Source organism: Phyllobates terribilis, unplaced genomic scaffold (assembly GCF_046119375.1).
Source record: "Phyllobates terribilis strain yellow unplaced genomic scaffold, ASM4611937v1 Scaffold_62__1_contigs__length_8034531, whole genome shotgun sequence".
Classification (NCBI taxonomy): Eukaryota; Metazoa; Chordata; class Amphibia; order Anura; family Dendrobatidae; genus Phyllobates; species Phyllobates terribilis.
In genome coordinates this window covers 1,600,361-1,672,449 of record NW_027362822.1, presented here as the reverse complement: position 1 = coordinate 1,672,449, position 72,089 = coordinate 1,600,361, and the positions used below count along the sequence as shown (strand labels likewise).

General features: G+C 46.6%; 2 protein-coding genes across 2 annotated transcripts; both read left to right on the top strand.

Annotated features, from left to right (window-relative positions):
- The first annotated feature begins 60,993 nt into the window (after nt 1–60,993).
- Nucleotides 60,994–61,783, top strand: LOC141192493 (gastrula zinc finger protein XlCGF66.1-like). The gene is made up of 3 exons (XM_073662020.1): nt 60,994–61,329; nt 61,459–61,560; nt 61,643–61,783. Exons 1-3 carry the CDS (start codon nt 61,096–61,098, stop codon nt 61,781–61,783), a joined length of 477 nt encoding a protein of 158 aa, XP_073518121.1. The 5' UTR covers nt 60,994–61,095.
- Nucleotides 61,784–62,143: 360 nt separating this feature from the next.
- Nucleotides 62,144–68,931, top strand: LOC141192487 (uncharacterized). Its single transcript, XM_073662015.1, has 2 exons — nt 62,144–62,236; nt 66,251–68,931. Exon 2 carries the CDS (start codon nt 66,391–66,393, stop codon nt 68,017–68,019), a length of 1,629 nt encoding a protein of 542 aa, XP_073518116.1. The 5' UTR covers nt 62,144–62,236; nt 66,251–66,390; the 3' UTR covers nt 68,020–68,931.
- The last annotated feature ends 3,158 nt before the right edge of the window (nt 68,932–72,089 follow it).

Genomic DNA, 72,089 nt, shown 5'->3' with positions numbered 1-72,089 from the left:
GGGCAAGGACATGTGACATACACTGCCAATCACACATGCCCTTGCTTGTGTGAAAAAAAGCACTTCGCTCCGTGTGTGCGCTGCTGATAGGCTGACAGATTGCACCTCCCCACTGTAAATGCGGGAAAGAGAAAAAAAAATGGAGATCTTCATTGTTCCTGCAGAGATCCATCCCCTGCCCCTCCCCCCACCCCGCTGTACACTCAAACTGCGTATTAACATTAATTTTCATCATTACTGAGAAAAAATCCAGTTATGATTTTGGTGCACGAACAGTTATCGAACATAACCTCGAACAGCCGAATTTTTCTCAAATTGTTCGTGTTCGCCGACCGGCTCGAACACCGCCCAAAACAGCTCGAATTTGAGATTGGCGAACAGTTCGAGTAGAACAACGCTCATCTCTAGTGACGACCGCTTCCTTCGCCGGTGACTTGTGTGCGATGGCGTAGATCTGTCGTCGGAGGAACTACAGCGAGTTCACCTAGAGTGAGTACGCCTGGAGTCTCTGTGTCCCTAAGGGTGTATGGGGGGTTCTGCGCAGTTTACATGTGTCCCACCGGGACATGTCGGTGCTATTTGTGGCCAGGGCGATGCTATAACGGAGTCAAGCACGTGCGTCGCTGCGCTATTATAGGGGTATATGGGGGAGGCGAGGATGGTCGCTGAAGTGTTTAGGCTCCGCATCGTGTCCATCAGGGGGGTATTGATACTGTGACTGGGCGCTGGATGGGCTGCGGTGATTACAGGGGCCGCAATGTCCCCAGGATGTGTAGTGTCACATGTTCTGTTTTGGGAACTTTTTCTTTTATTTTTAATAGGAGTTTTTCTGTGGGGGATTGTTTGGGGGGGAAGCAGAGCACAGCCCCCGGCAGAGGATTCCTGTCTGGAGCTCTGCTCTGCCACAGCCCCTGCTGTGTGTTGAGGGGGCGGGGAATGGTTACTAAGTGGCCCGCAGCTTCTTCTGTGAGGCTTCGGGGTGCTGTGCCTAAAGCGCTCTGGAGGACGGGAGTGCCTGCTGGACCTCCGCCCTCCAGGGCGCTCCTCGGCAGGATGCGGGACAGGAGTGTTAACGGGGGTGGGGAACAACAGGCTGTGTGCTGTCTCCAGCGCCGGTGGCAGGCAGGAGACCTGAATCCCCTCTGTGCCCGCCGCCGACATGGAAGACAGCCCGCACTCATTTATTAGTGCAGAGGAGCCCTGCGCCCGCAGTAAGTGAGGCGCAGGGTCCACCGCCGCACTAGCTTCAGCTTCCTGCTCCGCCCCGCAGCATTCTGAACTGGGGGGCGTGACCTGTGGGGTCACGTGGGGCGGACACGCGCCCTGTACATGCGCATCGAGCGCTTCCTGCCCTCCAGCTCCGCCTCCCCCAACATGCCTCTCCAGCCTAGTGGAGTCACGCGCCCGCTTCCCTGCTCCGGCGCGCGACCGCAGAGAGGAACCCCCCAACCCCACGCCGGCGCGTGCCCGCCGCCCTGCTGTCGCTGCGCGCCCTTCCCCACTGGCGTGCGGCCACCGGACCGCCACGGCTGCCCGCTTCCCCGAGTCAGCGAGCGCCCGCAGCACTACCGCAGCCGCCTACCGCCCCGGGTTGAGTGGCCCGATGAACACTGTAAAGTTGTGCGGATGCGGCGATCGGGTGAGGAAGGGGATCGGGACCAAGCCGCGGAAGTAATGCAGCCCCCCGTTCCAGATGACCCGACCGCCGTGGAGGGGACCGTTGTACCGTGGGCAATTGGAGTGGGTGAGTAGGCCCAAGTGGTGAGGGGACTGGGACTGGGGAATATGATGTTCCCATAAGGGGTTGAGGGCCAGGGGCAGGGTGATCAGGGGATTTAGAGATGGGGCCAGGGGGATGAGCGCTGAGCCCCGACATGAGAGCCTGTAACCAGCGCTCGCCCCCCTGTGCAAACCCAGCCTGGAGGGCCTCAGCAATCTGACCTGATCCTGAAATCTCCATGACGTTCGACTCCGGGACCAGCAAAGAAAGGAAGTAACGTGGGATGTCCCGGTGTTTATGTATCCATGGGACGGCTTGTAGCAGCCGTCCCTTTCGCTTCATTGGATCCTTCTGGGGGCTTCAGGATCACTGGTCAGTAAGGGGCAGCGAAGGGGGGGGTCACCAATCGCCATGGCCCGGGGAGGGGCCACCACAGTCAGTGACTCCCTCCTTATTTAGTATGGAGTCTACCATTATGTCATCAAGATGGGTTTGTTGTGATCTACATGCCAGATGAGTAAAAATGGGAGCATTAGTCAACCCAAATGCCATCACAAGGTTTTCATAGTGCCCCTCAGGAGTATTGAAGGCCGTCTTCCACTCATCTCCTCAATGTGAATGAGATTATAAGCCCCCCTGAGGTCTAGTTTAATCAAATTGTAGGAGCCAAATGGTTTTCTAAAGAGGTCTGGGATGAGAGGGAGAGGATATGCATCCCAGACCGTGATCTGATTAAACTCACAAAAATCAAGGCAGGGGCGCAACCCCTAGTCTTTTTTTTTTTTTGACAAAGAAAAACCCCACTGCAACGGGAGATGAAGAACGTCTTATATGGCCCTTTGGTAGACTTTCAGTGATCTAGTTTTTCATGGCCTACCTCTCTGAACCAGAGATATTATATAACCTGCTTTTTTGGCAGCTTGGCCCCAGGAATAATATTACCGACGCAATCATAAGGATGATGGGGTGGAAGTTCTTGACACCCCTGTTCAGAAAACACATTCCTGAAATCAGACCCACCATGGCTATCCGAGTGACCAAGCAGTGTTCTTGGCAATACTCGCTCCATTTTACCACCTCCCGAGTCTGCCAGTCTGCGGCTAAGTGCCAACGATGCAGAAATGCTCTGGATTTTTCCTGAGCGTTTCTGCATCTCCCTGGCAGAAAAAATGCATGCGGATTTTACATGTGTTTTTCCTGCCAGGGACAAGCGTAAGTGAAGCGTTTTTTCACATGCATTTCCGCATGCGGGTTGTCAAGCGGTTTCCAAGCGATTTTAGCATCACTTGGAAAGTGCTTGACAACTTGGTCACACTATATAAATACGTGCAACCGGCATGGATTTATATAGTGTGACCAAGTTAATAGTTGAAGAAAAAAGATTAAAAATGGTAAAAAAAAAACAAAAAACAAAAACATTTTACTTACCTTCTGATGGCCCCTGGTCTCTTGTATGGCTCACGGTGGTGTGAAAGGACCTTCCATGACGTCATTTAGTCATGTGACAGATCACGCGACCGCCGACGAGCCGTACAAGAGACTCGACTCAGCGGAGAAAAGACCGGGGGCCATCACAAGGTAAGTATAATGTCTTTTTTTCTTGTCTTTTTTTTTTTTTTTTTTTTTACAGGTACCATGGTACCCGGGTCTGGAGGAGAGTCTCCTCTTCTCCAGACCCGGGTACCATCCGCACGTTGAATCGCTTAATATCCGCATGTGCACATGTAGTCATGCGGATATTAAGCGATTCAATGCAAGTCAATGGAGGTAAAACGTCGCGATTACGCAAAATAACTGGTAGTGCTGCGGATTTTTCCGCACTGATAATGCGCAGCGGAAATTTCCGCAGCATGTGCACAGCACATGCGGATTATCATTGGGGAACATTGCAGACCTTCTACCAAGCGTTTAAGCGTTTCTGCAATGGAATTGCCGCTGCGGAAACGCTTAAAAGATAAAGTGGGCACACAACCTACCACAGGATTGTGCAGCGTAAACCAAGGTAGTCTAAGGACCACAGGAGAGGGCAAGCCCTCTAGCACATAACAGTCAATAAATTTTGAGTGCAAGGCCCCTACCTGCAGATGTAGCACACGAGCGATAAGAGTAAAGTACCCCTAGCTCAAGGGTGCAGAGTCAATGGCGATTATGGGTGTTGAGCCAGAAAATTTATGAGGTTTGAGGTCCTGATCGAACCTAGCGTCGATCAAAATAAACCCCGCCCCACTGTCCAGAAAGGCAGAAATTACCACCATACTTTTGCCAAGATGGATCTTGGACGGTAAAAAAAAAAAAATTGTGACCTACCCACAGAGGAAATAAGTACAACCCCGAGTTGCCAATTCACCCCGCAACTCGGGCGCCTTAGTTTTCTGGTGGGTGTTTAGGAATTTAGGAAAAACACACACACACTCCCCCTTTCCGCCAAACTACAGTTGGACCAACAGAACAAGTCGCCACACCCAACAGCATGGGTTCCTCAGTTAACTCAAACCTAGGGGCCCTTGACCCCAGGCCCCCTGCAAATTGGAGTGTCTCCTTATGTCTCTGGCAATGACAGCGGTTAACACACAAACGCCTCTTCAAAACAACCAACACCTCTGACTCCAGAACTAGGCAGCATAAATCTAACACTGGCAATCCAAGATTGCCAGAGGCGAGTATATATAGGAGAGGCGAGAGGCCAACACTGAACAGCTGAGACCATCAATGCTGGAAAGCTCTAGCAGCTCTCAACTGAACAGATTAACCTTTGCACTGCTAGCAGAAACCTTCACGGTTTAATATGATAGTGAAGTGCTTCTAATCAGTGCAGGAGCTCAGACGCCGCAGTCTTCTGGCCCCTCTAGTTACGGTAAACCCGTGGTACCTGGATTCCAGCGATGTGTCACTTACTGAGCTGCTTGATGCAGTGTTGATAAAATCCCTTTATTAGCTGCAGATGTTCTGCCTATGCACAGGGTACACAGAAAGCTGTCAATCAGTGGTGCGGGTGGGGCTATATATAGAGCTCATGAATGTGGAGGACTACATGGTAGCAGGTTTACTAGTCCTTGAGTGATAAAACTAAAACAAGCAGCCAGTTATTGACACATGGCTGGAATCAGAGTCTCTGTCTTTATATAATCAGAATCTAATAAGAGGATAGATGCAAGTGTACAATAAATCTGGAAGAATAAAGAAGTAATCAGTTTATCATAAATTATATCTACCCTACAGGTAGCATATGCATTATAATTACATACAACGTCACTAAGGAAAAGTACCTCATTTGCGTCGACCACCAATAATACACCTTGGCAAGCAGAAAGGGACCTTGAAACTTCGTAGCTAAAATCAACATGACCCTACAAAAGTACAAAAACGTTAAAAGGGTAAACATGTTGGACAAATATGGATTGATGGATACAAGGCGCATTCTTAAATAACCATGTATAAATGTGAGGGGAGTCATTTCGTATGTAGATGGACAAAGAATGCTGAGCGTTGGAAACATGTTGCTATGTTGCATAAATTTTTCACTTGAACCTTGTGGATTAATGGACTTTTAAAGATGAAATAATAAAGATGGATTTTATGGAGCTGGAGTTCCTTTTCTTTTTCCTGTGATTTACACACGTGTGGCCACACGATCTCCGGGCTTCAGCACGCCGAGAGCCGCTGTGGGTGAGCTGGTGGTTTTTTTTCTATAGCATTCTTAAATAGGCTGTGCCAAGATCGCAACTTTTTGGCTATTCTGTGGGGGGGGGGGGTGACAACTGGGACCTCCAATGATCAGAAGAACAGATGTCTCACATCCCCTTTTTTAATGGAGTGGTGCCATTGTCTACGGGACTGATGGAGATAGCTGAGCTCTGAATTCGGCCATCTCCGGCAGCCCATTACACTTTGAGTGGAGCAGCAGTGCACACGCTCATCGGCCAATCCATTGGCGTAATATGGCTCCTGCACCTGATTTCCTGTGATTGGGGTCCCAGAGATGGGTCCTCAGCTATTAGCAAGCAATCTGTTCTGTAGAAAAGCGATAAGTTGTAATCTGAGAGCAAACTCTTTCAATTTTAAAATATTGGATAGCTCTTATGGGCGTCTATAAAAAAACCAAAACAGTGTTAGATCTACAGGGTCGGCCATTTATATGGATACACCTAAATTAAATGGGAATGGTTGGTGATATCAACCTGAAACAACGGATACTGGAAGCCTGTGCTAGCATTTCTTCTGTGGTGTTGCTATCAGTGTGTCAAGAGTGGGAGAAGAGGGTTGCATTGACAATCCAACACAATGGGCAGCACTTTGAACACATTTTATAAGTGGTTATAAACTTGTACAAAACTCATGAAAGAATAAAGTTATGTTAAAACCAAGCACACCATTGTTTTTCTTATGAAATTCTCAATAAGTTTGATGTGTCACATGACCCTCTTCCCATTGAAAAAATAAAGTTGGATCCAAAATGGCCGCCATGGTCACCACCCATCTGGAAAAGTTTTCCCCCTCCCATATACCAATGTGCCACAAACAGGAAGATGATATCACCAACCATTCCCATTTCATTTAGGTGTATCCATATAAATGTCCCACCCTGTAAAATAATAAATTATTATTATTGCAGCTGCTGCATTTTGTATAACTCATTCAGTATCTGAACATCTGCAACAAGAGCACAGAGAAACAAATCAAGAAGAAACGTCACACTCACCGGAGTGTGGATCAGGTTCAGGAGATACTTCTTTCCCTCCTAAGTGTAAAACAGAGACGCAGTCTGGGCCTTCACCGTAATCCGGGCTCCCTCTCCACCTGCAGCTTGTCCAGAACTTGCTTATTGGAGGCGGCTTTTGGAATACACCCTGAGGGAAGGAGCGAGACCCCAGAATCCACACTGTTAGCTCGTGGTGGCAGTGTCCCCCTCCATACTAGTCTGTCAAGGTTAGCTTGTTTCTGTGTTTTATATATGTATTTTATGTGTGTAAACCCTCTTCATGTGTACAGCAGCCTGGAATGAACGCTGCTTAAAAAATAAATAATAGAGTAAGGCCTCATTCAGACCACAGTGATTTCTCTTGTAGGTAAAAAAAAAAAAAGACCGATTTTCATCAGCTTTGTTTTGCATCCGAGAAGTTCTAAACTTTGATTTGGATCAAAATCCGACAGGTCAACGTGTTTCGGTGAAAAATACGCGATCCGCAGAAATATGTGAACAGCCCTAGACTATAATAGATATGAGTTCTGTGAAAAACAAGGATCGAGCTCGTACGAGATCCAATATTTCATTCTATAAATCTACATAAATAATTAAGTAACGTGCCAAATTGCTTTTTTTTGTGTATGTTTTGCGTGTACGGAGGGAAAGTTCCCAGTGCTAGTGTCTATGGTGCTCCATTAGGCTAGGGCTACCTTGTGACTGTGTGTGGCGCTACTGATTGAGCAATAGCTCCAGTTCAAAGCAATACACTAATTCTAAAAGGAAATCTGTTTGACCTCAGATGTGGGCATGCAGGCCTTTGACATGTAAATCTAAACCAATGGACACTTTTATATCTTCTACCTGTTGCTGCACTCCTAAGTAATTAGAATTTTGGTTCACATGCAAATGAGGAGTTAAGTCTCTGTCTCCTGAGATTATCCCCCACAGCAAGCATCCGTTCTCTTTAGGCTACGTTCCCTTCACTTTTGATGAGTTTTCGATGTTGCAGATTTTCTACAGCATTCCTGCACCTATTAAGTAAAATAGGTTACTTGTTTTTTTTTCTTTAAATCTGTAACATCAAAAGCTCACTGAAAGCTCGTGGTGGGAACTTAGCCTCAGTGTCAATGATAGCTCACAGTTTTTGGGGACGTCAGGCACCAAGCAAGGAAAATCAGAAAGTAAGCTATCAATCAAGATAAAGAGGCTGGTGCTGGTCAGGGAAGCAACCTTGGAAGGCTGAGGCTCGGTAAGTGCTCCGTTACACCCAGAGCACTCAGAAATGCAGCAACAGATAAAAGATATAGAGGTGTCTATGGATTTAGCTTTCCAAATCCTGCATGGTCATGAATGGGAATTGGAGGGAGGGGTATATCTGATGGATTCACTTAAATTATTAAATGGCAATTGCAGTTCACATAGTTGCATACTACTTAATCTTTAGCACTACAAAAATTTGTACTTCAAGCACCAGTAAAAAAAGATTCCTTAGAGGTATCTGGTCACTATTAGTGATGATCGAGTGTGTTCTATCAACCCCTTCGGCGAGCACGCTCGGGTGCTCGCTGAGTATTTTGGCATGCTCGGCATTTCTTTTAATGTCGCCGTGCCTGCAAGTGTCACGGCTGTTAGACAGCGTGCTCGCCGAAGGGGTTCATAGAACACGCTCGATCATCACTAGTCACTATACATGAGTATACCATAAAAAATAACATATTATATAGTGAATAACACAGACACTATTCAATACAGCAGGGTTGAGGTGTATTTTGTGGTACAAAATTACAGTATTTTTGAATGACACCATTCACTTTACTGTGCAAGATATAGAAAAAAAGGGTAATGAACTCCAAATAAAGTGAAATGGTGCAGAAGAAAAAAAAACAAAAACATTTCACTGCTTTTAAAAAATTCTAAACTTTGCAAACAAATTGTTTGGCTCGTGTTTAAATTTTCTAAGACCGTTTTTAATACTTACCATTTTGGGGTACAACTTTTTGATTGCTCCATCAAATGAATAGTCATAAGTTACTTACCGGTAACGGGATTTTTCAGAGACCATGACAGCACCACGAGAGAGGGGATCCGCCCACCAAGGAGAGGAAACCTACAGGCTTAAAAGGGCGCCACCTCTCTCCCGCCTCAGTTTGGATTACAGAGCACTGAGAGGACCGCCAGGTTAATGAACACAGCAAACAATCACAAAGTTGCCATAGCTCATGACACCTATTGAGTGTGAGATTATAATTTATAAAAGGGGAGTGCTCCCACAAAGGTGAAGGGAGGGAATGTAAGGGTGCTGTCATGGTCTCCGAAAAATCCCATTACCGGTAAGTAACTTAAGATTTTATCGGTCGACCATGACAGCACCACGAGAGAATTACAGGGATGAAGTAATCTATTGAAGGACCACAGCCTGGAACACTCTTCTCCCAAAGGTGAGGTCAGCCGATACTATATAGGTTAGATATGGGTGTGTCTATGGAATGTAGAGGGACAGGACCAGGTAGCAGCCTTACATATGTCTTCTAATCAAGACACCTGTCTTCTCAGCCCAGGAGGTCGCCACAGCCCGGGTGGACTGAGCCTTCAACCCTCCTGGCACTTCCTTGCCGCTAGATGTATATGCTAGAGAAATGGCCGTAACGGAACGCTTCAAGCATTACCTGGCCTCCGCAAAGTTCACTGTGTACACGGACAACAACCCGTTGACACACCTAGACAATGCAAGACTTGGTGCCCTGGAACAGCGGTGGATGGCCCGGCTATCAAATTATGACTTCACAATCAAATACCGGGCAGGCAGAACCAACGCCAACGCAGATGCCCTATCAAGAATCCCTGCTCCACTTCTCTATGGCCCTTCTCATACCGACCCAGTAGAACCGCTCTCTCAGTAGGAACTCCAGTTTCTTCCACCCGAAGTGCCCCGCTCTGTCATGGTAGGCCTCCAGGACCATTGCTGCATCTCGTCTTGGGACCACCACCTGCCAGGTCAGCTCGTGCGTCCGGTGGTTGACAAGCTTTCTGCACAGCTTACCTTCATAGAGGAATAGCCTGCTTTTCTCCTTCCATAACTGCTTGGCTTCCTCTGGAGCGTCCGGGCCAGGGCTAGAGTCCTCCTGGGTTAACATGTCTTGCACCAGGCGAATTGCAGGGTCACTATCTTGCGTTTCAGCCCAGCCGTGGTGGGGTAAGGGATTGAACATGATGGTGGTTAGGTCTTTGTCTCTTACCCGGTGAGAATACTGAGTGGCCCCATACCGGTGGAATGCAGGGAGCTCTACTTCCTCCAGCTCTTCTGAGTCTTCTTCTCCTTCAGGCAAGTGGGGCATCCTTGGTGAAGGCGGTCTTCTCCTTGTCAGCCTCTGCCACAGGAACCTGCCAGTACCCGCTAGTAAGGTCCAAAGTAGGAAAGAAGTTAGCTGATTTTAGGGCTGCTAAAGACTCCTCTACCCTAGGTAACAGGTACGCGTCTTTATGGGTGATACGATTGACCTTTCTATAGTCCACGCACATTCTCATGGTACCGTCTTTCTTTTTTACCAAAACTAAGGGAGCTGCCCAGGGGCTACAGCTATCTCTAATGACCCCAGCTTCTTTCATTTCTCTCAGCATGCCCTTTGCGTTCTGATAATGTGCAGGAGGTACAGGTCTGTGTCTCTCTTTTATTGGTGGGTGGCTCCCCGTGGGGATGTGGTGTTCTATCCCTTTTACTCTGCTGAAGTCTAGCGGGTGCTTACTAAAGATTCTCTCGTACTCCTGTACCACCCAGTAGACTCCTTGTTTTTTGTGCAGGGGAGTGGAGTCAGCACCCACATGGAGTTTCTGGCACCAGTCCTCCTTGTGTTTCTGGGAGCCATTACCCTCCACCGGTTAAGATGGAGGCAAGGGTTCCACGACCCTGATAGCATTGTGTTGGACGGCAAACAATTTGGCTAGTGTAGCATACCGGGGCAAGTAGACTTCCCTTTCCCCGATGTTTAAGATCCAGACGGGCACCCTTCCATGGCGGACATCAACCACCCCCCTGGCTGTCAAAATGGTGGGCCTGCTGTCTGAGTACACGGGTTCTACCATGGCTTGGTAGTCTCTCCCCCTTAACCCGATTGCAGTCCGACACCAGATCATCATTTCACTTTTGGGAGGCATGGCAATGGGGAACGGGTCGCTCATCCTCACGCTACCGATTTCACCACCAGACAGTTTTACCTGTTGCCGTCTCACCAGGGCCCTTATCTCCTTCTGGAGGACTCTCTGCTGGCTGGAACTAGCATTCATCACCACCTTCTGCAAAATCACAATTACTTCTGCAAGACAATTTTCAATCACGTTAGTACCCACAGTTATTTTAGGGTGACTTTCACGGCGATCAATGTCCACAATGATCACTCCCTGTGCCGGCAGTTCAACCTTACCAATCTTGATGGTCATCTCTCTGAACCCCACTTGCGGCACAGGTTGGCCATTGCTGGCGATGATGCTTAAGTCATCGTCTGGATAACGGGTTATATCCGCGTCACTCCAGTACCGCTTGAAAAGTACGTAGGGGATGGTAGTCACTTGAGACCCGGTGTCCAGCAGTGCACTTATGGGGATACCGTCCAGCACTACGGGTAAGACCGGGCGTCCCCCCACGTACTTATCACGCCAATTAGACGGGCCTGATGACCTTATGCCTGGGGGTTGGCCCTCTGCCCCAGGTCGGACCCATTTAAAGTACAGTACCTTGCTATGTGTCCTGGCTGACTGCAACGGTGGCAAATCGGCTGTCCATCCTCAGTGTAACTGTCGGCGGGCCTCCCTCTGAACGACGGGATCCTCCTCTGTCGACGCCACGGGACATCCTCCGGACTGGAAGCCAGCTTGATGGGTCCTGACGGGTCCACCTGTAACGAATGTAAGGTCCTGGTCAATGCAGCAACACTCCTGGTTAGTTCCTGGACCTGATGGTGCAGGTCTGCAGGCGGGGATGGGTTTGAGGCCTGCGCATCAGCCCCCACAAGGTCTGCAGGGTAGGGCGCCGCCCCCTGGTGGTAAGTAATGGCAGGGCGCCGGGAAGCTACAGCGCTACTTGGTGCGGGTTCTCGGAGCACCCGGATGTCCCTATCCTTGAACTGCGCAAAAGTTAAATCGGGGTTCTGAAGGGCCATGAGGCACAGCTGGGTTCTGGGGGCGCTGGACAGCAGACCTTCTATGAACTGGTCAGTTTACAGCTTATCGGTGTCCTGCACGCTACCAGGGTCAGCTTGTTTGATAGCTCTCAGGGCTTCTTGCAGGTTCAAGGCATAATCTCTGATACTATCCTGGGCTCGCTGCTTACAGCCATAGAACCGCATTTTTATTTCTGCTGAGGTACGGGTATCAAAGGTACTCCGCAACCGGGTCAGAATGTCCTTTACAGTCCTTTTCTCCTCATCTGACCATGATTTCACTTCCCGCTGGGCTGCACCGGTGAGCTGCCCCGTCAGAATGCTCACTTTCTGTTCTTCTGTCAGGGGGTAAACTTTAAATAAACTGTGCAGTCTTTCCTTAAAGTCAGTCAATGTATGGGATTCCCCTGAGTATTGGGGCAGCCAGGCTGCTCCAGGGATGTAGGGCATGGAGAATGGCATCACCGCTGCTGCAGCCACGCTGGTGGTAGAGGGTCCCTCCGCGTCCGTCATCTTCCTCCCCCATAGTTAACCGTGGCCTACCTTCTGTTGATCCTCTTCCGTAGGCCGCGGCTCCGCTGGTGCTGCTCCGGACGAGGACCTTGCGTCGCGTCCTGGTGACGTCAGCGTCGCTCTCTCTCCTTCCAGGACCTTACGCAGCGTCGGTGAGTAGGGCGGGGCTTCAGGTCTCGCGCGGTTTGGACGTCCACGCCCCTCTTCTTCCCGCGCGGCGTCCTGAAGATGGCGTCCGATGGCGGGAAAACGGCTGAAGATGGCGGGAAAATGGCTGAAGATGGCGGGAAACTGGCTGAAGATGGCGGGAAATGACTGAAGATGGCGGGAAACGGCTCTGGATAGCGGGAAACAAGGTACGGAAACAGCCCTTTCAGGCACGCAATACCCGTTTGTGGCGGGTTGGTCACAATCCTGCCGACTACGCCAAAAGCTGACTCGCCCCCTGGGCCGTGGGGCACTCGGGAACCGGGCTTCAGTGTGATGATGGGGGTAGTAGTGGCAACCCGATCCCGTGGCTAAGGGTGGTCAGACCATATGCTGTGGCAGCCTATTTGTAGGGTTTTGAATGTCCGACTACGCCACCCGTGGATTGCGGTCGGGGATGACCGCCGCTGCAAGGCAGACCGCTGAGGCTGATGTTGGTATGCAGCACTGGGATAGAATAGCTCCCCACGGGAAGAGTGTAGCCTCAGGGCAGATAATAGGATGCTGGGGGTGATGGTGCAGGCCGCAATAATAAAGGTCCAGAGTCTACTTCAAACAGTCCAGCGTCTTTATTGTAGGTAGTACTTATGACCCAACAGGAGTACAGGGTAGGAATGGGCCTGGGTGTCTGAGAACATTCGGGCGAGCCCCACTGGTCAGGGTGAGTGGGTAGGCCTACCGTTCTCTCTCTGCCCTTGCTGACTATCCCCCTTTTAGTGGTGTGATAGCCCACGTCCCTGAGCTGGCCGTGTACTACGCCTGTATGGCTTGCGACTCGGGCCTTAGGTACCTGTTGCTTCTCCGTGCTGTACCGGTCCCTCTGTGTGCCGGTGCCTCCAGGCTTCTCATCCGTGACACAGTGATGGCAGGGTGAGATATGGAGTGTGTCAGCCTCATTTTGACTTGTTTTAAGGACATTACATCAAAGTTGGATAAGCCTGTAGTGTGTTTTTCAACTTAAATTTTGGGGGTGACTCAAAATCCAGGCCTCCATTGGTTAATAAATTTGATTTCCATTGATGATTTTGTATGAACATTTGCTAAAGAAGAACTGCGCCCAGCGGAGCCAAGCTGAAGGAAGAGAATGGACTTGATCTGACTTCAGACATTTTTTCAAGTTTCCCCTCAGGAGGGGCCAGTTCACTTTTTAGCTGGGTTAAAATACACTGCTCAAAAAAATAAAGGGAACACTCAAATAACACATCCTAGATCTGAATGAATGAAATATTCTCATTGAATACTTTGTTCTGTACAAAGGTAAATGTGCTGACAACAAAATCACACAAAAATCATCAATGGAAATCAAATTTATTAACCAATGGAGGCCTGGATTTGGAGTCACCCCCAAAATTAAAGTGGAAAAACACACTACAGGCTGATCCAACTTTGATGTAATGTCCTTAAAACAAGTCAAAACGAGGCTCAGTGTTGTGTGTGGCCTCCACGTGCCTGTATGACCTCCCTACAGCGCCTGGGCATGCTCCTGATGAGGTTGCGGATGGGCTCCTGTGGGATCTCCTCCCAGACCTGGACTAAAGCATCCGCCAACTCCTGGACATTCTGTGGAGCACCGTGACGTTGATGGATGGAGCGAGACATGATGTCCCAGATGTGCTCAATCGGATTCAGGTCTGGGGAATGGGCGGGCCAGTCCATAGCTTCAATGCCTTCATCTTGCAGGAACTGCTGACACACTCCAGCCACATGAGGTCTGGCATTGTCCTGCATTAGGAGGAACCCAGGGCCAACCGCACCAGCATATTGTCTCACAAGGGGCCTGAGGATCTCATCTCGGTACCTAATGGCAGTCAGGCTACCTCTGGCGAGCACATGGAGGGCTGTGCGGCCCTCCAAAGAAATGCCACCCCACACCATTACTGACCCACTGCCAAACCGGTCATGCTGAAGGATGTTGCAGGCAGCAGATCGCTCTCCACGGTGTCTCCAGACTCTGTCACGTCTGTCACATGTGCTCAGTGTGAACCTGCTTTCATCTGTGAAGAGCAAAGGGAGGCAGTGGCGAGTTTGCCAATTCTGGTTTTCTGTGGCAAATGCACAGTGTTGGGCTGTGAGCACAACCCCCATCTGTGGACGTCGGGCCCTCATACCACCCTCATGGAGTCAGTTCTAACCGTTTGTGCAGACACATGCACATTTGTGGCCTGCTGGAGGTCATTTTGCAGGGCTCTGGCAGTGCTCCTCCTGTTGCTCCTTGCACAAAGGCGGAGGTAGCAGTCCTGTTGCTGGGTTGTTGCCCTCCTACGGCCCCCTCCACGTCTCCTGGTGTACTGGCCTGTCTCCTGGTAGTGCCTCCAGCCTCTGGACACTACGCTGACAGACACAGCAAACCTCCTTGCCACAGCTCTCACTGATGTGCCATCCTGGATGACCTGCACTACCTGAGCATCTTCTGTGGGTTGTAGAGTCCGTCTCATGCTACCACAAGTGTGAAAGCACAACCAACATTGAAAAGTGACCAAAACATCAGCCAGAAAGCACTGGTACTGAGATGTGGTCTGTGATCCCCACCTGCAGAACCACTCCTTTATTGAGGGTGTCTTGATAATTGCCAATAATTTCCATCTATTGTCTATTCCATTTGGACAACAGCATGTGAAATTGTTTGTCAATCAGTGTTGTTTCCTAAGTGGACAGTTTGATTTCACAGAAGTTTGATTTACTTGGAGTTATATTCTGTTGTTTAAGTGTTCCCTTTATTTTTTTGAGCCGTGTATATAAAAAAATTACTGCAGCTTTAATGCTATTTATTACGTCTCAGGTAATTTTGTGACTAATACAGCATCAAAACTACCAAAAAGCTTAAATCTCCAATGGAAGCCGATAGCACCAGTGAGAACATGGCATAAGCGTAAATTAAAGGAAGAGGAGGACATTATTCACTCCAGTTTCCTGCGGCCCCTCGGGAGTATAGGTTGCTGCACAGTAGTCTGCATTCTGTGTAAAACAGGAAAAACACTTACTTAGCGGGATGAGGGCAGCGCGGTGGTCAGTAGTGACACTCTGTCAGTTGAGGATTGCTCCTATTATCTGGTTGTGTATCCTGAGAAGATGAGACCCACCGAAGAGAAGACCGAAGAGGGGACCCAGAGAAGAGGAGACCGAAGAGGGGACCCACCGAAGAGGAGACGCAAGAGGAGACCCACCGAAGAGGAGACCCAGGAGGAGACCCACCGAAGAGGAGACCCAAGAGGAGACCCATCAAAGAGGAGACCCAAGAGGAGACGCACCGAAGAGGAGACCCACCGAAGAGGAGACCCACCGAAGAGGAGACCCACCGTAGAGTAGACCCACCGAAGAGGAGACCCACCGAAGAGTAGACCCACCGTAGAGGAGACCCACCGTAGAGGAGACCCACCGAAGAGGAGGGGACCCAGCGAAGAGGAGACCGAAGAGGGGACCCACTGAAGAGGAGACGCAAGAGCAGACCCACCGAAGAGGAGACCCAGGAGGAGACCCACCGAAGAGGAGACCCAAGAGGAGACCCACCAAAGAGGAGACCCAAGAGGAGACGCACCGAAGAGGAGACAGAAGAGGAGACACACCGAAGAGGAGACCCACCATAGAGTAGACCCACCGAAGAGGAGACCCACCGTAGAGTAGACCCACCGAAGAAGAGACCCACCGAAGAGGAGACCCACCATAGAGGAGACCCACCGTAGAGAAGACCCACCGAAGAGGAGACCCACCGAAGAGGAGACCCAATAGGAGACCCACCGAAGAGGAGACCCAAGAGGAGACCCACCGAAGAGGAGACCCACCAAAGAGGAGACCCAAGAGGAGACCCACCCAAGAGGAGACCCAAGAGGAGACCCACCGAAGAGGAGACCAACCAAAGAGGAGACCCTCCGAAGAGGAGACCCACCGAAGAGGAGACCCACCGAATAGGAGACCGAAGAGGGGACCCAGCGAAGAGGAGACCGAAGAGGGGACCCAGCGAAGAGGAGACCGAAGAGGGGACCCAGTGAAGAGGAGACCGAAGAGGGGACCCAGCGAAGAGGAGAACGAAGAGGGGACCCAGCGATGAGGAGACCCAAGAGGAGACCCACCCAAGAGGAGACCCAAGAGGAGACCAAAGAGGAGACCCACTGAAGAGGAGACCCAACGAAGAGGAGACCCACCGAAGAGGAGACCGAAGAGGGGACCCAGCAAAGAGTAGACCGAAGAGGGGACCCAGCGAAGAGTAGACCGAAGAGGGGACCCAGAGAAGAGGAGACCGAAGAGGAGACCCAAGAGGAGACCCACCCAAGAGGAGACCCAAGAGGAGACCCACCGAAGAGGAGACCCAAGAGGAGACCCACCGAAGAGGAGACCGAAGAGGAGACCCACCGAAGAGGATCACTCTGCAGCCTCCATTCTGTACAGTTTGGTGTTGAGCTGACTGGAATTCAGTTTTTCAAAAAGTGGCGGAGCCTCGCAGGGATAAACATAACAGAGCGCAGCCGACAGTCCTCATAATTTACCACATTGGATCGGAGTGGATTTTTTGAGGACCTCATTTTAGTAACTCCATTCTAGCTGATTCTCTAGTAAGCCGTCTAGATTGGAGTGGATTTTTTGAGGACCTCATTTTAGTAACTCCATTCTAGCTGATTCACCATTGAGCCATCTAGATCGGAGTGGATTTTTTGTGGACCTCTTTTAGCAACTCCATTCTGTACAGTTTTGTGCTGAAGTGACTGGAAATGAGTTTTTCGGAGAGTGGGCGGAGCCTCGCGGGGAGAAACGTAACAGAGCGCAGCCGAGAGAGTCCTCATAATTTACCACACTGGATCGGAGTGGCTTTTTTTGAGGACCTCATTTAGCAACTCCATTCTAGCTGATTCACTAGTGAGCCGTCTAGATTGGAGTGGATTTTTAGATGATCTCCCTGTAGTCTCCATTCTGTACAGTTCATTGCTGACCTGACTAGAATGGAGTTGCTGGAGCGATGTCCTCATAGGATCAAATCCAATCTAGACGGCTCATGACTGAAACATCGAGAATTGAGTTAATTCCAGGAGCTCCTCATAGATTCCAATCTAGTGGCATAGGAAATATAAATGGATGGATGTATTGTTACTTTTTGTGACATACATAATTACACACAGCACTGATTGTTCAGTTTTGCCCGAATTTGACTCTTACTGTATTTCCACCAATCACAGCCACAGCACCGACATTTCTGAAGAGTGGGCGGAGCTAGAGAACATTTATGTAATCATTTTTGCCACTTTTGTGATGTAAATTATGATAATGTTGTCGGCTGCGCTCCGTCACGCTCACGACCTCCCTGCATATGTCCACCCGCTCTTCAAAATGCTGGTGCTGACCAGTACTGGTGGACAGACAAGAAAAGTAACATTTTGTCAAACATGAACAATCAGAGCTTTGTGTAAGTTTTTAAACTATGAAAACTGATAATATAAAAAAAACTAATTTTTTAATTTAACAAAAAAAAAAAAGTGGCCCAGCTTTCTACCTCTCACCTTTTATTAATACTGGCATGCGAAATTTGTTTCTTCAAGAATTGTGGCAGTAATGTTGTATAATGTCTGCCAAGAAATAATAAAACAACCTGCAGCAACTCCAATCTATATGTCTCAGTACAGAGATGACAAGATTGAGCAGCTGCACTGAGGTCCATGATTTGTGGGCACAATGTACTGTGTATAAGGACGTCCACTGTACAGAAACTCCATTCTACAACCCCTGGCAAAAATTATGGAATCACCGGGCTCGGAGGATGTTCATTCAGTTGTTTAATGTTGTTGAAAAAAAGCAGATCACAGACATGGCACAAAACTAAAGTCATTTCAAATAGCAACTTTAGGGCTTTAAGAAACACTAAAAGAAATCAAGATTAAAAATGTGGTACTCAGTAAGGGTAATTTTTTTCAGACCAAGCAGAGGGAAAAAATTATGGAATCACTCAATTCTGAGGAAAAAATTATGGAATCACCCTGTAAATTTTCATTTCCAAAACTAACACCTGCATCAAATTAGATGTGTTCGTTAGTCTGCATCTAAAAAGGAGTGATCACACCTTGGAGAGCTGTTGCACCAAGTGGACTGACATGAATCATGGCTCCAACACAACAGATGTCAATTGAAACAAAGGAGAGGATTATAAAACTCTTAAAAGAAGGTAAATCGTCACGCAATGTTGCAAAAGCTGTTGGTTGTTCACAGTCAGCTGTATCTAAAATCTGGACCAAATACAAACAACATGGGAAGGTTGTTAATAGCAAACATACTGGTAGACCAAGGAAGATATCAAAGAATCAAGACCGGAAACTTAAAGCAATATGTCTCCAAAACAGGAAATGCACAACAAAACAAATGAGGAACGAATGGGAGGAAACTGGAGTCAATGTCTGTGACCGAACTGTAAGAAACCGCCTAAAGGAAATGGGATTTACATACAGAAAAGCTAAACATAAGCCATCATTAACACCTAAACAGAAAAAAACAAGGTTACAATGGGCTAAGGAAAAGCAATCGTGGACTGTGAATGACTGGATGAAAGTCATATTCAGTGACAAATCGAGAATCTGCATTGGGCAAGGTGATGATGCTGGAACTTTTGTTTGGTGCCGTTCCAATGAGATTTATAAAGATGACTGCATGAAGAGAACATGCAAATTTCCACAGTCATTGATGATATGGGGCTGCATGTCAGGTAAAGGCACTGGGGAGATGGCTGTCATTACATCTTCAATAAATGCCCAAGTTTACATTGATATTGTGGTCAGTTTTCTTATCCCATCAATTGAAAGGTTGTTTGGGGATGATGACATCATTTTTCAAGATGATAATGCATCCTGCCATAGAGCAAAAACTGTGAAAACATTCCTTGAAAGAAGACACATAAGGTCAATGTCATGGCCTGCAAATAGTCCGGATCTCAATCCAATTGAAAATCTTTGGTGGAAGTTGAAGAAAATGGTCCATGTCAAGGCTCCAACCTGCAAAGCTGATCTGGCAACAGCAATCAGAGAAAGTTGGAGCCAGATTGATGAAGAGTACTGTTTATCACTCATTAAGTCCATGCCTCAGAGACTGCAAGCTGTTATTAAAGCCAGAGGTGGTGCAACAAAATACTAGTGATGTATTGGAGTGTTCTTTTATGTGTTTGTTTTTCATGATTCCATATTTTTTTCCTCAGAATTGAGTGATTCCATAATTTTTTCCCTCTGATTGGTCTGAAAAAAATTACTCTTACTGAGTACCACATTTTTAATCTTGATTTCTTTTAGTGTTTCTTAAATCCCTAAAGTTGCCATTTGAAATGACTTTAGTTTTGTGCCATGTCTGTGATCTGCTTTTTTTCAACATTAAACAACTGAATGAACATCCTCCAAGCCCGGTGACTCCATAATTTTTGCCAGGGGTTGTATACACCTTTTGATCACTTGTTTATAATATTTTTTGCAGATTTATTTATTTTCTGTTATGGGGTATAATAATTTTATAGGTTGGGTTATTACAGATGACCGATAACAAGTGTGCACTTTTTTGGCTTTATTTTAGTTTATTTATAAAAAAATAAACATTTTTATAGGCACTAAAACATTGAAGCCAATATTTAGAATTTTTTTTGTTTTCTTTTACATTTTAGCCCCTTTTTGTAATACAATCTTACTATTAGCGCCATATAGTAGTTTTGGCCAACATCTTGTAGTAATGTCCCCATCATGGTCCCTATCTTGTGCTTATGTCCCCCATCATGGTCCTCATCTTGTTTTATTGTCCCCCATCATGGCCATCTTGTAGAAATATCCTCCAACCTGGTCCCCTTCTTGTAGCAATCTCACCATTCGGCTCCCTATCTCATAGTAACGTGTCCCTTCCTGGTCCCCTTTTTGTAGTAATGTCTCTTTGCAGTAATGTCAGGATCCTGATCCTCATCTTCTAGTCCTGTTCCCATCCTGGTCCCCTGCGGACATTAGCTGCTGGCCTGTGATTGACCCACAGTTGGCATTGGTATAGCTGAGCAAAGAGCTTGTCTGTGCACGGCGCCTGCAATATGTTCCACTGAAATAGTGCTGACGTGCCACAATCCTCAAGGTGTACGGTGCCTGCGGCCTGCATGAAGCTGCCCCTGTGGCCAAATGTTTGAGACCCCCGCTCGAGTCTATAAAGCTACAGCTGCCAATCAAAATACAGGGTGCCATGATATACTGAGGGGCTGCCATTGGTTTGATTAGTTATTCTGTGATGACAGAGTCTCTTTACCCCCTGAGTGATTTCAGACCAATCACCTATTCTGTGGAGAAGTGATAAAGATTTACAAGACAGTGACTTGAAGGGTCAACGTGATATTTGACATTTTTTCTCAACATTTTATTTCAGTTCTATTTTCAAGCAGATCAGTGGGTGTTCATATCCTGAGACCACCATAAGCTGCCCCCAAAAAACTCACTGTCTTCACCGAGGGGTGCGCAGTTCAGGCATAAGAAAAGTATACACAGTCCATAATATGGATATCCATGGAAAACGGAGGGCTTGTAGTGATCGATGGGTTATTGCATTGTGGGGTGTCTAGGTTCTGATTGAAAGTATGAGGACATTCAGAAATGAAAAAGATATCATACAAGGTTTACTTAAATCTCACAAATGAGATAACAGGTGTATTGGTGTGATAATTCTAATAATACAGGTGCATCTCACTATATTAGAATATCATCAAAAAGTTAATTTATTTCAGTTCTTCAATACAAAAACTGAAACTCATATATTATATAGAGTCATTACACACAGAGTGATCTATTTCAAGTGTTTATTTCTGTTAATGTTGATGATTATGGCTTACAGCCAATGAAAACACAAAAGTCATTATCTCAGTAAATAGAATAATTAACAAAAAAACACCTGCAAAGGCTTCCTAAGCATTTAACAAGGTCCCTTAGTCTGTTTCAGTAGGCTCCACAATCATGGGGAAGACTACTGACTTGACAGATGTCCAGAAGGCAGTCATTGACACACTCCACAAGGTCTCAGAGTCTGGAGGAAGAGTGGAGAGGCCACAATCCAAGCTGCTTGAGGTCTAGTGTGAAGTTTCCACAATCAGTGATGGTTTGGGGAGCCATGTCATCGGCTGGTGTAGGTCCACTGTGTTTTATCAAGACCAAAGTCAGCGCAGCCGTCTACCAGGACATTTTAAAGCACTTCATGCTTCCCTCTGCTGACAAGCTTTTTGGAGATGGAAATGTCATTCTCCAGCAGGACTTGCCCCTGTCCACACTGCCAAAAGTACCAATACCTGGTTTACACACAACAGTATCACTGTGCTTGGTTGGCAGCAAACTCGCCTGACCTTAACCCCATAGAGAATCTATTATAGAGAATCTATGGGGTATTGTCAAGAGGAAGATGAGAGACACCAGACCCAACAATGCAGACGACCTGAAGGCTGCTATCAAAGCCACCTGGGCTTCCATAACCCCTCAGCAGTGTCACAGGCTGATCGCCTCCATGCCACATTGCCGCATTGATGCAGTAATTGATGCAGAAGGAGCCCCGACCAAGTACTGAGTGCATTTACTGACCATACATTTCAGTAGGATAACATTTCGGATTTTAAAATAATTTTTCAAGCTGTTATAAAAGTATTCTAATTTACTGAGATAATGACTGTTGTGTTTTCATTGGCTGTAAGCCATAATCAACATTAACAAGAATAAACACTTGAAATAGATCACTCTGTGTGTAATGGCTCTATATAATAGATCACTCTGTGTGTAATGACTCTATATAGGAGTTTCACTTTTTGTATTGAAGAACTGACAAATTAACTTTTTGATGATATTCTAATTTAGTGAGATACACCTGTAGATAAAAGGGTTTCTTAACTTGAATTGACGTCATAGCACAGACCTGCATCAACTCAGCTTAAACAGAACAAATCCATAGGACCCTATTCATCATAGTGTTTACTCCAGAATTCTGTTATAAAATGCTCAATCGTATAATTTGGATGCAACTGAAGACTATGCAAAAACGTTGCAACTTTTTGCTTTCTAATGGCATTTTTATCGGTAAGTGGGCCGGGTTGTGATGACTGCTGTTCGGCAACTTCATCATGAGCAGCGGTGGTCGCTACAAATCCTACTCCAGTAAGTGGCATAGCATGGAGGCGCTGTCCAGCCATCAGACGCTTCTGATGAATATGTCTCTTAATGAATCAGGAGCTGCGTCCTTCACCCCTGCCCTCTCCAGAACGGCAGGAACATTAATCAGGTGCAGAGTTCTTTTAAGGCGACAATGCAGCAATTTAGCTCGAGTAGTTAATATTTTCTATGCATTTATATACATAAATGACATAGCCGAGTGCTGTGATGGCCTATTTTTATTAGTCCCATACAGAATCCATGAATGGACGGACAGACCTGTGCTAAGCATATGTGAAAATTATTTTATTAAACATGGACATAGTCTTTCCTAAGTAACATTGGGGTCCCTGGTGGTCCTAACCTCAGCAACTTATGTTTTATCCAATATGACAGGAACAGTGTGTCCCTCCCCAGCCTGTGTTCATGTACTCTATGTAATGTAACCTGCTTTAGTGTAAGGGGTGTAAGGCTATGTGCCCACGATGCAGACACCTTAAAAAGAGACCTATGTAACTTCTCAAATTCCAAAACCCATCTCAGACTCGAGGGCATAAGAAACCATAGAAGGTCTCTGTAATTTAAGTTCAGGTCGTTGATACTCTGGTCTGTTGTCTCCTTCTTATGTTGGCTTCGGTCCATTCTTTCACTGGGTTTTCAACATTTTGACATCATTCGCTGTTACTGCCTTCTCTATGTCCCTAACATGTTCTCGGACAGGTACCCCCAGTTCCCTCATTGTTAGACCTATGTAAATCTTTCTGCAAGGACACTCAGCGTGGTAGATTGCACCTTTTGATGTACAGGTTAGATGTTTTCTTATTTTAAATGCTCTTTTTGTTTTGCCATCTCCCTGGCAGAAAAAACGCATGTGGATTGTACATGTGGATTGTACATGCGGATTGTACATGCGGATTGTACATGCGGATTGTACATGCAGATTGTACATGCGGATTGTACATGCGGATTGTACATGCGGATTGTTCATGCGGATTGCACATGTGGATTGTACATGCGGATTGTACATGCGGATTGTACATGTGGATTGTACATGCGGATTGTACATGTGGATTGTACATGCGGATTGTACATGCGGATTGTACATGCGGATTGTTCATGCGGATTGTACATGCGGATTGTACATGCGGATTGTACATGCGGATTGTACATGCGGATTGTACATGCGGATTGTACATACGGATTGTATATGCGGATTGTACATGCGGATTGTACATGCGGATTGTACATGCGGATTGTACATGCGTTTTTCCTGCCAGGGACTTGCTGATGTGAAGCGTTCTTCACTTGCATTTCCACATGCGGGTTGTCAAGAGTTTTCCAAGCGATTTTAGCATCACTTGGAAAGTGCTTGACAACTTGGTCACACTATATAAATCCATGCAACCGGCATGGATTTATATAGTGTGACCGTAAAGAATGGTAAAAAATAAATCTATACTTACCTTCTGATGGCCCCCGCTGTCTTGTTTCACTTCGTCCTGGCTTGCCGGCAGCTCGCGGTACACTGAAGGACCTGCCGTCACATGACTATGACATCAGCGCAGGTTTCTTCAGTCCACAGCGCACTGCCGGCAAGTGAAGACTAGGAGAGCGGGGGCCATCAGAAGGTAAGTATAATATTTTATTCTTTTTTTCACAGGTACTATGGTACCCGGGTCGGGAGGAGAGTCTCCTGTCCTCCACACCCGGGTACCATCCGCACATAGAAAACCATATTATCCGTGTGTGCAAATGTGCTGACACGGATAATATGCGTTTCAATGCAAGTCAATGGCGGCAATTACACTGCGTGTCCGCAAAATTAATGGACATGCTGCGTATTTTTCCGGAATGATAATCCGCAGCGGAAATTCCCGCAGCATGTACACAGCACGGATTATCATTGGGGGAACATGGCAGGCCTTCTACCATGCGTTTAAGCATTTTTGCCGGTGCGGAAACGCTTAAACGCATCGTGGCACACAGCCTAACAGCGTGTCCCTCCCCCGGCCTGTGTTCATGTACTCTATGTAATGTAACCTGCTCTAGTTTAAGGGGTGTAACAGCGTGTCCTTCCCCCGGGCTGTGTTCATGGACTGTCATGTAATCAGGCCTAGGTCAACATCTCTTGTTGCATCTATAGGGTGTGAACCCTTCCCCCATCCAGGGGCTGATCCCAGTAGACAGAACAATAGACTCATGTTTAGCCCAGTCAGTTGCGTGGGGCCTCCCGACGCTGGAGGGTCTCAGGCTGCGGCCAGACCCTCGTGGCGTGTGTGGATTGATAGAAGCTGCCACGTGGGATTGTGTTGTGTCCCTCATCTGCTGGATCCATTGAACTCATCCAAGGACTATTTCTTTACTTTCCCTGGCAGGAGACGCCCCCAGACTTGTTTCTGCTGTTATATAGCAAAAACGAACCAAATACGGAGAATATGGCAAAGAATCAAAAAACTTTATTGTAAACAATATACAGAAAAGACACACATGATTAAAAAGGACGACACACAGACAACCAAACTGGGTGACACATATACAACATAATAATAGATGTTAAATATCTATTGGGACAAAGTGCAAGAAGTGCTCGTATTCAAGGCATTTATGCACTGGTACAAAATTATGGCATATTTCATCACTATGTACCATGTGCCATATGGCCTATAGTGCCCTGTGAAGAAATGCTAAAGAATTATATTGCACTCTTACCCATATTAGATCAGCACCCAGAATAAACAAGGACCCCAATGCGTGTTTCGCGTGGTATCCTATGGCTTCCTCAGGGGGGATTGTTTAATAGGACCTTCCATGTCTGTTTAAATATATTTTAGGGCCTGCAGTCACGTGACCACAAAGGACCAATCATCTCCTGGACCATCAGCGCATGCACGCTGAACCGCCCGAGCCAGATGCATCATGTACGGCCATCAAGGTGAACCACGCATGACAGGGAACCAGGACACGTTGCCATGGCCCCCCAACATGCGCAGACACCATGCAGATGCCGTGCATGACGCAGAGGCAAGGGGAGGCACAGCACCCACGCGCTCGCCAAAGAGAACACAGCAACGCATTTAGACAAGTATAGTAACGCAACTACTTAATAATGCAAAAATGTGTTAGAGTAAGAAGTAATATTTTCCTATAATTGCAACACGATTCTGTCAGTACGAAAATCTATTTTCTTGGTCCAATTTAATTGTTGCTCGTAGTATCCTCATATTGATTAACCATATGTAGGTGATCCATATAGATGGTGCATATAGACTATGGAGGGAGAAAGTTACAAATGACAAAGAAAACTAATTAAAATCAACACATACAATTGTATAAAAATACCACAAAGATTATATCTATTAAAGAAATGGGTGAAGCTCAGGGCCTCATTAAGGCCATTTGGCGTCATTGTTCCCAGTTCCACTATCCATTTGGTTTCCCTTTGAGCCAGAAGTTTTTTTACATTTCCACCCCTAAATGCCACTATGGATGACATCAATACCACGTACAAGAAATCCTGAAACATTTATTCCATGACAGATTTTAAACTGGCGTGCTATTGTCTTTAAAGAGGTTGTGTCGGCCACCATCCTCATATCCCATACCCCCTCACACCAGCCACGCAGCCCCCTGGACACACTTCTACATACCCCATGCCCCTCACACCACCCACGCAGCCGCCAGGATGTCCCTCTACATACCCCATACCCCTCACACCAGCCACACAGACCCCTGGCCTGGATGCCCCTCTACATACCCCATGCCTCCTCACACCACCCACGCAGCCCCCGGGATGTCCCTCTACATACCCCATGCCTCCTCACACCACCCACGCAGCCCCCGGGATGTCCCTCTACATACCCCATGCCTCCTCACACCACCCACGCAGCCCCCGGGATGTCCCTCTACATACCCCATGCCTCCTCACACCACCCACGCAGCCCCCTGGATGTCCCTCTACATACCCCATGCCTCCTCACACCACCCACGCAGCCCCCTGGATGTCCCTCTACATACCCCATGCCTCCTCACACCACCCACGCAGCCCCCTGGATGTCCCTCTACATACCCCTTGCCTCCTCACACCACCCACACAGCCCCCTGGATGTCCCTCTACATACCCCATGCCTCCTCACACCACCCACGCAGCCCCCTGGATGTCCGTCTACATACCCCATGCCTCCTCACACCACCCAGACAGCCCCCTGGATGTCCCTCTACATACCCCATGCCTCCTCACACCAGCCACATAGCCCCTTGGATGCCCCTCTACATACTCCATGCCCCTCACACCAGCCAGACAGCCCCCTGGATGTCCCTCTACATACTCCATGCCCCTCACACCAGCCAGACAGCCCCCTGGATGTCCCTCTACATACCCCATGCCTCCTAACACCAGCCACACAGCCCCCTGGATGTCCATCTACATACCCCATGCCTCCTCACACCAGCCACACAGCCCCCTGTATGTCCCTCTACATACCCCATGCCTCCTCACACCAGCCACACAGCCCCCTGGATGCCCCTCTACATACCCCATGCCTCCTCACACCAGCTACACAGCCCCCTGGGTGTCCCTCTACATGCCCCATGCCCCTCACACCAGCCACACAGCCCCCTGGATGTCCCTCTACATACCCCATGCCTCCTCACACCAGCCACACAGCCCCCTGGATGTCCCTCTACATACCCCATGCCTCCTCACACCACCCACATAGCCCCCTGGATGTCCCTCTGCATACCCCATGCCCCCTCACACCAGCCACACAGCCCCCTGGATGCCCCTCTACATACCCCATGCCTCCTCACACCAGCCACATAGCACCTTGGATGCCCCTCTACATACCCCATGCCCCTCACACCAGCCAGACAGCCCCCTGGATGTCCCTCTACATACTCCATGCCCCTCACACCAGCCAGACAGCCCCCTGGATGTCCCTCTACATACCCCATGCCTCCTCACACCAGCCACACAGCCCCCTGGATGTCCATCTACATACCCCATGCCTCCTCACACCAGCCACACAGCCCCCTGGATGTCCCTCTACATACCCCATGCCTCCTCACACCAGCCACACAGCCCCCTGGATGCCCCTCTACATACCCCATGCCTCCTCACACCAGCTACACAGCCCCCTGGATGTCCCTCTACATGCCCCATGCCCCTCACACCAGCCACACAGCCCCCTGGATGTCCCTCTACATACCCCATGCCTTCTCACACCAGCCACACAGCCCCCTGGATGTCCCTCTACATACCCCATGCCTCCTCACACCAGCCACACAGCCCCCTGGATGTCCCTCTACATACCCCATGCCCCCTCACACCAGCCACAAAGCCCCCTGGATATCCCTCTACATACCCCATGCCCCCTTACACCAGCCACACAGCCCCCTGGATGTCCCTCTACATACCCCAAGCCCCTCTCACCAGCTACACAGCCCCCTGGATGTCCCTCTACATACCCCATGCCCCCTCACACCAGCCACACAGCCCCCTGAGGGTCTCTGGGGGTCTTGTGTTGGCCCTTTATAAGAATCATAAGGTTTCTGTTCTGTTTCCTGTAATAGATACATACGACCCAACTATGGAGACAGGAAGGGAGGAAACGTATTGTTCTCAGAGTACAGGACCCCCACAGTGTAATGCCCCCATTATGCCCCTAATGCAGGATGTATGATGCCCCCACACAGTGTAATGCCCCCATTATGCTCCTTATGCAGGATGTATGATGCCCCCACACAGTGTAATGCCCCCATTATGCCCTTTATGCAGGATGTATGATGCCCCACACAGTGTAATGCCCCCATTATGCCCCTTATGCAGGATGTATGATGCCCCCACACAGTGTAATGCCCCCATTATGCCCCTTATACAGGATGTATGATGCCCCCACAGTGTAATGCCCCCATTATGCCCTTTATGCAGGATGTATGATGCCCCACACAGTGTAATGCCCCCATTATGCCCCTTATGCAGGATGTATGATGCCCCCACACAGTGTAATGCCCCCATTATGCTCCTTATGCTGGATGTATGATGCCCCCACACAGTGTAATGCCCCCATTATGCTCCTTATGCTGGATGTATGATGCCCCCACACAGTGTAATGCCCCCATTATGCCCTTTATGCAGGATGTATGATGCCCCACACAGTGTAATGCCCCCATTATGCCCCTTATGCAGGATGTATGATGCCCCCACACAGTGTAATGCCCCCATTATGCCCCTTATACAGGATGTATGATGCCCCCACAGTGTAATGCCCCCATTATGCCCTTTATGCAGGATGTATGATGCCCCACACAGTGTAATGCCCCCATTATGCCCCTTATGCAGGATGTATGATGACCTCACACAGTGTAATGCCCCCATTATGCCCCTTATGCAGGATGTATGATGCCCCCACACAGTGTAATGACCCCATTATGCTCCTTATGCAGGATGTATGATGCCCCCACACAGTGTAATGCCCCCATTATGCTCCTTATGCTGGATGTATGATGCCCCCACACAGTGTAATGCCCCCATTATGCTCCTTATGCTGGATGTATGATGCCCCCACACAGTGTAATGCCCCCATTATGCCCCTTATGCAGGATGTATGATGCCCCCACACAGTGTAATGACCCCATTATGCCCCTTATGCAGGATGTATAATGTCCCCACACAGTGTAATGCCCCCATTATGCCCCTTATGCAGGATGTATGATGCCCCCACACAGTGTAATGACCCCATTATGCTCCTTATGCAGGATGTATGATGCCCTCACACAGTGTAATGCCCCCATTATGCCCCTTATGCAGGATGTATGATGCCCCCACACAGTGTAATGCCCCCATTATGCTCCTTATGCAGGATGTATGATGCCCCCACACAGTGTAATGCCCCCATTATGCTCCTTATGCAGGATGTATGATGCCCCCACACAGTGTAATGCCCCCATTATGCTCCTTATGCAGGATGTATGATGCCCTCACACAGTGTAATGCCCCCATTATGCTCCTTATGCAGGATGTATGATGCCCTCACACAGTGTAATGCCCCCATTATGCTCCTTATGCTGGATGTATGATGCCCCCACACAGTGTAATGACCTCATTATGCTCCTTATGCAGGATGTATGATGCCCCCACACACTGTAATGCCCCCATTATGCCCCTTATGCAGGATGTATGATGCCCCCACACAGTGTAATGCCCCCATTATGCTCCTTATGCAGGATGTATGATGCCCCCACACAGTGTAATGCCCCCATTATGCTCCTTATGCTGGATGTATGATGCCCCCACACAGAGTAATGCCCCCATTATGCTCCTTATGCAGGATGTATGATGCCCCCACACAGTGTAATGCCCCCATTATGCTCCTTATGCAGGATGTATGATGCCCCCACACAGTGTAATGCCCCCATTATGCTCCTTATGCAGGATGTATGATGCCCCCACACAGTGTAATGCCCCCATTATGCTCCTTATGCTGGATGTATGATGCCCCCACACAGTGTAATGCCCCCATTATGCTCCTTATGCAGGATGTATGATGCCCCCACACAGTGTAATGCCCCCATTATGCTCCTTATGCAGGATGTATGATGCCCCCACACAGTGTAATGCCCCCATTATGCTCCTTATGCTGGATGTATGATGCCCCCACACAGTGTAATGCCCCCATTATGCTCCTTATGCAGGATGTATGATGCCCCCCACACAGTGTAATGCCCCCATTATGCCCCTTATGTAGTATGTATGATGCCCCCACACAGTGTAATGCCCCCATTATGCCCCTTATGCAGGATGTATGATGCCCCCACACAGTGTAATGCCCCCATTATGCCCCTTATGCAGGATGTATGATGCCCTCACACAGTGTAATGACCCCATTATGCTCCTTATGCAGGATGTATGATGCCCCCACACAGTGTAATGCCCCCATTATGCTCCTTATGCAGTATGTATGATGCCCCCACACAGTGTAATGACCCCATTATGCTCCTTATGCAGGATGTATGATGCCCCCACACACTGTAATGCCCCCATTATGCCCCTTATGCAGGATGTATGATGCCCCCACACAGTGTAATGCCCCCATTATGCTCCTTATGCAGGATGTATGATGCCCCCACACAGTGTAATGCCCCCATTATGCTCCTTATGCTGGATGTATGATGCCCCCACATAGTGTAATGACCCCATTATGCTCCTTATGCAGGATGTATGATGCCCTCACACAGTGTAATGCCCCCATTATGCCCCTTATGCAGGATGTATGATGCCCCCACACAGTGTAATGACCCCATTATGCTCCTTATGCAGGATGTATGATGCCCCCCACACAGTGTAATGCCCCCATTATGCCCCTTATGCAGGATGTATGATGCCCCCACAGTGTAATGCCCCCATTATGTCCCTTATGCAGGATGTATGATGCCCCTACACAGTGTAATGCCCCCATTATGCCCCTTATGCAGGATGTATGATGCCCCCACACAGTGTAATGCCCCCATTATGCTCCTTATGCAGGATGTATGATGCCCCCACACAGTGTAATGCCCCCATTATGCTCCTTATGCTGGATGTATGATGCCCCCACACAGTGTAATGCCCCCATTATGCCCCTTATGCAGGATGTATGATGCCCCCACACAGTGTAATGCCCCCATTATGCCCCTTATGCAGGATGTATGATGCCCCCACACAGTGTAATGCCCCCATTATGCCCCTTATGCAGGATGTATGATGCCCCCACACAGTGTAATGCCCCCATTATGCCCCTTATACATTATGTATGATGCCCCCACACAGTGTAATGCCCCCATTATGCCCCTTATGCAGAATGTATGATGCCCTCACACAGTGTAATGCCCCCATTATGCCCCTTATGCAGGATGTATGATGCCTCCACACAGTGTAATGCCCCCATTATGCCCCTTATGCAGGATGTCTGATGCCCCCACACAGTGTAGTGCCCCCATTATGCCCCTTATGCAGGATGTATGATGCCCCCACACAGTGTAATGCCCCCATTATGCCCCTTATGCAGAATGTATGATGCCCTCACACAGTGTAATGCCCCCATTATGCCCCTTATGCAGGATGTATGATGCCTCCACACAGTGTAATGCCCCCATTATGCCCCTTATGCAGGATGTCTGATGCCCCCACACAGTGTAGTGCCCCCATTATGCCCCTTATGCAGGATGTATGATGCCCCCACACAGTGTAATGCCCCCATTATGCCCCTTATGCAGAATGTATGATGCCCTCACACAGTGTAATGCCCCCATTATGCCCCTTATGCAGGATGTCTGATGCCCCCACACAGTGTAGTGCCCCCATTATGCCCCTTATGCAGGATGTATGATGCCCCCACACAGTGTAATGCCCCCATTATGCCCCTTATGCAGAATGTATGATGCCCTCACACAGTGTAATGCCCCCATTATGCCCCTTATGCAGGATGTATGATGCCCTCACACAGTGTAATGCCCCCATTATGCCCCTTATGCAGGATGTATGATGCCTCCACACAGTGTAATGCCCCCATTATGCCCCTTATGCAGGATGTCTGATGCCCCCACACAGTGTAGTGCCCCCATTATGCCCCTTATGCAGGATGTATGATGCCCCCACACAGTGTAATGCCCCCATTATGCCCCTTATGCAGGATGTATGATGCCCCCACACAGTGTAATGCCCCCATTATGCCCCTTATGCAGGATGTATGATGCCCCCCATACAGTGTAATGCCCCCATTATGCCCCTTATGCAGGATGTATGATGCCCCCAAACAGTATAATGCCCCCATTATGCCCCTTATGCAGTATGTATGATGCCCCCACACAGTGTAATGCCCCCATTATGCCCCTTATGCAGGATGTATGATGAGCCCACACAGAGTATAGCCCCCATTATGCCCCTTATACAGGATGTATGATGCCCCCACACAGAGTATAGCCCCCATTATGCCCCTTATGCAGGATGTATGATGCCCCCACACACTGTAATGCCCCCATTATGCCCCTTATGCAGGATGTATGATGCCCCCACACAGAGTATAGCCCCCATTATGCCCGTTATGCAGGATGCATGATGCCCCCACACAGTGTAATGCCATCATTATGCCCCTTATGCAGGATGTATGATGCCCCCACACAGTGTAATGACCCCATTATGCTCCTTATGCAGGATGTATGATGCCCTCACACAGTGTAATGCCCCCATTATGCCCCTTATGCAGGATGTATGATGCCCCCACACACTGTAATGCCCCCATTATGCCCGTTATGCAGGATGTATGATGCCCCCACACAGTGTAATGCCCCCATTATACCCCTTATGCGGTATGTATGATGACCCCACACAGTGTAATGCACCCATTATGACCCTTATGCAGGATGTATGATGCCCCCACACAGTGTAATGCCCCCATTATGCCCCTTATGCAGGATGTATGATGCCCCCACACAGTATAATGCCCCCAATGCAGGATGTATGATGCCCCCACACAGTGTAATGCCCTCATTATGCCCCTTATGCAGGATGTATGATGCCCCCACACAGTGTAATGCCCTCATTATGCCCCTTATGCAGGATGTATGATGCCCCCACATAGTGTAATGCCACCATTATGCCCCTTATGCAGTATGTATGATGCCCCCCACACAGTATAATGGCCCTTTTGGAGTATGTATGATGCCCCCACACAGTGTAATGCCCCCATTATGCCCCTTATACATTATGTATGAAGCCCCCACACAGTGTAATGCCCGCATTATGCCCCTTATGCAGTATGTATGATGCCCCCACACAGTGTAATGCCCCCATTATGCCCCTTATGCGGGATGTATGATGCCCCCACACAGTGTAATGCCCCCATTATGCCCCTTATGCAGGATGTATGATGCCCCCACACAGTGTAATGCCCCCATTATGCCCCTTATGCAGTATGTATGATGCACCACACAGTGTAGTGCCCCCATTATGCCTCTTATGCAGTATGTATGATGCCTCCACACAGTGTAATGCCCCCATTATGCCCCTTATGCAGGATGTATGATGCCCCCCACACAGTGTAATGCCCCCATTATGCCCCTTATACATTATGTATGATGCCCCCACACAGTGTAGTGCCCCCATTATGCCCCTTATGCAGTATGTATGATACCCCCACACAGTGTAATGCCCCCATTATGCCCCTTATGCAGTATGTATGATGCCCCCACACAGTGTAGTGCCCCCATTATGCCCCTTATGCAGTATGTATGATGCCCCACACAGTGTAATGCCCCTATTATGCCCCTTATGCAGGATGTATGATGCCCCCACACAGTGTAATGCCCCCATTATGCCCCTTATGCAGTATGTATGATGCCCCCACACAGTGTAGTGCCCCCATTATGCCCCTTATGCAGTATGTATGATGCCCCCACACAGTGTAGTGCCCCCATTATGCCCCTTATGCAGTATGTATGATGCCCCCACACAGTGTAATGCCCCTATTATGCCCCTTATGCAGTATGTATGATGCCCCCCACACATTATAATGGCCCTTTTGCAGTATGTATGATGCCCCCACACAGTGTAATGCCCCCATTATGCCCCTTATACATTATGTATGACGCCCCCACACAGTGTAATGCCCGCATTATGCCCCTTATGCAGTATGTATGATGCCCCCACACAGTGTAATGCCCCCATTATGCCCCTTATGCGGGATGTATGATGCCCCCCATACAGTGTAATGCCCCCATTATGCCCCTTATGCAGGATGTATGATGCCCCCACACAGTATAATGCCCCCATTATGCCCCTTATGCAGTATGTATGATGCCCCCACACAGTGTAATGCCCCCATTATGCCCCTTATGCAGGATGTATGATGAGCCCACACAGAGTATAGCCCCCATTATGCCCCTTATACAGGATGTATGATGCCCCCACACAGAGTATAGCCCCCATTATGCCCCTTATACAGGATGTATGATGCCCCCACACAGAGTATAGCCCCCATTATGCCCCTTATGCAGGATGTATGATGCCCCCACACACTGTAATGCCCCCATTATGCCTCTTATGCAGGATGTATGATGCCCCCACACAGAGTATAGCCCCCATTATGCCCGTTATGCAGGATGCATGATGCCCCCACACAGTGTAATGCCCCCATTATGCCCCTTATGCAGGATGTATGATGCCCCCACACAGTGTAATGACCCCATTATGCTCCTTATGCAGGATGTATGATGCCCTCACACAGTGTAATGCCCCCATTATGCCCCTTATGCAGGATGTATGATGTCCCCACACACTGTAATGCCCCCATTATGCCCGTTATGCAGGATGTATGATGCCCCCACACAGTGTAATGCCCCCATTACACCCCTTATGCGGTATGTATGATGACCCCACACAGTGTAATGCCCTCATTATGCCCCTTATGCAGGATGTATGATGCCCCCACATAGTGTAATGCCTCCATTATGCCCCTTATGCAGTATGTATGATGCCCCCCACACAGTATAATGGCCCTTTTGCAGTATGTATGATGCCCCCACACAGTGTAATGCCCCCATTATGCCCCTTATACATTATGTATGACGCCCCCACACAGTGTAATGCCCGCATTATGCCCCTTATGCAGTATGTATGATGCCCCCACACAGTGTAATGCCCCCATTATGCCCCTTATGCGGGATGTATGATGCCCCCACACAGTGTAATGCCCTCATTATGCCCCTTATGCAGGATCTATGATGCCCCCACACAGTGTAATGCCCCCATTATGCCCCTTATGCAGTATGTATGATGCCCCCACACAGTGTAATGCCCCCATTATGCCCCTTATGCAGTATGTATGATGCCCCCCACACAGTGTGATGCCCCCATTATGTCCCTTATGCAGGATGTATGATGCCCCCACACAGTGTAATGCCCTCATTATGCCCCTTATGCAGGATGTATGATGCCCCCACACAGTGTAATGCCCCCATTATGCCCCTTATGCAGTATGTATGATGCACCACACAGTGTAGTGCCCCTATTATGCCTCTTATGCAGTATGTATGATGCCTCCACACAGTGTAATGCCCCCATTATGCCCCTTATGCAGGATGTATGATGCCCCCCACACAGTGTAATGCCCCCATTATGCCCCTTATACATTATGTATGATACCCCCACACAGTGTAGTGCCCCCATTATGCCCCTTATGCAGTATGTATGATGCCCCCACACAGTGTAATGCCCCCATTATGCCCCTTATGCAGTATGTATGATGCCCCCACACAGTGTAGTGCCCCCATTATGCCCCTTATGCAGTATGTATGATGCCCCACACAGTGTAATGCCCCTATTATGCCCCTTATGCAGGATGTATGATGCCCCAACACAGTGTAATGCCCCCATTATGCCCCTTATGCAGTATGTATGATGCCCCCATTATGCCCCTTATGCAGGATGTATGATGCCCCCACACAGTGTAATGCCCCCATTATGCTCCTTATGCTGGATGTATGATGCCCCCACACAGTGTAATGCCCCCATTATGCCCCTTATGCAGGATGTATGATGCCCCCACACAGTGTAATGCCCCCATTATGCCCCTTATGCAGGATGTATGATGCCCCCACACAGTGTAATGCCCCCATTATGCCCCTTATGCAGGATGTATGATGCCCCCACACAGTGTAATGCCCCCATTATGCCCCTTATGCAGTATGTATGATGCCCCCACAGTGTAATGCCCCCATTATGCCCCTTATGCAGTATGTATGATGCACCACACAGTGTAGTGCCCCCATTATGCCTCTTATGCAGTATGTATGATGCCTCCACACAGTGTAATGCCCCCATTATGCCCCTTATGCAGGATGTATGATGCCCCCCACACAGTGTAGTGCCCCCATTATGCCTCTTATGCAGTATGTATGATGCCCCCACACAGTGTCGTGCCCCCATTATGCCCCTTATGCAGTATGTATGATGCCCCACACAGTGTAATGCCCCTATTATGCCGCTTATGCAGGATGTATGATGCCCCCACACAGTGTAGTGCCCCCATTATGCCTCTTATGCAGTATGTATGATGCCTCCACACAGTGTAATGCCCCCATTATGCCCCTTATGCAGGATGTATGATGCCCCCCACACAGTGTAATGCCCCCATTATGCCCCTTATACATTATGTATGATGCCCCCCACACAGTGTAATGCCCCCATTATGCCCCTTATGCAGTATGTATGATACCCCCACACAGTGTAATGCCCCCATTATGCCCCTTATGCAGTATGTATGATGCCCCCACACAGTGTAGTGCCCCCATTATGCCCCTTATGCAGTATGTATGATGCCCCACACAGTGTAATGCCCCTATTATGCCACTTATGCAGGATGTATGATGCCCCCACACAGTGTAATGCCCCCATTATGCCCCTTATGCAGTATGTATGATGCCCCCACACAGTGTAGTGCCCCCATTATGCCCCTTATGCAGTATGTATGATGCCCCCACACAGTGTAGTGCCCCCATTATGCCCCTTATGCAGTATGTATGATGCCCCCACACAGTGTAATGCCCCTATTATGCCCCTTATGCAGTATGTATGATGCCCCCCACACAGTATAATGGCCCTTTTGCAGTATGTATGATGCCCCCACACAGTGTAATGCCCCCATTATGCCCCTTATACATTATGTATGACGCCCCCACACAGTGTAATGCCCGCATTATGCCCCTTATGCAGTATGTATGATGCCCCCACACAGTGTAATGCCCCCATTATGCCCCTTATGCGGGATGTATGATGCCCCCCATACAGTGTAATGCCCCCATTATGCCCCTTATGCAGGATGTATGATGCCCCCACACAGTATAATGCCCCCATTATGCCCCTTATGCAGTATGTATGATGCCCCCACACAGTGTAATGCCCCCATTATGCCCCTTATGCAGGATGTATGATGAGCCCACTCAGAGTATAGCCCCCATTATGCCCCTTATACAGGATGTATGATGCCCCCACACAGAGTATAGCCCCCATTATGCCCCTTATGCAGGATGTATGATGCCCCCACACACTGTAATGCCCCCATTATGCCTCTTATGCAGGATGTATGATGCCCCCACACAGAGTATAGCCCCCATTATGCCCGTTATGCAGGATGCATGATGCCCCCACACAGTGTAATGCCCCCATTATGCCCCTTATGCAGGATGTATGATGCCCCCACACAGTGTAATGACCCCATTATGCTCCTTATGCAGGATGTATGATGCCCCCACACAGTGTAATGCCCCCATTATGCCCCTTATGCAGGATGTATGATGTCCCCACACACTGTAATGCCCCCATTATGCCCGTTATGCAGGATGTATGATGCCCCCACACAGTGTAATGCCCCCATTATACCCCTTATGCGGTATGTATGATGACCCCACACAGTGTAATGCCCCCATTATACCCCTTATGCGGTATGTATGATGACCCCACACAGTGTAATGCCCCCATTATGCCCCTTATGCAGGATGTATGATGCCCTCACACAGTGTAATGCCCCCATTATGCCCCTTATGCAGGATGTATGATGTCCCCACACACTGTAATGCCCCCATTATGCCCCTTATGCAGGATGTATGATGCCCCCACACAGTGTAATGCCCCCATTATACCCCTTATGCGGTATGTATGATGACCCCACACAGTGTAATGCCCCCATTATGACCCTTATGCAGGATGTATGATGCCCCCACACAGTGTAATGCCCCCATTATGCCCCTTATGCAGGATGTATGATGCCCCCACACAGTATAATGCCCCCAATGCAGGATGTATGATGCCCCCACACAGTGTAATGCCCTCATTATGCGCCTTATGCAGGATGTATGATGCCCCCACACAGTGTAATGCCCTCATTATGCCCCTTATGCAGGATGTATGATGCCCCCACATAGTGTAATGCCTCCATTATGCCCCTTATGCAGTATGTATGATGCCCCCCACACAGTATAATGGCCCTTTTGCAGTATGTATGATGCCCCCACACAGTGTAATGCCCCCATTATGCCCCTTATACATTATGTATGACGCCCCCACACAGTGTAATGCCCGCATTATGCCCCTTATGCAGTATGTATGATGCCCCCACACAGTGTAATGCCCCCATTATGCCCCTTATGCGGGATGTATGATGCCCCCACACAGTGTAATGCCCTCATTATGCCCCTTATGCAGGATGTATGATGCCCCCACACAGTGTAATGCCCCCATTATGCCCCTTATGCAGTATGTATGATGCACCACACAGTGTAGTGCCCCTATTATGCCTCTTATGCAGTATGTATGATGCCTCCACACAGTGTAATGCCCCCATTATGCCCCTTATGCAGGATGTATGATGCCCCCCACACAGTGTAATGCCCCCATTATGCCCCTTATACATTATGTATGATGCCCCCACACAGTGTAGTGCCCCCATTATGCCCTTTATGCAGTATGTATGATGCCCCCACACAGTGTAATGCCCCCATTATGCCCCTTATGCAGTATGTATGATGCCCCCACACAGTGTAGTGCCCCCATTATGCCCCTTATGCAGTATGTATGATGCCCCACACAGTGTAATGCCCCCATTATGCCCCTTATGCAGTATGTATGATGCCCCCATTATGCCCCTTATGCAGGATGTATGATGCCCCCACACAGTGTAATGCCCCCATTATGCTCCTTATGCTGGATGTATGATGCCCCCACACAGTGTAATGCCCCCATTATGCCCCTTATGCAGGATGTATGATGCCCCCACACAGTGTAATGCCCCCATTATGCCCCTTATGCAGTATGTATGATGCACCACACAGTGTAGTGCCCCCATTATGCCTCTTATGCAGTATGTATGATGCCCCCACACAGTGTAATGCCCCCATTATGCCCCTTATGCGGGATGTATGATGCCCCCACACAGTGTAATGCCCCCATTATGCCCCTTATGCAGGATGTATGATGCCCCCACACAGTGTAATGCCCCCATTATGCCCCTTATGCAGTATGTATGATGCACCACACAGTGTAGTGCCCCCATTATGCCTCTTATGCAGTATGTATGATGCCTCCACACAGTGTAATGCCCCCATTATGCCCCTTATGCAGGATGTATGATGCCCCCCACACAGTGTAATGCCCCCATTATGCCCCTTATACATTATGTATGATGCCCCCACACAGTGTAGTGCCCCCATTATGCCCCTTATGCAGTATGTATGATGCCCCCACACAGTGTAATGCCCCCATTATGCCCCTTATGCAGTATGTATGATGCCCCCACACAGTGTAGTGCCCCCATTATGCCCCTTATGCAGTATGTATGATGCCCCACACAGTGTAATGCCCCTATTATGCGGCTTATGCAGGATGTATGATGCCCCCACACAGTGTAATGCCCTCATTATGCCCCTTATGCAGTATGTATGATGCCCCCATTATGCCCCTTATGCAGGATGTATGATGCCCCCACACAGTGTAATGCCCCCATTATGCTCCTTATGCAGGATGTATGATGCCCCCACACAGTGTAATGCCCCCATTATGCCCCTTATGCAGTATGTATGATGCACCACACAGTGTAGTGCCCCCATTATGCCTCTTATGCAGTATGTATGATGCCCCCACACAGTGTAATGCCCCCATTATGCCCCTTATGCGGTATGTATGATGCCCCCACACAGTGTAATGCCCCGATTATGCCCCTTATGCAGGATGTATGATGCCCCCACACAGTGTAATGCCCCCATTATGCCCCTTATGCAGTATGTATGATGCACCACACAGTGTAATGACCCCATTATGCCCCTTATGCAGGATGTATGATGCCCCCCACACAGTGTAATGCCCCCATTATGCCCCTTATACATTATGTATGATGCCCCCACACAGTGTAGTGCCCCCATTATGCCCCTTATGCAGTATGTATGATGCCCCCACACAGTGTAGTGCCCCCATTATGCCCCTTATGCAGTATGTATGATGCCCCACACAGTGTAATGCCCCTATTATGCCCCTTATGCAGGATGTATGATGCCCCCACACAGTGTAATGCCCCCATTATGCCCCTTATGCAGTATGTATGATGCCCCCACAGTGTAATGCCCCTTATGCAGGATGTATGATGCTCCCACACAGTGTAATGCCCCCATTATGCCCCTTATGCAGTATGTATGATGCCCCCACAGTGTAATGCCCCTTATGCAGTATGTATGATGCCCCCACACAGTGTAATGCCCCCATTATGCCCCTTATGCGGGATGTATGATGCCCCCCACACAGAGTATAGCCCCCATTATGCCCCTTATACAGGATGTATGATGCCCCCACACAGAGTATAGCCCCCATTATGCCCCTTATGCAGGATGTATGATGCCCCCACACACTGTAAAGCCCCCATTATGCCCCTTATGCAGGATGTATGATGCCCCCACACAGAGTATAGCCCCCATTATGCCCGTTATGCAGGATGCATGATGCCCCCACACAGTGTAATGCCCCCATTATGCCCCTTATGCAGGATGTATGATGCCCCCACACAGTGTAATGACCCCATTATGCTCCTTATGCAGGATGTATGATGCCCTCACACACTGTAATGCCCCCATTATGCCCGTTATGCAGGATGTATGATGCCCCCACACAGTGTAATGCCCCCATTATACCCCTTATGCGGTATGTATGATGACCCCACACAGTGTAATGCCCCCATTATGACCCTTATGCAGGATGTATGATGCCCCCACACAGTGTAATGCCCCCATTATGCCCCTTATGCAGGATGTATGATGCCCCCACACAGTATAATGCCCCCAATGCAGGATGTATGATGCCCCCACACAGTGTAATGCCCTCATTATGCCCCTTATGCAGGATGTATGATGCCCCCACATAGTGTAATGCCTCCATTTTGCCCCTTATGCAGTATGTATGATGCCCCCCACACAGTATAATGGCCCTTTTGCAGTATGTATGATGCCCCCACACAGTGTAATGCCCCCATCATGCCCCTTATACATTATGTATGACGCCCCCACACAGTGTAATGCCCGCATTATGCCCCTTATGCAGTATGTATGATGCCCCCACACAGTGTAATGCCCCCATTATGCCCCTTATGCGGGATGTATGATGCCCCCACACAGTGTAATGCCCTCATTATGCCCCTTATGCAGGATATATGATGCCCCCACACAGTGTAATGCCCCCATTATGCCCCTTATGCAGTATGTATGATGCACCACACAGTGTAGTGCCCCCATTATGCCTCTTATGCAGTATGTATGATGCCTCCACACAGTGTAATGCCCCCATTATGCCCCTTATGCAGGATGTATGATGCCCCCCACACAGTGTAATGCCCCCATTATGTCCCTTATACATTATGTATGATGCCCCCACACAGTGTAGTGCCCCCATTATGCCCCTTATGCAGTATGTATGATGCCCCCACACAGTGTAATGCCCCTATTATGCCCCTTATTCAGGATGTATGATGCCCCCACACAGTGTAATGCCCCCATTATGCCCCTTATGCAGTATGTATGATGCCCCCACAGTGTAATGCCCCTTATGCAGGATGTATGATGCCCCCACACAGTGTAATGCCCCCATTATGCCCCTTATGCAGTATGTATGATGCCCCCACACAGTGTAATGCCCCCATTATGCCCCTTATGCAGTATGTATGATGCCCCCACAGTGTAATGCCCCTTATGCAGGATGTATGATGCCCCCACACAGTGTAATGCCCCCATTATGCCCCTTATGCAGTATGTATGATGCCCCCACAGTACAGCCTGAGGTCCTGCAGTTGGAATAATCCCTCTGGAGTTGGTTTTCCCTTTGCCTGCTCCCCTCCATGTAGACCCTCGAGCATGTATACATGCATGTAGGGGAGCAGCCGGCCTTACTAGATATCGAGGCTTTGTACAGTAATATACGGCCTGAGGATGGTATCAGAGGGGTAAGACATTTCTTTAAATCGAGATCAGTAGAGTGTAGCAGACATAATGACTTCATGGAGGATCTTCTAAAATTCACTCTTTCTCATAACTTCTTTCTTATTGACAGGCAGTACTTCCTCCAGCTCAGGGGTACTGCGATGGGGAGCCCCTGTGCCCCCTCATATGCTAACTTATCCCTGGACTGGTGGGAGGAATCCATAATATTCAGAGTTGATTATAAGTGGTGGCATTCATATACTGGGGTATGGTACAAATATATTGACTACATTTTTATCATATGGTCGGAGACGAGTGAACAATCTTTTTAATTTGTCGGGGAATTCAACATCAATAGAGTGGGCTTTAGATTTACATCTGAATTTAATTATAATAATAATTTTTATTTTTATAGCGCCACAGCACTTTACAATTTTAGGGGGGACTTGTACAGACAATACAGACTTTACAGAATAAGCTTAACTCAGATGTTAAAAGGAGTGAGGGTCGCAAGCTTACAGTTTATAAGGAAATAGGGGAGACACAAAGGTAAAATGTACATATATTGTATAATAAAGCCTTAATATACTAAATAGAGTAAGTACATAACACTACATGAACTGGTCGCCATCCAGTATGTGTACAGTACAGACAGAGGCTAATCAGTGCATGGATGGTATGAGCATGATTTTGAAGAAAATTTTAATATGGGCCAAACTGGGACAGTCATATGAGTGTGTTGAGGTGATAGGCCAGTCTAAAGAAATGGGTTTTTATGGCACGCTTAAAGCTGTGGGTATTGGGAATTAATCGAATTGTCCTGGGTACTGCATTCCAAAGAATTGGTGCAGCACGCGAGAAATCTTGGAGACGGGAGCAGGAGGTTCGGATTATGGAGGATTTTCGTTTTAAGTCATTGGCAGAACGGAGGGCACGGGAAGGGTGGTAGACTGAGATGAGGGAGGAGATGTAGGGCGGTGCTGAATCGTGGAGCGCTTTGTGGGTGAGAGTGATAAGTTTATATTGAACTCTGTATTGGATGGGTAACCAGTGCAATGACTGGCACAGGGAAGAGGCATTGGTGTATCGGTTGGTGAGGAATATGATCCTGGCTGCTGCGATCAGGATGGATTGGAGAGGGGAAAGTTTAGAAAGAGGGATACCGATTAGTAAAGAGTTGCAATAGTCTAGACGAGAATGAATAAGAGCTACAGTAAGAATTTTTGCCTAGTCAAAGGTAAGAAAATTTCTGATTCTAGAGATGTTTTTGAGGTGTAGATGACACGAGCGAGCGAGCGAGTGATTTGATGTGAGGAGTGAAGGAAAGATCTGAATCGAGTATGACCCCAAGACCAACAAGTGGGCTTGTTGCTGGTTGCTGGGGAGTAATGGTGGAGCCACAAACTGAAGTGGCAATATTGGGCACAGGTAGGTTAGTGGAGGGAGGAAATACGAGTAGTTCAGTTTTTGACTGATTCAGTTTTAGATAGAGGGAGGACATAGTGTTCGAGACGGTGGAAAGACAATCACTGGTATTTTTTAATAATGCAGGGGTGTTGTTTGGAGAAGAGGTGTATAATTGGGTGTCATCAGCATAGAGATGGTACTGAAAGCCGAATCTGCTGATTGCTTGTCCAATAGAAGCGGTATATAAGGAAAAAAGAAGGGGGCCTAGGACTGATCCTTGAAGAACCCCGACAATAAGGGGAAGGTGAGAGGAAGAGGAGCCGGCAAAAGATACAGTGAAGGAGCGGTCAGAGAGGTAGATCCACAGTGTCGACCGCTGCAGAGAGATCCAGGAGAATCAGCAGGGAGTAGTGACCATTAGATTTTGCTGTTAGTAGATCATTAGAGACTTTAGTGAGTGCAGTTTCAGTAGAATGTAAAGGGTCAAGAAGGGAGTTATCTGAGAGATAGCGTATTAGACAGGAGTGGACCAGGCGTTCCAGGAGTTTAGAGATAAAAGGAAGATTGGAAACAGGTCTGTAGTTGGCCGTTCAGTTCTGGTGGAGGGATGGTTTTTTAAGTAATGGATGTATGTTGGCGTGTTTAAAAAATGAGGGAAAAATGCCAGATGAGAGGTAGAGGTTGAATATTTTAGTTAGGTGAGTGGTGACAGCTGGAGAAAGGGACTGAAGGAGATGTGAGGGAATAGGGTCACTGGTGCAGGTGGTAGAGCTAGAGGAAGAAAGGAGCCTTGTCACTTCTTCCATGACTGGTTCGAAGTCAGAAAATGAGCAAGATGCAGTGTGGGAGGGGGGAGCATGCATAACATTTGGGGATTGGGACAAAATTTCCTGTCTGATATGGTCAATTTTTTCTTTGAAATAATTGGCCAGATCGTCAGCGCTGAGGTCCGGTGGTCGGGCCTTGTGCTGTTTGATTAAGGAGAGAGTGAAAAGTGTCAAACAGGTGTTTTGGCTTATTGGGCCATGAGATGATGAGGTTGTTAAAGTAGGTTTGTTTGGAGAGGTGAAGGGCGGAGTTATAGATTTTAAGCATAAATTTATAATGGAGGAAATCTTCGGCCAGATTAGATTTTCTCCACAGCCGTTCAGCGCACCTGGAGCACCGCTGGAGGAAACGTGTTTACAGCGTGTGCCAGGGTTGTCGCCGTCTGTGCCGAGTTGTTCTCTGTGTAGGAGGTGCGGCTTCATCCAGGGCGAATAGCAATATTTCGTTATAATGCTTCAGTGCAGAGTTGGGACATGAGAGGGAGGAGATTGGGGCCAATGATGACTGCAATGTTTTCATGAATTTCTGGATGTTAATGGATTGTATATTTCTATAGGTGTGGAAAGTAGGGGTGTCTTGAGCAGGGTGACAGTTCTTGACAGAGAATGAAAGAAGGTTGTGATCAGAGAGCGGAAGAGGAGCGTTAGTAAAGTCATGTATTAACCGCTTCCCGACCGCCCACTGTATATAAACGTCGGCGCTGCCTGGGCTCTGTGCAGCACCGACGTTTATAATCGGTCGGTGGTCCCGCAGCGCTCAGCACCCCCAGGGTCCTGCAAGCGCTGCTTTTGCGGTGCAGAGCGACAGCTCTGACAGGGGACATCATCGGGATCTGATTGGATCAGGTCCCAATGATGTTAACCCATTGCTATCTTCTAGATGCCGCAATCTATAGCGATCGCGGCATTTAGAAGATAGTGAGAGGAGAGGGGGTTGTCCACTTACCTCTCCGACGGCCCCCTGATGTCTGAGAGGACCTGCCATTGTCATAGCAGCCGGAGGTCACATGACCGCCTCCGGGTCTGCCATGTACGGTGTCCTGCTAGACTCAGCCTGCAGCTGAAGTCTAGCAGGAGACACTGACAGTGTAAAACTGTCAGCAGAGCTCTCATGCAATGCAATACATGTGTAGCGTCGGCGTCCCTGCCTCCTGCTAGGCAGGGACGCCGTTCCCCTCACCTCTCTGCTCGGTGCCCGGCGTCTTCCTCCCGCTCTGCTGGCAGCGCGCGCTGCTTCCCGGCCACTGTGCTTAGGGTGCACGCGCGCTCCCTGTCTCTTATAGGGGCCGCGCGCGCCGTCCTAAGGAGTCCCCGGCCAATGGCCAGAGGACCTCGCCATATATAAGGCACCTCCTCCAAAATGGAGGTGCCCGAGCAATGTTGTTGCAAAGCCTTTCAACTCTGCTTCAGCCCTCAGGTCCCGTTACCAGATACCTGCCAGTTACCTGCCAGATTCCTGCTTGATACCTGCCTGATACCTGTCTATCTGCTTGCATTCCTGCGGTCCGACAGTCTGCCTACCAGCACCTGCCATTCTGTCTATGGATCAGTCCGCCCGCGGACCAGGAAGTACCTACCTGATACCTGCCTGCCTGCTCAGAGACTCTTGCCCGCTCACCTGGGAGCGCCCACCTGCTACCTGCCTGCTAGCCTACCTGGAGGCTCTGCCGTCACTTGCCGTGGCCACCTGCCAGCCAGCCGTGAGACTCTTACCCGCTCACCTGGGAGCGCTCACCTGCTACCCGCCTGCTAGCCTACCTGGAGGCTTAGCCGTCACTTGCTGTTACCACCTGCCTGTCCAGAGACTCTTGCCCGCTCACCTGGGAGTGCTCACCTGCTACCTGCCTGCTAGCCTACCTGGAGGCTCTGCCGTCACTTGCCGTGACCACTTGCCAGACAGCCGTGAGACTCTTACCCGCTCACCTGGGAGCGCTCACCTTCTACCCGCCTGCTAGCCTACCTGCAGGCTTAGCCGTCACTTGCTGTGACCATCTGCCTGTCCAGAGACTCTTACCCGCTCACCTGGGAGTGCTCACCTATTACCTGCCTGCTAGCCTACCTGGAGGCTCTGCTGTCACTTGCCGTGACCACCTGCCAGCCAGCCGTGAGACTCTTACCCGCTCACCTGCTACCCGCCTGCTAGCCTACCTGGAGGCTTAGCTGTCACTTGCTGTGACCACCTGCCTGTCCAGAGACTCTTACCCGCTCACCTGGGAGCGCTCACCTGTTACCTGCCTGCTAGCCTACCTGGAGGCTCTGCTGTCACTTGCCGTGACCACCCGCCTGTCAAGAGACTGTTCCCGTCATTTGCCGTGTCCGTCCTGCCCTTCTACCCTGAGACTGTTCTTGTCACCTGCCGTGTCTACCTTCCCGCCTTCCCTGGGAGCCACCTGCCTTCTTACAAAGACTGCCCCTTTGTATAATAGCTCAGAGGTTCCACCTCCCAGACCCGTTACAACATGTCTATTGCATTGCATGAGAACAGTGATTACAAAAATCAAAATTAATGTCCCATACAGGGACTAAGTAAAAATGTAAAAGAAGTCTAAAAAATGTTTTCAATCTGTTAAAAAAAATCACAAAATAAATAAAAATAAATAAATAATATTGTAAACCAATAAATCCGTATATTTATGCAAAAACAAAAAAAGTACATATATTTTTGGTATCGCCGCGTCCGAAACAACCCGATCTATAAAACTGTCACACTAACTCGATCTGTGCACACGGTAAAAAAAAAAAAAAAAAAAAAAACCTGAGCAAAAAACGCTTTTTCATCATATCGCCAAACAAAAAGTGGAATAAAATGCAATCAAAAAGCAAAATGGAAATAAAAATGGTACCGCTGGAAAACGTCATCTTGTTCTGCAAAAAAAAAGCTGCCATACAGCTCCATCAGCTGAAAAAGAAAAAAGCTCTCAGAATAAAGCGATGTAAAAAAAATATTTTTTCTATAAAATTGTTATATTGTGTAAAAGTGCCAAAACATAAAAAAAAAATATACGCCAAGTGTACTGACCCGAAGAATAACGCTGCCTTATCACTTTTACCGCACGCAGAACGGCATTAAAAAAAAACTCAAAAAACAATTCCTGAATTGTTGGCTTTTGTTCATTTTACCTCGCAATAAACGGAATAGAAAGCGATCAAAAAATGTCACATACCCAAAAATGGTACCAATAAAAATGTCAACTCATCCCGAAAAAAACAAGCCCTCACATGACTCTGTCGGCCGAAATATGGAAAAATTATAGCTCTCAAAATATGGCGATGCAAAAACTAGATTTTGCAAAAAAAAGCGTCTTTTAGTGTGTGACAGCTGTCAATCATAAAAACCTGATATAATTCTGTTATCGCTGTATTCGCACCGACCCGAAGAATAAAGTAATCTCATCACTTATATCACACGAGGAACGGCGTAAAAAATAAATAAAACCAATTCTTCACCTGCTACTGATTTGTTTATTATGTCTCCCAAAGATCGCAGTAAGGCTCTGCTCAAATTTATCCTGCGCTCTGCGCTGAGCACTTACATCAGAGTTTCCATGTAAATCTCTGAAATAAGTGATTCAGACGGAACCCATGACGGAAGATTCCCTGTAATGAGGCAGATATAGGCACCGTGGATGCCGTCTGGCCTGTGATCCCACGGTGTCAGTTGTTTTAGGCGTGTATAAGAGTGCGGTTGGCCACAGTTTTGTGCACTTCTGAAAAAAGTGACACCGCTAAACAGAGGCCAGATGGAGTCCAGAGTAACTCTGCTGCCTCATTACAGTGAATGGATCCCGCAGGGGTTTCATCTGAATTACGTCACTTGGAAATTTAGATGGAAACCCTGATGTAAGTGCTCAGCCTAGAGCACCGGAATAAATGTTATGTAAACTGTTCCCTATAAAAGCTTCAACTCAGTCCTCAAAAAAAGCTAGTCCCCACTCAGGTCCGTTATCTGTTAAAAATATAAGGGACTTCCAAGTTTCTGGTAGCAGAAAGGCTCTGGAAAAGCGAAATGGCCTTGCCCCCCAAAAGAAATTCAGAAAATTTTGTGCTCCCAAATCCAAATACCTGCCTCCCTTCTGAGCGCCACAAGGTGCCTAAACTACATTTAGGGTCCATATGTTTGGCATTCCTGTAGCGATGAGAGCTTGCTTAATTTACAAATGCATGTCTCCAGAAGCACGAGCTTGGGCACAATGTACTGGTCACTACAGCGTACTGGTCACTACAGTGTACTGGTCACTTCAACGTCAGTTTGAAATTTTCACTCCGCAACATCCACTGCTGCTTGTTTCTGGAAAAGACCCATGGAGTCAAAATCGTCACTACACCTGTAGGTAAATTCTCAATGGGGTATAATTTAAAAAATGGGATCACTTGAGGGGGGATTCTGCTCTTTTAGCACTTAGGGGCTGTGTATATGGAGTCCGTAAACTTTCTACAATAATTTGTTCTCCAATTGTCAAATAGCGCTCCGTCCCTCCCAGATTTCGCCTTATGGCTAAGCGGTACGGTACAGCCACATTTAGAAGAAATTGTGTGACACATTTCGGCACCATTTTTACCCATTGCCCTTTGTGAAAATGTAAAATCTGAGGGTAAAACATTTTTTGTGGTAAAAATATAATTATTTTTTCTTCACTGCCCAATGGTATAAATTTAAAAATTTAAAAATACTCACTACTTCCCTAGATGAATTCCTTGAGAGGTGTAGTTTACAAAATGAGGTCACTTGTGGGGGTTTCTGCTTTTTCGGCATGTCAGCGACTCTTCAAATGTGACATGGTGTCTGCAACCTATCCCAGCCAACATAGCGCTCCTTTCTCTTCCGAACCCTGCCGTACACCAAAGCAGTGGTTTTCCCCCACATATGGGGTATCGGCGTACTCAGGAGAAATTGCACAACAAATTTCATGGTGCAATTTATCCTGTTACCCTTATGATAATGCAAAATTAGGGGATGAAAAACATTTTTTGTGAGAAAAATGTGAAAATTTTATTTTTACGGCTCAATATTATAAACTTCTGTAAAGCACCTGGGGATGCAAGGTGCTCACCACACATCTAGATAAGTTCCCTAAGGGGTTTAGTTTCCAAAATGGTGTCACTTGTGGGGGGTTTCCACTGTTTAGGCACATCAGGAGCACTCCAGACGCAACATGGCATTCGCTAATTATTCAAACAAATTTTATATTCAAAAAGTCTAATGGCGCTCCTTCCCTTCCGAACCCTGCAGTGCGCCCAAACAGTGGTTTTCCCTCACATATGGGGTATCAGCGTGCTCAGGAGGAATTGCACTACAAATTGTGTTGTCCATTTTTTCCTGTTACCCTTGTGAAAATAAAAAAAATGGGTCTAAAGTAACATTTTTGTGAAAAAAAGTAAAATGTTCATTGTTTTCTTCCACATTCCAAAAATTCCCATGACGCACCTGAAGGGTTAATAAACTTCTTGAATGTGGTTTTGAGCACCTTGAGGGGTGCGGTTTTTAGAATGGTGTCACTTTTGGGTATTTTCTGTCATAAAGGCCCCTCAAAGTGACTTCAAATAAGATGTGGTCCCTAAAAAAATTATTTTGTTGGAAAAATGAGAAATCGCTGGTCAACTTTTAACCCTTAGAACTTCCTAACAAAGAAAATTGTTGGTTCCAAAATTGTGCTGATGTAAAGTAGACATGTGGGAAATGTTATTTATTAACTATTTTGTGTGACATATCTCTCAGATTTAAGGGCATGAAATTTCAAAGTTTGTAAATTTCAAAATTTTTGCCAAATTTCTGATTTTTTCACAAATAAACGCAAGTGATATCGAAGAAATTTTACCACTATCATGAAGTACAATATGTCACGAAAAAACAGTCTCAGAATCAGGGGGATCCGTTGAAGCGTTCCAGAGCTATTACCTCATAAAGTGACAGTGGTCAGAATTGAAAAAATTGGCCTGGTCACGAAGGCGAAAACAGGCTCTGGTGCGAAGTGGTTAAACAGAGCCGGGCGAAGATCAAGTCAAGAGTATTTCCATTTTCATGTGTAGGAGAATTAGTAAGCTGTGAAAGACCGAAGGAGGAAGCTAGTGATAAAAGATGAGCTGCCGATGGGGAGAATGGATCGCCAATTGGGATGTTAAAGTCTCCCATGATGAGGATGGGGATGTCATAAGATAGAACGTTTGGAAGCCAAGTGGTAAAATGATCCACAAACTGACGGGAGTGGCCCGGAGCGCGATAGACAACCGCCACTCTAAAGGAGAAGGGCCGGTAGAGTCTGACTCTATGGTCCTCAAAAGAAGGGAAGATAAGAGAGGGTACTGAGGATATAACCTGAAAAGTACATTTTGTTTAAAGGAGCAGACCAACACCAATTATTACCAGTTGCCGTTCCTGTATGCACTGATCAAGAAAGATTGAAATGGGACCCTAGGGACACTCATCTACCATAAACCTTCAAGCACTAATAAACTATTGAAGTGGGATAACCACCACCCCCATCCCCATACAAAGAGGAAAACCCAAGGGCCAATTTTTATGGTTGAGAAGGTACTGCTCGAATGTCACAGAATCTAATATACAGGCAATAGACCTGAACACCAGATTAAGGGATAAAGGGTACTCATGGTACATTTTCGATTCCGCATCATCGTTTGCAGAAAAATGGGAGAGACAGACACTCCTCCATACCAATCCAAGAGACCAAGAAGAAGATTGGACTACACAAGTAAGAAAAACTTATGACAATCAGAGTGACTGTATCTTTCATATCCTCAGAAAACACTGGGATATACTTGTGATCGACCCGGACCTGAGGGTGCTGTGGAATCTACTCCCACAATAACTTTCAGAAAGGGTTGGTCTTGCACCCAAGGGGACTTGGCTAGATAGAAGAATCTGTGGTTTCTTTAGATCTGGAGAAAGTTGTACATGTAATTGGATGAGACCATGTAAATGTTAGAACCTTGCTCTTAGGTTTTTTTTTCCTTTGCTGGTCACATGACCTTGTTGGCCTATTTAATCCTGCTCCGCCCTTCTGGCTTTGCTGGACTTCATTGTATATCTACTTTCTAGCTAGCCTGTGCTCTGTGTCTTGCTCTGTTAGTTTGCTTGGTCTACTGACCTCTATGTTCTATATATTTTGTTTGTTCGTCTGTCTGCTACTATTTCTGTTAGGAGGTGTCCCATATTCCTCCCAGTCCTTAGTACTTGTAGGGATTCCTTCCCCACATCTATAGGTCTCCGTACAGACTAGCTTAGGACTTTAGCAGGTCTGATCGCAGGATCAGGTTCCCTGTTACATCGTAGGGATTCAGCTGAGTTCTATCGTAGGGACAGATCTCCTCTCTTTCCTTAGCTCTGGTAGCAGAACATAACAGTAAATCTTTCTCAAGTTCCTCCATGGTTAAAATCTTTTTCCAGTGGGATTATTCCAGCTGTAAAACCTCAGGACTAGTATATATGGCCACATGCACCTGCCCCCTAGAATATGTAGACAAGATCAAGAGGGAGTCTAGGAGGAGAGTAGGGGAGCATTTGGGCGATATATGCCATGGTCGGGAGATCCCATTAGTGAGACACATGAACAGTGCACATCGAGGTGAACCCGGAGACCTCTCCTTTTGTATCATTGTGGTGGTTAAACCCAATGTGAGAGGAGGTGATCACAATAGATGTATCCTCTGAAAGGAAAGTGAGTGGATTGTTAGACTGGATTCTCGAGCCCCTAAGGGACTCAATGAGCAAATTTCCTAGATGCCTGTTTTGTGTGACTACAGCCCGATTCTGGATTATATTTTTGGATTTTATGCTCTACCCATTGCTAGTCAGTTCCCTGTGAATGGGGTTCACATATTGTTGTACTTCACCGAGATATCTGAGCTTCTATATCAGAATTATTACTTATCAGTTATATTCCACTTACACTATTTCGTCATTAACAAGTGTGGTGATCCTTGTGTATCTCTAATTGTGCAATAGAGGTCAAGTTTGACCATTTAGGAATATACTGTGGGCCACCATCCCATATTTTTTGTAGTGATAAAGTAGATCTACATGCCTATTACATGATGGGAGGATGTGCAGTACTTGTTTTTAGTTTCCCATGATGCTGATCTCAGAGATAGGATTTTTCTATGTTGGTGGTATGCAATCCAATACCATATGCGATCCGGCGTGGAACGCATGCTTCCGGACATGCGCATGCGCAGATAGGAGACCGTGGTGCACTCCGGCATGGAACGCACATGTCCGGGCACGTTTGAGCTTTCTGCCGCCCGTTGTTTTGTGCTGGATTGTGGGACGTTCTTGAGAATTTATTTTTGTTCCATCTTTCTTTAGTTGATCCCACTGATGCATCAGATAAGTCCTCAGAGAATTATAATTAGAGGAACCCATGGACACATTAGGATTTGTGAAGCTGACCTCCGCTCTCCTCTATTTCCTTTGAATTTATTGTGTGACCTGTATTTCAGAAGAGTAGCTCCTGGTTTGTTTCGTTTCCATGTGTAAATTGAATTTGACTCGTAGTCTTTGATATCTCTCTCAATCGTAGTTTTTTTGATATACCCATAAAAACCTGCGTTCACATAACCAGATTTTTGAAAAGAGGATGTGAAACAAATAATATTTAAAAATTGTTGATTTTTATTACATCAATTTAAAAACTTCAATAAAAACCATAAAAAAGCCGTGGCCTATCGATCCCATGCAAGAAGTCTTCCAATGAATGAATCACAGTAGTAATATAGTGTCCACTGCACTATTGCACAAGAGGAAGGGGGAAGGGTGATGTAACCATAAGACCAATAAATATAATACTATAGTGCCAATTACAGCTATACAAATAGATGGGTCAAGTATTAATCAAGTAAATATTGTCCCCATAAAAAGTGTTATAAATATATAATCCACAATTTTAGAGATATATATAAGTGCAGAATTTGTCCTGTAAAAAAATTGCCAAGACAGTGTACTATAAATTATACCATTCTCAAAACATTATTTGCAGTATGACGGGAAAAAATATATAAATCTGATATTAACTACAAGTGTAGAAATAAATTTCCATTCAACAATGTACTATAGATTGCATAATTCTCAAAGAATTCATGATAATATGACTGATAGAAGTACAAATATATTAACTACAAGTGTAGAAATAAATGTCCATCAGTCAAACTATTCAGTCAGACTATTCCAATTATCAAGACAGCGCTTAGAATAATGAATACTAATTACAATCATGCATGAACAATTAGTATTAAGGAAGTCCAGACAATACACTTACATGAATGTTTCAAGAGTATGGAGACAACCTCGCAGGGATCCGCCCGACACCACCGTTTTGCATGTTGCTTCTTCGATGGGGCGTGCAGTATGTTTGCATGTTGTGGCTATTTGTAGGCTAACGATCAGCTGTTTTTAGTCCCCGTAATTAGTGGAGTATATTCGGCGCATGCGCACGCAACATGACTCCGTGTATGAAGAAATGACTTCCGGAGTATAGCGGCTGACACGCATGCGGTGGAACGCATGCAGTGTCTAGTGCGCAAAACCGGAAGTCCACGGGTCTGTATGCGTACATGCGCACTTCTCCACTATGAAATCCCCATATGTTGGTAGCGGAGTTCAAAAGAGGCATATCAATATCATGAATGGGACAATAAGAAAGCAAGTACAATTATGTAAATGAACTGAGAGCACATGACCAGGAAACAAATAATTAGCATCACCAAAATAATAATAATGAGTGAAGGAGAAAATTGAAAATATAAGTGTGGCACCCCAGGGGTCTGGTTTTCCACAGTAATGTAATGTTATGTCTGAGAGCAGGTGGGAGGTCCTTTGGTCAGGGATCCTGTGCATGCCACACCTCCTGCCCAGTCTTGGGAGGGGAAGAACTTCCCCTGTATAAACCCGGGGCTGAGGCAGGGAGAGTCAGACAAGGAGAGTGGAGACAAGAAGCAGCATAGGAAACAGCAGAGTTACAAGGAGTCAGGGGCTGGCAGCTGCAGAGCTCGCCCTGACTAAGAAGATTCTTTACCGGACCCGGAGTCCGAGGCTGTGGGGACTAACTCCTACCCAGCAGCAGAATCCGTCAGGCAGGGGATTTCAGGTCCTCTGGCCCAGAAGCCCGAAGGCACGGTCACACGCGTGGGACCAGCACCGCCATCGTGGAGCGGAAGCCATTAGAAGGCCCCGAGTCACCGGCCATACGGGTGAGCACCACACGGTACACTCAGGGACGTGGGCTACTTACATCAGCTTCTAGCAAGGTAGCCAGAAGAGTACAGTCAGTTTGGGAGGCCTACAACTACGCCTGGCCAGGGGAGATCCCATCTGCTCAAAGACTGACCAGGCCCCGTTTGCTAGCAAGTACTCCGGGAGGGTCTGTCGTTGTTACCAGTAAAGACCCTGAACTACACCGTACCGTCTCTGAGTGGTTCCTGCTACCCCCATCATCCACGTCGGCTGCCCTGAGGCCATACCCCTCCCGTTGGGGGTTATACTATCACGCTGCACAATCCTACCACCGGCCTCAGCGGTCTGCCCTGCAGCAGCAGCTTCCTGGCTGCACTCAACGGGTGGCGTAGTCATCAACTATTTACTACTAATAGACTGCCGTCTAGTTTGACTCCCTGGGCATGGACCGGGTCACCGCCACGAGACTACAACCCTCCACTGATCCGGCTCCGGGTAGGCTCCCGCGTGCGCAACGCAGCGCGACACAGGCCCAGGGGCGCGTCATAAGAATCAAACAAAAAAGTGTAGAGGGAAAGGAAAGACCGAGTGGAAAACTAATTGGGAATAAAAATGTGAATAAAAAAGAAAAGGGGGAGGGGAGGACAAAGAACGTGGAAATGAATAAAAAAACTAAATGGTGAGCAGTGAAGGAAAGTGACCGGGGAAATAATATAAGAAGAAAAAAATGAAATGAAATAGAATATGATGTTAGTGAGAGTGGTATTTCAGGGGACTTCATAGGAATGATATAAAAGGCATAATAAAGATAATAATGGTGTGGGAAAGGGAAAATAAGAAAAGAGAAGTGTGATATAACAAATACATATAAAAATATATAGGTAATGCAAATATGTGTAATGTCAGGCAAATGTAAATAAACCATGACATACAAGTTGTTTAAAATAACATAAAGTATCACAATACTGATATATTAAGAATACATCACAATACATGTATAGTCCCATATACATAGCTCATAGGATGGAGCGACCAGAAAAGTCCTTTATTCAGCATGATGCTTATTTTCTTTTTTCTTTCTTCATCCAAATAGGACAAGAATAAATGACTCCTCGCCCCAGAGAATCCGCCTCAAAAGGAAACTGCAAAACAGCTTCCGGGGATCACACAAAAACAGCCAAAGGTAAGTACTGTGTGAAAAATAAGACAGTTAAAATCATTTAAAAAAACAAACATACTTAAAAAGGTGACTCAAAATGATCAAAAGGGGTGTAAGAGAGGGTTTTAAATAATTTAGCGAAATATGTAGATATCAGAGAAATACGTAGAACTTGGCGAAACGATTATAGAAAAGCAGAGAAACCGAACTGTTCATTTAGACCTTGGGGCGATATAGTGCCCAATCTAAATATCCACTTACTCTCCAGTCTTGCCAGTGCCTGGCCCAAATCGCCTCCTCTAGGGCCCAAGTCAATCTGATCAATGCCTCTTATTTTTAAGCCACTGGAATCACTGTTATGGTGGAGCTTAAAGTGTCTCGGAAGAGTTCTTAATTTGGTTATTTCTTCCATAGACATTGTTTTCTCAATGTCCAGCACATGTTCTCTAGTTCTTGTTTTTAATTCACGAGTGGTGAGGCCAATGTAAATTTTTCTACAGGGGCATTGGGCATAGTAGATGACTCCCTTAGAATTGCAGGATAGGGCCTTTCTAATCTCATATGTTCTGCTGTTATCATAATTACTAAATTCTTTGCTATTGATCATATTTTGCATGCTTTACATTTTCCGCATGCGTAAAATCCAAGTTTATTACTGTCGATTAAACATGAAGGGGGATTTCTGTCATAATGGCTATGTACCAAAGAATCTCTTACATTTTTGGAGCATCTAGCAACTAAGATTGGTTTTTGTGGTAAGGTTTTTCGGAATACCGGGTCTGTCAATAATACATCCCAATGTTTTTTCAAAATCTCACCAAGTTCCGGCCATTGCACATTATAATCTGAAATGAATCTAATATAGTCTGATGTGTCTTCATTCATGATTTTCTTACCATACAGCAATTGTTGTCTATTGGTCTTTAGTGCCCTTTTATATCCAGCTTTAATTGTTCTATTGCTGTACCCACGATCCTTGAAGCGCCTTGTAAGATCTTGTGATTGATGTTGAAATAACTCTTTGTCAGTGCCTATTCTTCTTAATCGCAAGAACTGGCCTACTGGAATACCTTTGATGGTAGCTGGTGAATGAGACGAAGAACTGTGTAGTATGGTATTGGTGGCAGTATTTTTTCTATATACATCAGTCATTAGATATCCATTTGAAATGGCCCAGATATGTAAATCCAAAAAGTTGACCTCTACCATATTGGAATGTCAATTTGATATTTAGATGATTCTGGTTAAGACATTCGAAAAATCTTTCCAATTGTGTGGTGGAGCCTTCCCAAATAAACCAGATGTCATCGATGTATCTCATCCACCCCTGTACGAGGAGGATGCCATCGACGTCATCATGGAAAAGTTGTCTTTCCCATGCTCCTAGGAACAAATTTGCATATGAGGGGGCACAAGAGGCCCCCATCGCAGTTCCCTGTTTCTGCAAATAGATCCTCTTGTTAAAAATAAAAATATTATGTTCAAGAATGAATTGGAGAAGGGTGATAATCAACTTACACATGGATTTATCAATATTGCTTTCCTGTAAAAACAAAGATACTGCCTCCAATCCGTCATGATGTCTAATAGATGAATAGAGAGCTTCCACATCTGCAGTCACCATCACAGATCCAGGTTCAAGATGTATTGAATCTATTCTCTTAAGGGCTTCTGTGGAATCTTTTATATATGAAGGTAGCGTATGAACTAACGGTTGTAAATAAAAATCTCCAATAGTGCATAGGCTTTCACACAAGCTCCCAATGCCAGAAATGATCTTTGTGCAATTTGGGTAAGAGATAGAAGGTGTAGCGCCAGCGTCCCTGCCCTCTGCTAGGCAGGGACGCTGTTCCCCTCACCTCCCTGCTCCGTGCCCGGCGTCCTCCTCCCGCTCTGCTGGCAGCGCGCGCTCCTTCCCGTCCACTGTGCTTAGGGCGCGCGCGGCGCTCTCCCTCCCTCTTAAAGGGGCCGCGCGCGCCGTCCTAAGGAGTCCCCGGCCAATGGCCGGAGGACTTCACCATATATAAGGCACCTCCTCCAAAATGGAGGTGCCCGAGCAATGTTGTTGCACTGTTCACTACTCTGCTTCAGCCCTCAGGTCCCGTTGCCAGTTCCTGCCAGTTACCTGCCAGTTACCTGCCAGATTCCTGCCTGATTATCTGCTACCTGCCTGCTAGTCTGAGGTCCGACGGTCTGCCTTACTACTCCTGTCAGTCTGTCTAAGGACCAGTCTGCCCGCTCACCTGGGAGCGCACATCAGCCACCTGCCTGCTTGCCCGAGGTCCGACGATCTGCCTTCCAACTCCTGTCAGTCTGTCTATGGACCAGCTTGCCCGCTCACCTGGGAGCACACACCTGCTACCTGCCTGCTAGTCTACCTGGAGGTTCCGCCGTCACGTGCTGTGACCACCTGCCTGTCCAGTGACTCCTGCTCGCTCACCTGGGAGCGTTCATCTGCTGCCTGTCTGCTAGCCTACCTGGAGGCTCTGCCGTCACGTGCTGTGACCACCCGCCTGTCCAGAGACTTCTGCCCGCTCACCTGGGAGCGCTCATCTGCCGCCTGTCTGTTGGTCTTCCTGGAGGCTCCGCCGTCACATGCTGTGACCACCCATTCATCCAGAGACTCTCGCCTGCGCACCTGGAAGCTCACGTCTATCATCAGCCGCCACAGGTCGTACCAACCCTTTACCTAGAGACTGCCCCGGTCACTTGCCGTGACCATCTGCCCGTTCATCCAGAGACTGCCCCGGTCACTTGCCGTGACCATCTGCCCGTTCACTCAGAGACTGCCCCGGTCACTTGCCGTGACCATCAGCCCGTTCATCCAGAGACTGCCCCGGTCACTTGCCGTGATCTCCAGCCCGTTCACTCAGAGACTGTCCCGGTCACCTGCTGTGACCTCCTGCCCGTCTTCCCTGGTCGCCACCCGCTCCCTTACAAGGACTGCCCCCTTGTATAGTAGCTCAGAGGTTCCGCCTCCCAGACCCGTTACAGTTTGCTCGGGCCATGGAACCCGGTGGCACCCAAGCTCCCTCGCTCTCGGACCTGTGTCATGAACTGTCCCGTCAAAGGTCCCAACAGGAGTCCATCCTGGGTCACCTGCGGAATGTCAATACTCGCCTGGACACTCTGACTGCTCCACCAGCAACCTCCGCCAGTGCCATGTCTCGCAATCCGGCAGCCCCGCTGCCCACTAATACCATGGTATCCTACCCCGGACCCCGGCTTTCTGCACCTCCTCGCTTCGGAGGCGACTCCGCCCAGGCTCGGGGCTTCATAAATCAGTGCACCCTGCACTTTGAACTATTGTCCCACCAGTTTAACTCCGACCGGGCCAAAATTGCATTCATCATGTCCCATCTCACCGGGGAGGCCCTGGCCTGGCTAAATCCTCTATGGGAGAGAGTAGACCCCCTGGTGTCCGACTTGCCTGCCTTTCTCACGGCTTTCCGGAAAGTCTTCGACGAACCCGGACGGAAGACCTCATCCGCATCATTTCTGCTACGCCTCCGTCAGGGAAGTCTCACCGTGGGCCAATATGCCATACGGTTCCGTACCCTTGCCTCGGAGCTGGCCTGGGATAACGACGCTCTGGTATCCGTCTTCTGGGAGGGTCTGTCCGGCCGTATTAAAGATGAACTTGCCGGTCGGGACATTCCTACCACTCTCGATGACTTAATAACTCTTGCCACCCGGATTGACCTACGGTTCCAGGAGCGTGCCAAAGAGGTCACCCGTGAGAGGAGGTTTCCACGTCTAGATCCTACTTTTCAGAAACCCGTCACTCCATCCGTCTCTCCCCAGGTACACTCTCCTGAGCCTATGCAGGTCGACCAGACCAAGATGGTCAAAACCCGTCAGGACTTACGCCGTGCCGAAGGGAGCTGCTTCTACTGTGGCAGTAAGGAGCACCGGATCCGTACCTGCCCGGAGAGGTCGGGAAACGCCTGTGTCTAGGTTCGCTCAGAGAGGTCAACCTAGACAAGAATAAATCCTCTCCATCTCTGCTACTGTCAGTCTCAATTATCTGCGGGGAGAATCGTTATTTCGAACTAGCCCAACTTGACTCTGGAGCGGCCGGGAATCTTATCTCACAGTCCCTGGTAGAAAAATACCGCATTCCCACCAAACCTCTGGCTGTACCAATATCTGTCGCTGCTGTGGATGGGGGCCTCTTACCACGACCCATCCAACTCATCACCGAATCCGTAACTCTGCAAGTGGGAATGCTGCATTCTGAGAGCATCTCCTTTCATGTTCTGCCTGGACTCTCTCACGCCCTCTTGCTAGGCCTACCTTGGCTCCAGAGACATGCACCCGTGCTTGACTGGCAGACCGGAGAAGTCCTTCGCTGGGGACAGGACTGCCATAAGACATGCCATAATTGATGCATTCTTAGATGCCATGTTTGCTTTTTGCAGGAGCAAGTGGTTAAAGTGCCAGGGATTTTATTGCAGCCGCACCTGTGCCATCCCTGAGGTGTACATCTATGTTCTGGTGCCCAAAAGAGTTCATAACATGTTAAAAAATTACAAAATGTGTCTTCTGCTTTTTGCATGTTTTTTCTTTTTACAAGAATTGTTGGAGCAAATTTTCTTTTGAAACCTTTTAATATCTGCTTTTTTATGTTTTTTTTTCTTGTAATATAGGAAAGCCTAAGGCTAGAAATAAAACCCATAATACACTGTACATGTAGACTTTAGTATCAAATAATTTCTGTCTGCGGCATTTGTGCAAACAAAACCGCTTTTATAAAAGCCTCAAACTTCTGTGTGAATCAGACATGAGATGTAACTTGATAGAAGATTACAGTTCGGGGAAGACTGGAAACATTCATACAGACGGCCAGTGGAGATGTAGTCAGTGACGGACTGTCTCCAAATATGGTTTTAGATCCGTAGTAGATGTTTCCTCATCATGAAGTAGTTATTTCTCATGTCACGTGAAATAAATATCTCCTGCATTATTGCTAATGCCAATTCCAGTGACGGAAAATGAGACGAGAATTAGCGTTATGGAAGGTGAGTCTATGAGAAACGTATTCAGCTGCAGACTTCGAGGAAGAAACTGCTTGTTGTCTGTGGCCTAAATTATAAAGGTTTTATTCCTAGATGTAAAGAAAAAACTAAATTTAAAATAATAAATCTCCTCGTATGTTTCCCCTTATTATCTCCAGTAATTGCATTATTACACAGGATTTTTATGATGTTACATCAGCTCATCTTCTTCTCATTCAGGTCTCTACAATACCGGATCCTCTCAGTGAAGATCTTCTATATAAGAAAATTTTCCTGATTTACCTATCAAAGATGGATATGGACAGGGACAAGATAGTGGAGAGGATATTACACCTCACCCTAGAGATCCTCTTCCGGCTTACTGGAGAGGTGAGATATTTTGATGATGTCACATTACATCATTCTTATCTATGGGAATAACAGATGGACAGAACTGGAGAGGTGAGGACTCTGGAAATGTCTGTAGTGAGATTTATTAATGTGTCTCTCCATAACCAGAGATTAATCACGGGGCCTCCACCTCGCCCCCTGATACATGAGGACATCAATGACCAGATCCTAGAACTCGCCTACAAGATGATTGAGCTGCTGACTGGAGAGGTGACACTGCTGGGAATGCTGGGACATTATACAGTAATACTATGAAGGGATCGGGGGATGACGGTATCATTGTATGTGTCAGGTTCCTATAAGGTGTCAGGATGTCGCCATCTATTTCTCCATGGAGGAGTGGGAGTATTTAGAAGGACACAAAGATCTGTACAAGGACATCATGATGGAGGTTCCCCAACCCCTCACATCACCAGGTAATAGACAGGACTAAATACACATGGCCTATAATTATCTGTATGTAAAGAATGAATTCAGTCCCTGTATGTGTTTCCTCCAGATCTATCCAGTAAGAGGACAACACCAGAGAGATGTCCCCGTCCTCTTCTTCCACAGGACTGTAAACAAGAAGATCCCAATGTTCCTCAGGATCATCAGGTAGATGGAGAGAAGGTGTCATGAGATCTCCCCTATGATGTGTAGACGGCTGTGAGGGTCTTGTGCTCAGTCTTGTTTCATCCACCAGTATTATATGTTTTATACTTGTATAATGAGAACGGTGGAGATGGCAGGATTAGAGCTGATCACACATGTGACTTCTCCATCTGTCTTTGACTTTTATAATATTTGTTTCAGGGTGAAGATCTGACTCATATTAATACTACAGAGACATATGTGAGGGGTGATGAGCGGTGTAAGGAGGAGATTCCTACATATGACTACCCAGGTGAGTAGTAACCACTAAATGCAGAGAAGTCACAGATTCTTCTCAGTCACCGGCTGTGGATGCTTTATCGGTGGTGTAGTCCGGCCATATCACAATCGTGTGATCACCATTTTGCTGCTAGACCACAACATTCTCCTCCTTCCGAAAATATTCAATTTACTTTGTGTAATTGTGAAAGCCCTTTTCTATAGAACTTACAACCTGGAGGATCTACCTAACCCCTGGGATTAGTAGACGCTGACCGTTACCTGCCCAAGTCTGTAAACTACAAAGCCAAATGACAGCGTACGTAGAAAGTGCTGACAAGTGAGAAAATCACTTGAAGAAAAATTATGATGGGACTGTAAGAGAAAGCGGAGGGTAATGATGCTGTTGGCTTCCTAGATCCCTGATATCTTATTGGATGAATCTACCTTCTATTCCTTCTGTGCTGCTGAATGTGCTCGTATGGTGCCTACAAGACCAGGTCCAGTCTTTCTGGCCAAAGTTTGCTTTTTTGATCGATAACATTAAATGTCCAGTGAGGGACAAGTGTAAATTTCTGTACAATAACAACAGAGTTTCCCTTTATCCCGACTTTTCAATTTCTTTTTAAACCAACTAACTTCAAACAGGATTTTGATAAACTACATAAAAAACATTACACCTGTGCCATGATATACAGTTAGGTCCATATATATTTGGACAGAGACAACATTTTTCTAATTTTGGTTCTAGACATTACCACAATGAATTTTAAACAAAACAATTCAGATGCAGTTGAAGTTCAGACTTTCAGCTTGAGGGTATCCACATTAAAATTGGATGAAGGGTTTAGGAGTTTCAGCTCCTTAACATGTGCCACCCTGTTTTTAAAGGGACCAAAAGTAATTGGACAATTGACTCCAAGGCTATTTCATGGACAGGTGTGGGCAATCCCTTCGTTATGTCATTCTCAATTAAGCAGATAAAAGGCCTGGAGTTGATTTGAGGTGTGGTGCTTGCATTTGGAAGGTTTTGCTGTGAAGTAAACATGCGGTCAAAAGAGCTCTCCATGCTGGTGAAACAAGCCATCCTTAAGCTGCAAAAACAGAAAAAAACCATCCGAGAAATTGCTACAATATTAGGAGTGGCAAAATCTATAGTTTGGTACATCATGAGAAAGAAAGAAAGCACCGGTGAACTCATCAATGTAAAAAGACCTGGGCGCCCACGGAAGACAACAGTGGTGGATGATCGCAGAATAATCTCCATGGTGAAGAGAAACCCCTTCACAACAGCCAACCAAGTGAACAACACTCTCCAGGAGGTAGGCATATCAATATCCAAATCTACCATAAAGAGAAGACTTCATGAAAGTAACTACAGAGGGTTCACTGCACGGTGCAAGCCACTCATAAGCATCAAGAATAAAAAGCCTAGACTGGACTTTGCTTAAAAACATGAAAAAAAAGCCAGCACAGTTCTGGAAGAACATTCTATGGACAGATGAAACCAAGATCAACCTCTACCAGAATGATGGAAAGAGAAAAGTATGGCGAAGGCGTGGTACAGCTCATGATCCAAAGCATACGACATCATCTGTAAAACACGGCGGAGGCAGTGTGATGGCGCGGGCATGCATGGCTGCCAGTGGCACTGGGTCACTAGTGTTTATTGATGATCTGACACAGGACAGAAGCAGCCGAATGAATTCCTTATGTATTCAGAGCCATACTGTGTGCTCAGATCCAGCCAAATGCAGCCAAACTGATTGGTCGTCGTTTCATACTACAGATGGACAATGACCCAAAACATAAAGCCAAAGCAACCCAGGAGTTTATTAAAGCAAAGAAGTGGAATATTCTTGAATGGCCAAGTCAGTCACCTGATCTCAACCCAATTGAGCATGCATTTCATTTGTTAAAGACTAAACTTCAGACAGAAAGGCCCACAAACAAACAGCAACTGAAAACCACCGCAGTGAAGGCCTGGCAGAGCATCAAAAGAAGGAAACACAGCGTCTGGTGATGTCCATGAGTTCAAGACTTCAGGCAGTCATTGACAACAAAGGGTTTTCAACCAAGTACTAGAAATGAACATTTTATTTACAATTATTTAATCTGTCCAATTACTTTTGGTCCCTTTAAAAACAGGGTGGCACATGTTAAGGAGCTGAAACTCCTAAACCCTTCATCCAATTTTAATGTGGATACCCTCAAATGAAAGCTGAAAGTCTGAACTTCAACTGCATCTGAATTGTTTTGTTTAAAATTCATTGTGGTAATGTCTAGAACCAAAATTAGAAAAATGTTGTCCCTGTCCAAATATATATGGACCTAACTGTATCTCTAAGCTGTGCGTGGCTGATGGCTGTAATACACATCTATTCACGCCTGCAGGAGATGTGGTGGCATGGCTCGAGCCCTGGTTTCATGGATTCACTCCACGTCATAAATTCCATTATGTTTTCAATCCTAAAGAATTCAGATTACTGCACAATCTCTCCTGAAATGGGGGCACTAATACTTTCTCTACTCTTCTGGTCAGGATTCATCATACCTCCAATGGTCCACCATAAATGAGTGCGACTCCGGTTTAGTGTTGGATTTTTCCCTTCATACATATGTTGTTGTTGGGGATGTTACATGTTTATATATTCTTTCTTTTTTTACAAGTTCATTCTGTATGATAGTCTGATTGTGGTGGGATCGGCCGGCCTCACTTATGTGTCTCTGTAACTCCCTGGTAGTCTTTCAAAAAGATCTCCATTGCCTCTTCCAAATGCCCGAGATCTAAATTTAAGACCCCCCAGCTCTGCAGTATTGTAAAAAACTTCACTTTAAATGTCTAATATTTCTTCTTGACACTCATGTGACAGAAAATATTGTCCCTTACGATAGTTTAGATTGCCAAGAGCCACCGAGCCCCAGACTTTAATTACCCCAGAGAGGTTTCACCACTAGTTACTCATTTTTCTCTGATGGAGACTGTTGAGTTTGATCATTTCAGTAGATGTTTTAATGTCTATACTCACAGTTTTTGACTTCAATAATCCTCTGATTTAACCCCTTCCCGTGTCACTTTATGTGGTGATAATTCTGGAATTCTTCACAAAGGATAAGAGGAAACAAATGGACCTTACAAATTATTTTCCAACTTCTCTTGAATCTGACAATCCCCTATATACGGTTGTACACTACTGTCTGGGCACATGGCAGGGTAAGAAGGGAAGGAGCGCCATTTAGCTATTTGAAAGCAGATCTTAACTGGAATAGTTCGCAGACGCAATGTATTAGGGGCGCTGTTCATGGTCACCTGGCAGCTCAAAAGATGGCCACCACAAACAGGCTTGTCACTATCTACCCTCTTTACAGATTTCACAAATGACTTTGCTCATCACCCTTTAACCCCTCTACATGGATCTGGACTTACACAGAGACCCCTAGGCTTGGGCCATAGTGTTACCTGCTGTTCTGTGGAGTGAGATGGGAATAAGAATAGTCAGGTAGCCGGATCAGAACCAGGAGGGCAGAGAAAATACAAAATCAGAAGACACGAGTAGTCAGTAAACGGGCCGAGGTCACAACAGGAACCAAATACACAAGCCGGGAGCTGAGCACAGAGGACTGAACCAGAGGAGAACACGGCTGGATCTGGCAGCTTCCGGCAATATGCTTCCAGCTTTAGTAGGGTGCGGTGCTTTCCAAATGGCTGAAGCAGGGAGCAGGTTACTCCAGCTGGACAGCACACACACCCATACTGCCAGACTGGATGGTACTACTGGTCCCAGGCTACCTAATCTTAGTGGCTGGACAGAGCCTGCGCCTTTTACTCCATATTTGGGAGGCAGAATGAACAAACAGTTGAACACCACGCTCCACTGGTTCATCCTATGAGGTTTTCTATTAGATGGTCATTGTCCTGGTGAATAAATGAATTTTTTTTTTTTATATAACTTGCCTTTATTTACAGACAGTTTAAGTAGAAATATTCAAAAATATAAAATTCAAGGATTTTTTATTAAACAATAATAATTGGTTTTATTCTTGGCAGATGACTGTACCAGGAGATCAGAGGGACAGGAGATTTTTATATCAGATGATCTTGAGATCCCACAGGATACAATTGAAGTGAATACCATTACTCCAGATCTACCATCATCCCTTCACAGCAAAGATCTGTCATCTGATCCTATGAAACAGGTCCTGTCTTCTGATTCATTACCGACTACTGAGGGAAATCAAACTCACAAAATAAGCATTAAAAAACAAACTGCTCCTAAAGCAAAGAAGCCATTTTCACGTTCAGAATATAGAAATAGTTTTCCTCTCAAAAAGTCTTTTCTCAAACATCAAAAAATTCACACAGTGAAGAATATATTTTCTTGCTCCAAGTGTGGGAGATGTTTTAATCAGAAATCAAATCTTGTTAGGCATGAGAGAACTCACACAGGAGAGAAGCCATTTTCCTGTTCAGAATGTGTGAAATGTTTTACAGAGAAATCAACTCTTATCAAGCATCACAAAACTCACACAGGGGAGAAGCCATTTTCATGTTCAGATTGTGGGAAATGTTTTAACCGGAAATCTAGTTTTCTTAAGCACCAGCGAACTCACACAGGGGAGAAGCCATTTTCATGTTCAGAATGTGGGAAATGTTTTACAGAGAAATCAAATCTTATCAAGCATCACAAAACTCACACAGGGGAGAAGCCATTTTCATGTTCAGATTGTGGGAAATGTTTTGTACAGAAATCACATCTTAATATACATCAGAGAACTCACACAGGGGAGAAGCCATTTTCTTGTTCAGAATGTGGGAAGTGTTTTGCAAAGAAATCAAATCTTATCAAGCATCACAAAACTCACACAGGGGAGAAGCCTTTTTCATGTTCAGAATGTGGGAAATGTTTTACAGAGAAATCAACTCTTATCAAACATCAGAGAACTCACACAGGTGAGAAGCCTTTTTCTTGTTCAGAATGTGTGAAATATTTTACAGAGAAATCATCTCTTATCACACATCAGAGAACTCACACAGGGGAGAAGCCATTTTCTTCAGAATGTGTGAAATATTTTACAGAGAAGTCAGCTCTTATTGCACATCAGAGAACTCACACAGGGGACAAGCCATTTTCTTGTTCAGAATGTGGGAAATGTTTTGCAAAAAAATCAAAGCTTATCAAACATCAGAGAACTCACACAGGGGAGAAGCCTTTTTCATGTTCAGAATGTGGAAAATGTTTTGCAGAGAAATCAACTCTTACCAGTCATCAGAGAACTCACACAGGAGAGAAGCCATTTTCATGTTCAGAATGTGGGAAATGTTTTACAGCGCAGTCTACTCTTATAAAACATCACAAAACTCACACAGGGGAGAAGCCATTTTCATGTTCAGAATGTGGGAAATGTATTGTAAAGAAATCAAAGCTTATCACACATCAGAGAACTCACACAGGGGAGAAGCCTTTTTCATGTTCAGAATGTGGAAAATGTTTTGCAGAGAAATCAACTCTTATCAACCATCAGAGAACTCACACAGGAGAGAAGCCATTTTCATGTTCAGAATGTGGGAAATGTTTTACAGCGCAGTCTACTCTTATAAAACATCACAAAACTCACACAAGGGAGAAGCCATTTTCATGTTCAGATTGTGGGAAATGTTTTGTACAGAAATCAGATCTTAATAAACATCAGAGAATTCACATAGGGAAGAAGCCTTTTTCTTGTTCAAAATGTGGGAAATGTTTTAACCAGAAAGCGAATCTTGATAACCACCGGAGAACCCACACAGGGGAGAATGCCACAACTACACCCAACTAGTCTCTGTACAGACAAGAAAGGCCCTAGCTGCACAACTAAAAACACCACCACTGACCTAACTCCTTAATAAGCCGTTGAGGAGTTTCTCGTACCTCCTGAGGAACCAGAGGGGAGGCTGCAACACACTGTCAACAAGGGGAAAGAAAAGTATGAAGTAAAATACGAAAACCCTGAATGAGAAACAAAAACACATTCATATAGGGCGAAGAAGTCAAGCTAAGGAGAACAAAAAATAGAAGGAACAAGTATAATCTCTCAAAAACCTATCATTGTTAGAATGAAAAGGTACTGGGAGGGAAAGTAAACTGACCGGGAGGATAGTTTCACCTTTGTGGTGAAACTTACAAAATTCATCCTCATCCACTGTATATGTAAAACCTGTCCATTTATAATGATCACGGACAAGATAAAGATTCCCAACTCACATCAGGACCACAAGATCCCAGGTACTTTCAGCTGCATCACATCTAATGTACTTAATTATATGTACCAAATGTCCAACTGGGGGTCTGTATGTAGGGGAGACAAGGCAAAAACTTAGAACAAGGATGAATTCTCATCGCCACACAAAAAAAGACAAAAAGAATAGATCTACTTGTGGCCACTTATTTTTACGGCCACAACTTCTTCTCCCTTTCCAAAACTGATATTTCTGCTTCACATCACTTGTCTCATCTATTGCATTATTCCTGTGCCACGTTGTGTATAAATATGTGACTCTTCAGATTTTGTGTTATACTATGTCTGATGAAGAGACCTGAGTAGTCTCGAAAGCTTACTGACTAATGGCTAACTGAAAAGATGGTATCAAAAACTGAGGACTCTCAAACTGTAATATTTGTCTCCATACAGCAATTTTAAGATCTCTCCACAGGTGTTCAATGGGATTTAGATCCAGACTCCTTGTTGGTCAGAACTCTCCAGCACTTTGTTTCCATCCATTTTCTGGGTGCTTCTTGAAGTATGTTTGGGGTCATTGTCATGCTGGAAGACCAATGACCTAGGACGCAAATCCAGCTTTCTGACACTAGGCACTACATTGTGACCCAAGATCCTTTGCTAATCTTCAGATTTCATGATGTCTTGCACACAGTCAAGGCACCTAGTGCCAGAGGCAGAGAATCAACCCCAAAACACCTTTGAACCTCCAACATATTTGACTGTATGGGTTGTAAATTTATTGATTATGCTGCGTACCTTGGACAAAGGAACATGCTTATCCCTAAAGATGGACTTATAACCTTGAAATTGTTGATATTTTTCAACAATTTTGGTTCTCAAATCCTCAGACAGTTCTCTTCTCCTTTTTCTGTTTTCTCCATGCTTAGTGTGGCATACATATGCACACAATGCAAAGATTGAATCAACTTCTCCCTTTTTTATCTAGTTTTAGTTGTGATTTTCATATTGCCCACACCTGTTAATTGCGTTTGAACAAGCTTCACATACTTGAAACAAAGTTGTTTACCTACAATTTTGTCCGGCCTATTTTGTGTGAAATTATGTTCAATTTGCCTTTTTCTCTCTGTTTTCTTGTGTTGTTCCAATATACGCAAAGGAAATAAACGTGTATAACAAAACATGTAATTGCAATAATTTTCTGTGAGAATTACTTCATTTTCTGGAACAATTTCAAGGGATCCAACACTTTTCACCATGACTTGTTTTTGTTGCCTTTTTAATTTGTTGCAGCATTTCATCCTCTACGTGTTCAGCTATATTAGGAGGCTTGTAGCAAAGTCCAGTTAGCAGCTTTCCATTATTGCCATGTCCATGTACATTTACCCAGACTGATTCTACATCAGGAATGTAAAACTCACAACATGAAAACTTTGACAAAGTCGTGGGCCAACCAGTATACAGTATAATGGGCCCCACATCCTCCTCCATACATAAGAAACAAGAGGAAAAAACTTCAAGTCAGAGTCCCATATAATAGTGAAAAAATTACAAAATGTTATTAATTATAATTTATACAGAAAAAAATATGAATCGCAGAAACAGAGACAGTTAATAGTAAAACAATGGAGGAGCACTAATGAGCATGAGACAAATTAACATGATTCTTTTCTGATGTAAATACATAATTGGGCTTCCAAAAAATAAGAATATATTGTTAAAATGCAGTGAAGCATTCAATAAAAGTGCAGGTGCTTGTGAGGTAGGTCAGAAGTAGTTGCTATATAAGAGGTTAGTTATACCGCTGTCTGTATATAGGTACTAATATAGATAGCTCATACCGGGGACAGCAGAGCTTTATAAGTGGTATCAGTGCCCTGACCTCTTAGGCTACAGGGTAAAAGTATATCCTAATACATATTAAAGCCTAGAAAATGCTCCTAAGTAGGAAAAAAGATTAAAGAACGGCAGCAAAAAGAGTGTAGCATGAATCCTATAGAATACTTACAGCCAGTGGATGTGAACACGCCCCTGAATTGCGCTCACCCTGATGCGCGTTTCGGCACGGCTGCCTTCATCAGGAGGTGGCGTCAATGAAGGTGGGTAGGGTTTAAAAAGGGCCCTTGAGCCAATAGAAAAGGAGGTGTGTAGTCTCTCCGCCAATGGGTGTGGGGAGGGCGTGGCATGACACATGGCAATCACCGCTACACCGCCGCATCCATGGCAACCGCGTCATATGATCCATCACGCTGCAAGTACGTGGGGAACCACGTGATCATGCGTCATGGAGCACAGATTGATACGGCCAGCGAGGACACCACAGAGAACAGTGAAGCCATGCGTACCGCCCAGTCCACAGACATATAGTCAAACACAACCGGAGAGAAAAAGAAACAAGCATAATGGGGTAAACTGTCAATAATAGCATAGCCCAAATGTATATATGTATCTAAGGGGTATAGGCAATAGCCAGTTCTATATAAGTCAGAGAAGTTAATTGGCCATGACAAAACAAAGTATATATTTAAGAAAAGCATGAAGTATAACACGATTATATGAGATCATAGTATAAATGCATAATAAGAAATAAGAAAATATCTCTCAATATATCGATCTATAAATGTGAAATATATACAATAATAACTGGACAAAATGCGCACACAGGAAAAAAGTTACAGATCTTGAGAGACAATCCAGTGCCAGCAATTATGTCCATGTTATCCAATAGCAGAATGGAAGTCCTCAACGTCATTGACAGATAGAAATTATTAACTACTACCCAACCATACTAGATAAAAAGGTAAGACAAATAAAATAGCTAAAACAATGTGGATATAGGTGATCAAAGTCCAAATCCATCGGCTCTCTTTCTGGGCTAATAGTTGGCTCACTCGACCTTCCCTAATATTAGTGGTGATCATGTCAATACCCCGAACTTTGTTTAGATGCGTCACACTTATGGTGTATTCTCAAATGCTTGGGAATAGTTTTAACGTAGAAATATCCGTTTCATTTACCGCCGCTTCAATACCTAGGACGTGTTCACGTGTTCTTGTCTTAAGTTATCTAGTTGTGAGCCTTAGGCTGTGTGCCCACGATGCTTTTTAATGCGTTTCTGCAGCGTTCTTGCAGCTGCGGAAACGCATTAAAAACGCATGGTGGAAGGCCTGCCATGTTCCCCAATGATAATCTGCATGTGCTGTGCACATGCTGCGGAAATTTCCGCTGCGGATTATCATTGCGGAAAAAAACGCAGCACTACCAATTATTTTGCGGAAATGCTGCGTTTTCGCCGCCATTGACTTGCATTGGAACGCACCAATTACGCAAGACTGCATCTGTACTTGCGTTATTGGCGCGTTCTAATGTGCAGATGGTACCCGGGTGTAGAGGAGAGAAGAGTCTCCTCCACACCCAGGTACCATTAAAAAATCTGTAAAAAAAGAATAAAATAAAAAATAAATGTATATTTACCTTCCGGCGGCCCGCGCTGCGCTCCTCCTTGCTTCCCGGCACTTTGCAGTGGATTGAAGGACCTGCGCTGAAGTCAGAGTCATGTGACGGGTCACTCGACGCTGACGTCGGCAGGTCTTTCAATCCACCGCTGCGGGCACCGAGCGAAGCAAGCCAGCGCGGGCCATCGGAGGGTAAGTATATATTTATTTTTTTAT

Bases quoted from the DNA above. Each gene is read 5' to 3' on its own strand.
- LOC141192493 (XM_073662020.1), top strand. From the start codon at position 61,096: ATGTTTCCCCTTATTATCTCCAGTAATTGCATTATTACACAGGATTTT. The intron at 61,330-61,458 runs GTGAGATATTTT...CTCCATAACCAG, and splicing joins TCTTCCGGCTTACTGGAGAG to AGATTAATCACGGGGCCTCC. The intron at 61,561-61,642 runs GTGACACTGCTG...TGTATGTGTCAG, and splicing joins TTGAGCTGCTGACTGGAGAG to GTTCCTATAAGGTGTCAGGA.
- LOC141192487 (XM_073662015.1), top strand. From the start codon at position 66,391: ATGAAACAGGTCCTGTCTTCTGATTCATTACCGACTACTGAGGGAAAT.